The following is a 72089-nucleotide window of genomic DNA, read 5'->3' on the forward strand; positions in this document are numbered from 1 at the left end:
CTGGAGAGCAGGGAGCACATCTTAAGATGAAGTCAGGAGCCCGCCTGGAAAGCAGGGAATACTTTCAAGTTTAGAAGTCAGGATCCCGCTTGGAGAGCAGGGAGCATATCTTAAGATGAAGTTAGGAGCCCGCTTGGAAAGCAGGGAATACTTTCAAGCTTAGCAGTCAGGAGCCCGCCTGGAGAACAAGGGAGTACAATTCAAGTTTTGGTTCTCAAAATCTTTATTGATACTCAGTAATGTGATTCGTTTTACACTTACACATGGGCCCAGCCACCAACTGGGGCAGAAAAGTTTTCTTTGGTTTGTCTATGTTGAAGTGAGGAGCCCGCCTGGATAGCATGGGAATACATTCAAGTTCAGCAATCAGGAGCCCGCTTGGAGAGCACGGGAATGCATATCAAGTTCAGCAGTCAGGAACTCACCTGAAGAAGGGGAAAACATCTCATACTACAATTCAAGACGGCAACAAAGGAATTTCACTGAGAGAATAGAGGACGACAAGGCAATAAGAAACACAAAACCAAGTTTGAAGATATAGATAGGACTTTTGTAATCCGTAGATCGTAGTATAGCCTAGCTTCTTGTCTTATTTTGACATGGTGTCATAAGGGGGTTCAGTAAGCAGTAACAGCAGTAGCAGCAACAGTGGAATCACATCTCCATGGTAGTCCCAGCTACCAAATATTTCCGAACTACACTGACCTGATTCCTTTTTAGCCAAGGATATGTAGGCAACCTCGGAAGCAAGGTGCGTTCAAATCTTTCAAAAATGCTTCCCACGGAGTATTCAAACGGGCAAAAATTGCTCATATCCGCTCACTTTATCTTTGCATGAAAACTCTTCGTGTTTCCGGGCAAAGAGGGGCAGCTGTGAGCACGTGATTTTTGCCCTATATGAATTATTCCAACAAATTCAAAGCAAAATAATTTCTTTCAGTGTTTGCAATTTTGTTGGATTTTGTGGCATTTTCTGTTAATTATTTGTATTTGTCTATGCACGTTTATTTTATTTTATTCACGAAAATACAAAAATATCACGCTTTGCATTTAGGATTTGATTTTATATATTTTTTTTAGATTAGATTAATTGGTAAATTAGTTTGTTTTATAAAATATGAAAAGCACAAAAAATTAGTTTAATTTGCACTTTTAATTTTAGCTTTGATGTTGAGTAGCTTTCTTTTGTTAATATTATTTTTAATTAATTGTGTCAATTATCATTTTAGGTTTAATTAATTTTGTTTAGTTCTTGGAATTAATTCTGATTTTTAATTAAATTTCGAAAAAAAGAGAAAAGGAAAAGAAAGAAATGAAAGGAAATCCAAATCTGGGCTCAAACCAATTTAATTGTCCCCAGCCCAAACGAAAATTACCCAATACCCGACCCAAACCACCCTAACCCGGTCTGGTTTTCCCCCCAAACCAAACGACATCGTTTCATGGGCAACAAATCAGGACCGTCGAGGTTTCTTGATCGGACGGTCCTGAAGCCCGGGTCACTTAGTATTTAAATGTCCAAACCTGCCTCCCACCCCTCACTCATCTCCCTCACAACCCACCCCTGCAAACCCTAACGCCGCCGCCTCTAGACAACACTAAACGAGTTACTACGAAAAAACAAACTAGGCAAAATAAAAGGATAGAAGGGTTTGAATCACAAGACAATATCCAGATTACAATCCTGAAAATAACCTGGACAACAAAAATGCCAACAAAATAAACCACCAAGACTCCTCTCCAGCCAGCCAAGAGATGGAGCGTCTTTCCAATTACCAAGCACGATATCTTAGCCACTGGGTTCCACATCAACATTTCCAAAACCATTAACAACTTCAATATATTAACTTCAGTCAGCAAGTTCCCAAGAGGATTCGCATGCTCCCTGTCATTGTTATTGATCACAATTACCCCTTCTTGAATCATTCTTTCTACTTCCCTTTTCAAAGAACAACAATCTTCAATGCTATGCCCTTGGATATTAGAGTGGTACATGCATCGTATAGTAGGATCAAAGCCTTTTGCATATGGGTCTAGAGTATAGCCGAGGAGCGGCTCAATCAGGCCAGAATGCTTTAACTTTTCAAACAAGCTTGTGTAGGACTCCCCAATTGGCGTGAAACTATTTCTTTGTCTTTGTTCTCTTCCCTGCCCCTGTTTCTTAGGGTTGTTAGGTGCTCGAAAATGTTATGAAGGCAAAAATACATTATGCGGTGCTGGTGCTCGCCATAGGGAGCGCCCTGGTGGTTGGATAGATGACCGGACATTGTCGGAGGATAATACTGAGGTGGATTATGTGGAGCTCGGGGTTGGAGTTGAGGCTGGGTATATTGGTGAGGCGGGCCCTTTGGTCCATGTCGTGACTCTAAAACAACCATGGCAACATCATCGTGTTCCTTCTGACCCAACAAGCTTCCTATGTCATTTGGAATTGCTTGTGTTGTTGCTTTTAAAGCAGAATAGCTCATGATCTTGCTCGACTTCAACCCATTTTCTCCCATTTTTACCACATCATTAAAAGGCCTACCCACAGCCGTGATCAAATGCCCAAAGTAAGTTGGCTCTTGAGCTTGGAGAAAGTACTCGGCCATCTCTTTTTCTTCCATCGGGGAATTGATTATGGTAGCTTGCTCTCTCCATCCGAGCCCTTATTCCCGAAAGCTTTCATTAGGCTTCTTTTCCATATTGGTGAGGGACATGCGATCCGGGACAATTTCTATATTGTACTGAAAGTGCATGGCAAAGGCCTGAGCCATATGATCCCACGTGTACCACCTGCTAGCATCTTGGCGGGTATACCACTCCAGAGCTGCCCCACTCAGACTTTGACTGAAATATGCCATCAATAATTTATCTTTCCCACCGGCGCCTCTCATCTTACTACAGTAGCCTCTCAAATGGGCCACGAGATCTCCATGTCCGTCATATATATCAAACTATGGAATCTTAATCCCATCAGGCAGTTGGACGTCAGGAAACAAGCACAAGTCATTGTAAGCCACGCTCATCTGGCTCCCTATCCCTTGCATGTTTCTTAAAGACTACTCTAAGATTTTTACCTTCTTGGATATCTCATTTTGCTCCACTGTCTTAGCAGGCTTTTCAGTTTCACCGGGAGGCTCAAAATGAGGAATGTGAGGATATGGATCCGAGACTTTGAAAGTTGGTTCTGGAGCACAGTGTTGGGCATCGGGGACTTTCAACACAGTCTCGTTAGAGGATCGAGCAAAAATAGCTGGTAGAGGAGCTGCAAGAGCATGAGTGGCCAAAGGAGTAGGATATGAAGTGGTTTTGGGGGGTAGAGTGTGAAAAGGTCGTGGGGAGATATCAGCAGCAATGGGAATCTGGATTTGTGATAGTGGTGGGATAGTTGCAGGGTTTTCAGTGTAGTTAGTGGGGAATGAAGGTGGAGGATGCCCCCTGATCCAAGACTGGTACATTTCTGCCATATGTTGTTTCACCTTTTGGACCTCCTCTTTTAATTCAGACTCCGACTCCACAAACTCCCTTGACGGGTCAACAACTCTTGTGCCCAAGTTTTTGCTAGCCATGACTACCTTGCTCTTTGACCTTGTGTTGTATGGACGAGTTACCTTAAGAACCACAAACCAACCACCCTTCTTCTATAATGAGGAGAACAAAGAGGAACAAAATGAAGTCATCATGTTAGCGTTAGGGCATTTAACAGCTAAAAATATCACATTTTGTGCAATGCACCTAGCAACAATTAACGGTTCAAGAATGACTTCGAGGGTCATAAGGTCACTTGGCATCATCCCAATTTGTCCATTTGAATCTTCTCTTTTCTTTTCTTTGCTCGCACTTCTTAGCTCGCTCATTTTCCTTCCTTTTTTTTTCCTGATTATCGCTTTTTTCTTCCCTCTCATTTCTCACATCCCATGATTTCATCTCCTTTTTTTCTTTTAATAAATAAAAAATAATTCGATCGAACCCTATGTAGGTTGCCTACGTCTCATGACGCTGCATGAATCAGATCTTGCGTAGTTCGGGAAGATCGAGAATAAAGTAAATAAACTAACATTCTCATTTCTTTTCTTTTCTTTTTCTTTTTTTACCTTAATGACTACTCTGATGATAAAAGAGAAATAAAAGAAGCAAATCCTTTTTTTTTTGTTGAATTTTCTAGACTTAATGTTCTATATCCTATTCTAAACTCAATCTTATACGAGCAAGAAAGATTTCGAACCAAGAAATGAAAAAGATTAAAAAAAATGGTTTTTTGGATTACAATTTGATTACCTAAAGGAGAAACTCTGAAAATAAATCAAAGATAAAGTATGTTGTTTTCTTTTTCTTCTATGTACAATGTCCTAGAGTTTTAGTAAAAATAAAAGAGTTTTTTTTCCTATTCATTTTTCATTAATTTCGCAAAGAAGAACCTCAAAAGAAAATCTTTTTTGGATTTTTTGAATTAATATCTTAGAGAAAACCTTTAAAGAGGTACTAAAAAATAAAAATTCTCTTTTTTTGAATTTTTAGTCCTAATATACGAAAGAAAATATAAAAGCAATATTTATTTTGAGTTCTAGATATTAATTTCCTAAATGAAAAACCACAAAAGATTTTTGAACTTTTAGAGTTAGTATTCTAAAGAAAACATCTAACAGAAATATAAAAACGCAAAATCTCTTCTTTTTTTTTTTGGATTTTTGATTTATTACACCTTTTTTTTTCAAATACAAAATAGGAAATAACATAACAAAAGACTCGACATTACTGTACAAAACTAGAAGGTAAAAGATGATATAAAATAAAAACAACTCGACATTAAGCAACTCCTAGATGAGCGATCCTAACTGGATGGTCCCGGGGTGTCTGTCATGCTCAAACTCTGGTAAATAGACCTACACCTGTATGAGAAAACTTTAACCAACACTATGTGACATAATAACACTCTCTATTAGACACATGCAAGACATGATTGAGGTTATTTTTGCAAAATAACTTATTTGGCAAAAAGATGGCTAGAAGTGCAAAATTTGGCTAAGACCCCGCAAAGCCAAGAACCTAAGATTTACTAGGAAGACCGGACCCTATGTGGGTTTCCTAAGTATCACGGCCCGAAAGACGAGAATCAGGTATGCATAGTTCGGGCAGATTGGATATGGGCGAGAATAAAAAAAACTAATTTAGAGAAAAATATGTTTGTCTTTTTGAAAACTGATGAAACATGTAAACTCTTTTTGGATTTTCTTCATTTTCAATTTTTTGGTTTTTTCTTTTTGAAAAGGTGTGCAAGAAAATTATAACTGGGCCCCACTTGCTTCATTTTTATACTTCAACCTCTTTTCTTTCTCATTTTTTTTCTTTTTTCATTTGCCCTCAACTATCATTGATCCGCTAAATGACCCTTTTACCCTTGAAGAAATGCAACATGTAGCACATAGGATGCATCAAGATGGTCTGTTATTTTGGGTACACCTGTCCTAGACGGACCCAACCCCTGTGTTAAGTCCCCAAAGTCAAATGCACGTGATGCAAACAAGCGTTCCTACTAGGGCTCCGGCATGAGGCTGAGTTATTCTAAGTTTAAAACCATGGTGTATTGTTCTAGACCTGGCTTACCCGAGCGGACAACTCAAGCCGAGAGGGGGCAGCGTACCGGTAACCAAAAGATCATCCGGCTTTGCAACTTGTCCGAACCTCGTTCTAAATTGGGATATGACACTAACAGAAAGAAGTCACGCCAGCGTGCACTCCTCGAAATATAGAAGAGAGGGGTTTCGTAGCAATTTATATATACAGTTCAGATAATATCAAAATAGTAAAAAGCAATATTTAGTACATTAGGCCCAAACATGTAGATAAAATCAGACAATAAATAAAGCCAAATATAACAATTATTCTAAGCTCAAATTCTTGAACCCTGAACTAGAGATTCTGGGTTCTTGTCCCCAGTAGAGTCGCCAGAGCTGTCACACCTCCTTTTTCCTACACCCGTAAGGGGTATAAGGGAGTTTTTTCAATTTAAGTGACAATCGAAACGAGATTATTTATTTATGGTTCAGGGTCGCCACTTGGGAGAATTTATGGTGTCCCAAGTCACCGGTTTAAAATCCTGAATCGAGGAAGATTGACTCTATTTACAGTCCGCGAACACAGAAATCCGAGTAAGGAATTCTGTTAACCCGGGAGAAGTTGTTAGGCATTCCCGGGTTCCGTGGTTTTAGCACGGTCGCTCAACTGTTATTATTGGCCTATTTATTTGATTTTAAAACATCTTTGAAACCTATGTGCATTTTAACTTTAAAACCGCTTTTATTTATTTAGGGAATTATTCCAAGGTTATTTAAAACGTATCGCAAATCACGCTACATGAAATGCACCCGTGATTCACGACACATTCTATGTAACCTTGTTGGAAATTAAGATCGGGTCACACGAAATGCACCCCCGAATTTGGAAATTGTGTGTCACAACTACGTCACGGGAACCATACCCGTAGCTATGACACTTTATTTAATTAACGCGCCTAAAGGCTTTTCTATGAAGTTCATTTTTAATATCTAAGTCATAAGAAATTTATATGAGGGCCATGTATGATTAAATCGTGGATGGCACACCCTGGGCTATTAGTAGCCTATGAAAACCAATTTTATTATTAAGGAAGTTTATTTGAAGTTATGCGAACGTACACTCTGAATTGACACCGGAAAACCTTGAAGAATCTCAAAAAATTCGAAATGGAAGTTGTCCCTGATTGTCTAATTGTGCTTTCGAATCTTTACATCAGCAAGATTCCAAACGTCTCAAAAAGAAATACCTTTCACAAGTTTATATCCATGCCACCAAACTTTAATAACAACCATCACAGCTCAAAAGCAGTAAAACAACAACCAAAAAAAATATCCAACTTCAATCCAGAATCACAAGAATCCTCCTTAAGCCAACAATATATGGATCACAAACCAAATTCTAATCCAAACAATAGAGAACTATATACTTGATCAAAACATGAATATTATTCCAACTAGAACAACGAATTAAGCATTCAAACATTAACATAGAATCTGAACTATATTAATTTCAATGTCAACTCAATGTAGATTCGAAACCCAGTAGCTATTTCTTTTACGCAAACCTTCAGCTCAACAACAATTCTAAAAGAAAACTCCAATCCAGAAGTAGAGAAGTAGAATTTGTGTCAAACCCAACAAAATAGAAGGAAAATAATGGCAGCGCCTCAAAGGCATTTCAATATATCAAAGCAACCAAGCAGAGCATCGAATACCTCTTTCGAGCATAAATCAATACTAAAGGAAGAAACGATAAGGGAAAAGATGAACCTGAAATGTGCTTTCCTTTAAAGAGAGTTCCAATAGTTACACCAACAGAATAGAACCACGAATACAATCAGCCTCAAGACAACAATAACACTCAGTTGGAACCACAAAACCTCACTTCAATACCCTAATCATGAACTCAATCGGACTGAACAGCGGTCGAAACTCCGAACTCCACGGCCTCTCAATCAGTTTCCACAAACGAACGGTCAAAACAAGACTGAATCTCTTTTTTTATGATTTTTGAATTAAATCAAACTAAAAACAAACTGAAATCAAAGATGGAAAACCAAAATCAGAAGATTAATTAAGGTTTAATTAAGTGTGAAGAGGGTGAGGAATGACTGATTTTTTGGGGCTAAGCAGTGGTAATTTGCGGCGCTGGTTCAGGGAGGTTGAAGATGAAGGGGTGTTACCGGTTTCCAGCCACTCGCCGGTGAGGCAATAACGGAACAAAGGGGTGAGGCGTGGGGTCTTCTGGTTCGCCGGTTCTGCTGCTAATGGCGTCGCTGGTCCTTTGAAAAAGAAGAGAGAGACGATGAGGGTGGGGTGCTTTTGGTCGAAGATGGTTGATGATGAAGAATGAAGTCAAGGGGCGGAGGTTTGTGAAAAAGATGATTCGAGGGGGGGGGGAGGGGTCCTATATTTGTTGAAAAGCGGCTGATCTGTATATCCTAGGGTCTAGGTCTAATTTAGGTCCCTAGATGTATTTTTGTGTCCCTCCCCATTGATTTTAGGCGTTACCTATATTGTATAGGTCTAGGTTTTAGGTTATTTTTTGCTCTTAGGTCCTTAGGGTCTTTTTATTTATTTTTTGTTCCCAAGAAGAGTCTAGAAGGGTCCCTAGGGTTAGCTTGATGGGTATTGGGTATTGGGCTTAAGGAATGGGCTAGAAACTTGGGCCTTTATGACTAGCTATGCTTAAAATTAGCTTAATTAACTAAAAATCTATCCATATAGAAATATTATCAAAAATATTAATTAGCCTACTTAAGTAAAAATAATTATTAAAATAAAGACTGACCGTTAAAACAAAACTATTTTTTGGTATTTTTCAAGATTAAAAATGACTACCAAACATTAATAAAACTATGTTTTGTAATTTTTATTTTCTTGTAATAAAATAAAGTAAAAGAGTCAAAATTAATTAAAATAACGCTATTAGGCCTAAATTAAATATTTACATGCTAAAATATAAAAAATCTTGGGGACGGTCAAAAATCACATGTCTACACCCATAATTCCCCTCGTGTATTTCTCTCATTACATATTCCGTTTGAGAAGGCCCGAGGCATCTTGCTAAGGGACCACCGAACATTTTTCGATTAAGATTGCCTTGTTTTAAACAATATCGACCAGCCTTTTTTCGAAGCGCGTGAGCTTTTTCTTGTCTTCAGGGACTGTACCATACTGCAAAAAAGCAACAATCTCGTTCCTCCAATCCCAGGTTAAGTTATTAAAATTTACCTCATTTTTGTCTGGATCGAGTACTGAATGAAACAAATGAATTACGGAAGCATTTCCATTGCTTTCCACATCTGTCGCAGATGCGAGATTGGCTAGGGCATCTGCCTCGACATTTTCATCTCTTGGTATCTGCGTGACCTTCCAGGTTTGAAAATGCCTAATCAAATCCCGTACCTTCTCTAAATACTGTTGCATTCGTGCTTCCCTGTCTGTATAAGTCCCCAGCATTTGGTTAACTACAAGCTGCGAATCGGTTTTGATTATAATCTGATTAATGCCGAGTTCTAGTGCCAGTTCTAAACCTGCAATCACAGCTTCATACTCTATGTCATTGTTAGTTATAGAATGACATTTAATGGCTTGTCGAATGGTTTCACCCGTAGGTGGTACCAAAACAATTCCTAAGCCTGCCCCCTTTACATTAGATGAGCCATCAGTAAATAAGGTCCAAATTCCTGGATTAGATCCGTTGAACACCTGTCATTCTTTTTCAGCTTCTAATTGCATTCCTTGGCTAAAATCAACAACAAAATCTGCTAACACTTGGGATTTTATCGCGGTTCTAGGCTGGTATGTGATGGTCATATTTGCTTAATTCTATAGCCCATTTGGCTAACCTACTTGACAACTCATGCTTGTGTAATATATTGCGTAATGGATAAGCAGTTACTACGGCAATAGGGTGACATTGAAAATAAGGCCTTAGTTTTCTAGATGCCATGATTAGTGCAAGTGCAAGCTTTTTTAATTGAGGATACCGTGTCTCCGCATCTAATAATGATTTGCTGACATAATAAATTAGAGATTGTTTACCTCGGTCTTCACAAACTAAAATAGCACTTACTGCTACTTTAGAAACAACAAGATAAACGAGCAATTTTTCACCAACCTTTGGTTTTGCGAGCAACAGCGGATTTGACAGGTATGTCTTCAAGTTTTTGAGTGCTTGTTGACACTCCTCAGTCCATTCGAACTGATCTTGCTTTTTAAGAGCTGAAAAGAATTTAAAACACTTTTCTGATGATTTGGAAATAAATCTCCCTAAGACTGCAATTCTTCCCGTCAACCTTTGCACTTCTTTTTTACTCGTAAGCATGTCAGGAATTTCTTCAATGGCCTTAATCTGCAAGGGATTTACTTCAGTACCACGGTTAGAAACAAGAAAACCCAAAAACTTACCTGATGAAACGCCGAATGCACATTTCTCAGGATTTAGTTTCATATTGAATTTTTGCAAGATCTGAAACGTGTCAGACAAGTGCGATATATGGTCCCCTAAATGTTGAGTTTTGAAGAGCATATCATCTATGCATACCTCCATAGATTTTTCTAAATGTTCTTGGAACATTTTGGTTACCAATCTTTGATACGTTGCACTAGCATTTTGAGACCAAAAGGCATTACTTTATAACAGTAAGTCCCCATGTCTATTATAAATGAAGTTTTTTCTTCATCTAGGGGATCCATTTTGATCTGGTTGTACCCTGAATACGCATCTAAAAAGCTTATCAACTCATGTCATGCAGTAGCATCAATTAGTTGATTTATATGTGGTAATGGAAAAGAATCTTTAGGACAAGCTTTATTAAGGTCTGTGTAATATACACAAACTCGTCATTTACCATTCTTTTTCGATACTACAACAGTATTAGTTAACCAATTAGGATACTTTACCTCACGGATAGACCCAATTTTTAGTAATTTTTGGACCTCATCTTGAATCACCTGATTTTAAAAGTCCCTTGCTTTCTCTTCTTTTGTTTGACAGGTGGATATGATGGGTCTTCATTTAACTTGTGAGTCATTACTTCCGGTGGTATTCCTGTCATTTCAGAATGGGACCAAGCAAAAAAATCCACGTTAGTTTTCAAAAACTTAATCAACTTACCTTTCATATCGTGGCTTAGGTTAGCCCCAACGTAGACTTTTGTTGGCCCAAGAACAGGTGAAGTTTTGAAGAATGACAAATCAACTCAGTCATGGACCAAGTCCATCTTATGAAGCACTGTCATGATCAACTTACACATGTGAGATGCACGTGAAGGAGATAAGTCCTACTGATCAAGCAACAATATCTCCTGATCGGATCGAAAAGGTTGCATATTGGATAAGGGGAGAAAGTCTCCTTATATGAAGAGAACATAATCCGGATAAAGAGACTGTTAAAGTTTGATATCTTCAAGGGCTCAATTACGATAGAAGATTAGAAATTGAGTCCCAATCAAACTCTGATTTCTAACCTATTAAATGACAGTGATTGTTCTCTTTTACAGGTATTGCACGAACGCAGAAGTTAAACTAAATTCAAAGCAAAAGAGCAAGGCAATTTTGCAAGCAATTTATGTGAGATTTGAGTGTGCACTCCTGAAGCTACTTGAACGAGATAGAAGAACTAGTTCCATTGTGTTTTTTCTTATTCTAGTTCAATTGTAGTAGGTGGTTTGAAGTTGTACCTTTCAGCTTTCATAGAAGCAATTGTATTAGGTACTTTAAGTGTTCAAGTTATAAGCTAACTTGAAGTTGTCGCAACAGTTAAGGCTGTGTGCTACAAGGGATTAGAGTTAATCCTTAGGTTTACAAAGAGTTTTTGTAAATGCTGTTTTGGCTCAGTGATTTTAGTGGAAGTTTGGGAAAATCCTACTAAGTAGTAGGTCGTGGTTTTTTCACCTTTTGAGCCAGGTGTTTTTCACGTAAAAATATCTGTGTTCTTTATTTTATGTACTTTTTATTCCACAAATAGTAGTAGTTAGAACACTTAAAAGAACCAGGTTCTTCTGAGCGAAAATTGGGTACCACACAAATCACGCCCCCTTCTTGTGGGGTATTGATGTTTAGAACATCAATTGGTATTAGAGAGGGTTATCCTTGAAGAGGCTAACACCTTAGGAAAAGATTAACATGAGTGCACCACTTAGGAATTGGGAAGGGCAATCCACTGCTATGCCTCCACTTTTCAATGGTCAGTACTATTCTTGGTGGAAGAACAAGATGAGAGATCACATCATAGGAGAAGACTATGAACTCTGGGACATAGTCATTGATGGTCCTCTAGCAACTACTAAGAAGAATGCTGAAGGAGTGGATGTGCCAAAGACAAGAGCTGACTGCACTGCTAAAGACCTAAAGAAGTGGGAGAAGAATGACAAGGCCAAGAAATGGCTTGTGTGTGGACTAAGTCCAGATGAGTACAGTAGAATTCAAAGTTGTACCACTGCTAAGGAAATCTAGGACACTTTGCAAGTGGCTCATGAAGGAACACCTCAAGTGAAGAGGTCAAGAGGAACACTATTGTATTCTCAGTATGAGAATTTCACCATGAAGGAAGGAGAAACCATCCAAGAGATGTATACAAGGTTCACCATACTGACAAATGAACTTATGTCTCTTGGAAGGATTATTCTTGAAGAAGACAAAGTTGAGAAGATTTTGACAAGGGTTCTGCTAGTCTCTTGGGAAAGAAAAATCATTGCTATTCAGGAATCAAAGAACATTTCTACCCTCAAGCTGGATGAACTAATTAGAAACCTTACTGCCTATGAACTAAGAAGGCAAACCATGAAAATGGATGCACCAAAGAAGGAAAGAAGTCTGGCTCTCAGAATTGCTGAAGGTTCAGATCTGGAGGATGATGAAATGGCTATGATCGCAAGAGATTTCAAAAAGTACTTGATGAGAGGAAAGGGTTCTTCAAGAGGTACAACCTTCAACAAACCAAGGGCTCATGAGAAACAGACTAATAAGGGTTGCTACAAGTGTGGTAAGACTAATCACATGATCAAGAATTGCCCTCAATGGGAAATTGAGTGGAAGAAGGAAAGGGCTGAACGAAGGAACAGGAAGAAAGAACAGGTTCAACCAAAAAGGAACAAAGGATCAACAAAGGCTATAGTTGCTGCCTGGGGAGAAACATCAGATGAGGACTCAGAAGATGAAGCTGGAGATGAACAAGCACTTATGGACATCGGAGAATCAGATGATGAACAAGAGGTAAGTATTTTTTATCTCAAAGACAAGATTAAATTCCTGTCTAAGGAAAGGTTGTCTGAGCTACTGCTAAACTTCATTGATGAGTTTGAGATAATTAACAATGAGAAGGAAGAGCTGTCTAGGGAATGTATGATCCTAAAAGCCAAGTGCAAAAATCTAGAGTCTAGGGCTAATGAGAGTGAAAGTGAAAATACTGAGTTGAAGAACCAGGTTCTTGAACTTGACACTAGTGTCCTAGAACTTAGGTCTGAGAACTTAAAACTGAAACTAGGAATAGGAAAGAAGAAAGCTGATCACACACATCTCACCATAGAAGAAAACTTAGGAAAAATGAAGGATAAGCTGTACAGGAAAGATGAGTAGATAAGAGTATTAAAAGAAGATCTAGGGAAGGTAAAACATGAACTAGACAGAACTTGCAAATGGAACAAGGCTTCTGATGCACTCTGTTGGCTACAAGAACATCACAGTAGCAACAATAGAGGACTTGGCTATGGGACTCTATCACCTAAGTGGGATCCTAAAAGCAAGTACCTCACTCTTCCTGAGAACAAAATTTGCACACACTGTGGCAAGACTGGCCATTACAAAAATGAATGTAATGCAAAAGAAAAGGCCAGTCAAAAGAACAAAACTTTTGTTCAAGAAAAAAATAGGATGCATGGGTGGGCTAGAAGAAATCTGATTTATCTCTTTGCCCATAGAAAAGGACCCAAACTAGTTTGGGTTCCTAAGACTAACCTTTGATTTCTTTTTACGGGTCCAAGTGAAGGGAAGCAGCCAAATATGGTACGTGGATAGTGGCTGCTCAAAACATATGACTGGAAACAAGAACCAGTTCCTTTCACTTGAGGACTTAAGGGGAGGCAATGTCTTCTTTGGAAATGGGAAGAAAGGTGAGATCATTGGGGTTGGAAAAGTAGGTAAGATATACTCTCACTCCATTGAGAATGTCTACTTGATAGATGGCTTGAAATACAGCTTGATCAGTGTGTCACAACTATGTGACAGAAGTAACCTTGTAGCATTCACCTCTACTAAATGCTTTGTGATTAACCTTACCACTGACAAGATTGTTTTTCAGGGAAAAAGAGTTAACAATATTTACATTGTAGATTTGTCTACTCTCTCAAAAAATGAACTAACCTGCCTAAGTGTGTTGGATAATGATCCCCTCCTATGGCACAAAAGACTTGGTCATGTTAGTCTGAATCAGCTAAACAAATTGGTTTCTAAGGACTTGGTGATAGGGTTACCAACATCAAGTTCAAATAAGACAAAGTTTGTGAGGCCTGTGCAAGGGGGAAGCAGGTAAGATCATCTTTCAAAAGCAAGAAAATGGTAAGCACAACCAAGTCGTTGGAACTGGTCCATATGGATCTCTGTGGTCCAATGAGAACCATGCGCAGAGGAGGAAAGAAATATATAATGGTACTTGTTAATGATTATTCTAGATTTACCGGGGTACTATTTCTAACATCTAAAGATGAAGCATTTGACATGTTCACTGCCTTTGTTAGAAAAACTCAGAAACAATTAGGAAATCAACTTGCATCAATCAGGTCTGATCATGGAACTAAATTTGAAAATGCTAAGTTTGCTGAATTTTGTGATGAAAATGGTATAGTTCATAACTTCTCTGCCCCTAGGACCCCTCAACAAAATGGAGTAGTTGAAAGAAAGAACAGGACTCTTGAAGACATGGCTAGGACTATGTTTCTTTCTGGTAAACTGCCCCATATCTTCTAGGCAGATGCTGTAAACACTGCATGTAATATTATCAATAGATGCATGACTAGACCTCTTGTAGAGAAGACTCCCTATGAGTTACTTAAAGGGAGAAAATCAAATATATCCCATCTTAGAGCATTTGGATGCAAGTGCTTTATGCACAATAATGGAAAAGACTCCCTAGTTAAGTTTGATCCCATAAGTGATGAGGGAGTATTCTTGGGATATTCTTCACATAGCAAAGCATATAAAGTGTTCAATAAAAGAACTTTGTGTGTAAAAGAAAGTGTACATGTAGTATTTGATGAAATTAACATTATTTCTGAGAGACAGGAACATGAAGATAAAGCCATTAGATTGGTAAAGGATTTGACTGAAGCCTCAGCACAAGTCAAAGTGGCACCAAAAGAAGGAACATGTGATGGAACAGGTTCTTCCATCTAGAGCAACCTGACAGGGGGAACTGACCAAAGAGGAATTGAAATAAATCCCCTAAAAGAACCTGTTCATGACCCTGTTCCTCAGCAACCGAACATGGGAGAAATATCTAGCAGAAACCAGTTGGTTGTGAAACCTCACAAGTATCAAAGTTCTCATCCTATTGAGAACATTATCACTGATCCAACATCTGGAGTCAAAACTAGTTCACAATTAAAGAATCTGTGTGCTTTTGATGCCTTTTTATCTCTTATTGAACCTAAAATGTTGTTGAGGCTTTGCAAAATACAGATTGGGTGAATGCAATGCAAGATGAACTCAATCAGTTTGAGAGAAGTCAAGTTTGACATCTAGTTCCAAGACCCAAGGACAGATCAGTTATTGGTACAAAATGGGTCTTCAGAAACAAACTTGATGAAGATGGAACAGTTACCAGAAACAAGGCAAGACTGGTGGTCCAAGGTTACAGCCAACATGAGGGCATAGATTATGATGAGACTTTTGCTCCAGTTACAAGACTAGAGGCAATCAGACTTCTCATAGCCTTTGCAGCACACATGGAATTCACTCTTCATTAGATGGATGTCAAAAGTGCCTTCCTGAATGGCTACCTGAAAGAAGAAGTGTTTATAAAACAACCTCCAAGGTTTGAGAGCAAAGAATATTCTGAGCATGTGTACAAGTTAGAAAAGGCTCTCTATGGACTCAAGCAGGCCCCAAGAGCATGGTATGAATGACTATCCAAATTCCTACTGGAGCATGGTTACAAAAGAGGTAAAATTGACAGTACCTTATTCTTAAGGGAAAAAGATAAGGATCTCCTTGTGGTACAAATATATGTTGATGACATAATCTTTGGGGCCACCACTAATAAGCTAAGTAAGGACTTTGCAAAATTAATGGGGAGTAAATTTGAAATGAGTATGATGGGTGGGCTTAACTTCTTCTTAGGCTTGTAGATCAAACAAAGTCCTAATGGAACCATGATCCATCAACAGAAGTATGCAAAAGAGCTTATCAAAAAGTTTAAAATGGAAGAATCAAAAGAAATAAACACACCCATTGCAACTGCCACTAAATTAGACATTGATGAACCTGGTTCATCAGTTGATCAAAAATTATATAGGGGTATGATTGGTTCACTCTTGTATCTTACTGCTAGCAGACCTGACATTGTTTTCAGTGTAGGGCTTTGTGCTCGTTTTCAAGCAAATCCAAAAGAGTCTCACTTGACTACTGTTAAGAGGATACTAAGATATTTGAAAGGCACCACTGATTTGTGTCTTTGGTATCCCAAAGGTAGTAACTTCAATCTAGTAGGATATGTTGATGTTGATTATGCAGGTTTCCTAGTGGATAGGAAGAGCACCTCAGGTATGGCTCACTTTCTTGGTTCATGTCTTGTATCTGGGCCACTAAAAAGCAAAATTCAGTGGTCTTATCCACTACTGAGGCTGAATATGTTGTTGTTGCATCTTGTTGTGCTCAATTGTGATGGATCAAACAACAGCTAGTAGATTTTGGCATTGACGTTGGTTGCATTCCTATATTCTATGATAACACTAGTGTTATAAGTATGGCAAAGAACACTGTTCATCATAAGAGGACTAAGTACATAGATGTTAGACACCACTTCGTAAGAGATAACTATGAGAAATGATTGATCTCCACAGAATTCTGTGCTACTGATAAGCAAATTGCTGATATCTTCACTAAAGCACTGAGTAGAGAAAACTTTAAAAGGAACAGGTTGGAATTAGGGATGATTAAGATCACCTAATAGGTCCAGCTCAGAATGCACAATGAAAAAAAATGAAAAAAAAATTTGGCTAGGAATTCTGAACCTTTGTAAATATCTAGATTAATTCTTACTCAGCTTCATACTTTAATTAGTATACTCCTGTTACATGTGTATATATGACTCACTGATCTCTTACAACATTTTCTCTATTATGGCATTTGAAGCATGTTCAAGAGAGTTCTATATAAAGAACCTAGTTCATCAGTATGAGTTCATATGAAAGCTCAGATATGTTTTCTATACTCTGCACAATTAGAAAGATTAATAATTCAATCATGAGAAGAAGTCATATATTTGTCAAATTCCTAGAAAATTCTATCCGTTGAGCATTGAACCAGTTCCGTCCATCTAGAACTATAAACCGTGATTTTTGCCTAATATCTAGGGAAGCCAAATCTATCATTAAAATTCTGGAATTTCAGTTTGATTAGACTTCTATTTGACCCCTGAAAAAGTTGTCGTTAGTTACTTAATGTCTAATTCGGTTTAAATACACAACACATCTCCAGTCTTCTTCATAATTCTAAAACTGTCAAAAATTCATCTTCAATTCTAATTGCCCTCTTCTCCAAAATTCCCAAATTCTCTCAAGAAATGAAGAATCATGTCTAACCCACAAGATCATCCTGGCACTCCTCCACCACCATCTCCCTCAAATTCATCCTCATCTACTCCACCCAGTGCATCTCCAAAACCTAGGTTTCGAAGGAAGAAAATGCTTGCTCGAAAAACTGTAGCATCTGGGGCTCTGAGAAAGGTTTTAAGTGAAAGGTTGAAAGCTAGCCAAGTGAAAGAAAGCCCAGCTCCAAAGTCTGATTCTAGCTCTGAGTCTGAATCCTTTCAATCCGCGAATGAGGGAGATGGACATGGGTCTTCTGGATCTGAAAAGACTCAAGAATCTCCTTCTGATGTAAGTTCTTCTGTGGTTGAAAACTTAGAAACTAGGTTTGTTCTGGTTGGACCCATTAGGGATGTTGAGTTGCCTGAGATGAGTAGGAGTGGAGGTAAAAATAAGTCTGAAAAAGAAAAAGAGAGAGAGGGTGCATGTGGTGAAGAGAGGGGAAAAGGGAAGGGAGAAGTTCTTGCTATATGTGGGGTTGCACAAGATAGGTTAGAGGAGAGTGGCATGAAGTCAGGGTAAAGTGGTTCTGGGGAAGCAGTTGAGGGGTTGGTTCATCTAAGCAAACAAAGAGATGAACCTGTTTCATCTACTGAAGAAACCTTGGCTGACCTACTGAAAAGGGTAGGGGCAAGTTATGACCCAAAGAAACGCAAAGCTACTACACCAAAAACCCCAAATGTTCCCAAGCCATCCAAGAAAAGAAAAACCTCATCCCCAACACCTACTACCTCTTTAGTGACTAGGGGTAGAGCTACAAGAAGCAGGGTAAAACAGAGTGAAGCTGATCTCCAAAAGGCTTTAGAAGAAAGCAAGAAAAAGAAAAAAGGATAAGGGAAAGGGAAAGGTTGCAGAATCCTCAGAGGTTGTTGAGGAAGAAGAGATGGAACTGGTTCATCAAGAGAGGGGTACAATAATGGAGGTTCCTACACCCAAGACTAGGAAACCCAAGACTTCCTCCAAGAAGTCCTCCTCTATGCATGTAGCTGCTGAACCCACACTAGCCAAGAGGACAAGATCTGCAGTGAAAGCTAAATAAACCAAAGTTTCTGATGATGATGATTGGAGTGGAGAAGAAGAAGAAGATGAATCTGAGAAGGAACATGATAAGCTTGCCATTTTTGGTAGAAGAAAAATCTTAAAAAGGTAGATTGTTCAAGGACCTGGTGGAACCAGGGATGATGAGATTGGTAGACTCTTTGGCTGCTTAGGGATGGAAGGGCATAGTCCTTCAGATGGAAGGTAGGCTAGCTAGGAATGAGTTGATTAAATTTATGGCAAATGCTGCTGTTAAGGATGGAGTTGTCAGTAGCTAGGTGAAGGGAGTTCAAGTGTAGTTTGTTGTTGTGAAACTGGGAGAGATTCTGGACATACCCTCTGAAGGGTTTGATGACTATACTAGAAAAAGGTAGCCATGCCTGGCACTGCCCTTGAAATCACCAAAAGGTTCTGTGATTTAGAGAATGTGAATGAAGCCAGAGCTGTGCAGAAAAGTGAGATGAGGCCTCAGCACAAGGTGGTGTTTGAGTTTGTCAACAAGTGCTTATTGCCAAGATAGGAGAGAAGGCACACTGCCAACTACATGGATCTGGTTCTTATGGAATACCTGGAGAAAGGAAAGCAAATCAACTGGCATGCCGTCATAGTCAAACTGCTAGACAAGGTCATAAATAGTTCCAAGGCTCATACTACCCCATATGGCTTCATACTAACCACAGTTCTGGACAGGCTCAATGTGCCTCTGAAGAAATGGGAAATGACCTCGAGCAAAGAACACTTTGGCATCAAAACTCTTCTTGCTTGTGACTATCCAGTCAATGCCATCCCAGTTGAACCTAGTTCATCCTTGAGGACACCCATCAATAACAAGGTTAGGACTTTGGTTCAGGAATGTGCAGCTAAGGATGCTGAAATTGCTAGGCTCAAGGCTCGTGTGGTTGAAGTGGAAGCGGAGATGGATGGTCTTAGAATTAAGCTTGCAAAAGAAAAGGAAAAGAATGATGGAATTCTTCAGAACATGCTGAATCTTCTCCAAACTCAACCCTTCAGTTCCTCCAAGCCTTAGGACTCCTAGTTTCTGTCTCCTGAACTAGTTCTAGTACCTCTCAGTGACCCAGATTAGGGATTTTTCTATTTTTTGCTCATGGTTTGGATGTTTTTCTTTCTTTTTGTGGATTGTTAGTGACAACATATCTCTCTCAATGACAACTGTTATTTTCTCTTGTTCAATGACTATTCTGACCTTGATAGTTTAAATATGTTTGTTTGATTACTGCAGATTGCACTTGCAGTTGCCCTAGTGGCCATGAGTACTTATTAAAATCTGAAATTCACACTGTGTATGCAACTTTTAGATGTTTCCAAAAGGGGGAAGAGATATTGTGCTTTACACATTATTCTGAAATAAGTGATATTTATAACCTAATTAACCTGGTCCTTGATGAAAAGAAAATTTTCTAAGTTTAGTGTTGATGGTTAAACTGAGTTCTTACAGGTTTTTTGATTAGTAAAAAGCACAGAGTTTGTCATCATCAAAAAGGGGGAATTTGTTGGCCCAAGAACAGGTGAAGTTTTGAAGAATGACAAATGAACTCAGTTATGGACCAGGTCCATCTTGTGAAGCACTGTCATGATCAACCTACACATGTGAGATGCACGTGAAGGAGATAAGTTCTACTGATCAAGCAGCAATATCTCCTGATCTGATCAAAAAGGTTGCATATTAGATAATGGGAGAAAGTCTCCTTATATGAAGAGAACACAATCCGGATAAAGAGACTGTTAGAGTTTGATATCTTCAAAGACTCAACTACGATAGAAGATCAAAAATTGAGTCCCAATCAAACTCTGATTTCTAACCTATTAAATGACATTGGTTGTTCTCTTTTACAAGTATTGCACGAACGCAGAAGTTAAACTAAATTGAAAGCAAAAGAGCAAGGCGATTTTGCAAGCAATTTATGTGAGATTTGAGTGTGCACTCCTGAAGCTAGTTGAACGAGATAGAAGAACCAGTTCCATTGTGTTTTTTCTTATTCTAGTTCAATTGTAGTAGGTGCTTTAAAGTTTTACCTTTTAGCTTTCATAGAAGCAATTGTATTAGGTACTTTGAGTGTTCAAGTTATAAGCTAACTTGAAGTTATCGCAACAGTTGAGGCTGTGTGCTACAAGGGATTAGAGTTAATCCTTAGGTTTACAAAGAGTTTTTGTAAATGCTGTTTTGGCTCAGTGATTTTAGTGGAAGTTTGGGAAAATCCTACTGAGTAGTAGGTTGTGGTTTTTTCACCTTTTGAGCCAGGTGTTTTACACGTAAAAATCTCTGTGTTCTTTATTTTATGTACTTTTTATTCCGCAAACAGTAGTAGTTAGAACACCTAGAAGAACCAGGTTCTTCTAGAGCAAAAATTGGGTACCACACAAATCACCCCCCCCCCTTTCTTGTGTGGTATTGACATTTAGAACATCAACTTTCCTTTCAGGCCATTGTGTAAATAACTCTACAGCCTCCAATTCTTCAATTGTTTTTTTGATATTTTCATTTTCCTCTGGTTCTTGAATGGAATCGGGCCTTGAGTCCACATCTATTCGCTCTTGTTCAGTTTAGGCTTGTGTTGTTGTATCCTCAACTGGATTCTGTAACTACTATTTTTTTTCGTTTCTCGTATTTGAATCTGCTACAGAGTTGATGCTCCTGGATATCTGTTGATCCCCATGGATTTGACGTATCCCCCATGGTGATGGAAATTTAATAACTTGATGTAAGGTAGACGGAACGACATTCTTCTCGTGTATCCATGGTCTCCCGATAATCATATTGTAAGTCATCTCCATCTCTACCACCTGAAACTTTGTATTTTTGACAACCCCTTCTGTGAATGTAGTAAGTGTTATCTCCCTTTCGTCACAACGCTGGAATTGTCGAATCCAGACAAAGTATGCGCCTTTGGTACTAGTTTATCTTCAGCTTGCATCTCATGTAGTACTCTCAGTAGAATAATGTTCACGGAACTACCTAGATCAATCAAAACTCGTTTCACATTAATATCATGTACAGGTAGAGATATTACGAGTGCATCGTTATGTGAAGTTAACACGCTATCCGCATCTGCATCATCAAATGTAATGCTTTCTTCCTCTAAGACATGTTGCACCCGCTTCTCGTGGGTAATTGTGACTTTGGAAACTTTATTGGCTGCTGTGTATGTTACACCATTGATTTCTTCGCCCCCGCTTATAACATTAACGGTCCTTTTGGGAGAAGGAGGTTTAGGGGGCTCCTGCCTGTTCTTCATGTATGCTTGCTTACCTTTCTCACTGAATAATTCAGTGAGATACCCTTTCTTTAATAGATGATCAACTTCGCCTTGTAGCAATGTGCAATCTGCCATTTTATGACCATGATCGTTGCGAAATTCGCACCAGTGATCAGGATTGCACCTGTTTGGATTTGATCTCATTTCTTTTGGCCAATGCACCTTATCGCCCACGCCTCTTAACACCGCTACCAATTCTGAAGTGCTGACATTGAAATTGTAACCGCCAAAACTTGCCTTCAAGTTCCTATCATCATCTCAAATTTCCTGTGAGTTTCGATCGCTCCCAAATCTCGATGACGAACCCGACTCTATATTTCTCGATCTACGATCGTACCTTGAATTATCCTGTTTTGATCGTGAGTCTTTTCCTGCTGGGCCCATATATGGTTCGTACCTATTTTTACCGGACCTTTTTTCGTTTTCTGAACATCTCGAACTCACCTTCTCATCTTTCTGAGATCGGGAGATAGTGTCTTCTTCTATCCTCAGCTTCGTGTTGTATCTATTGTAAACATCATTCCAGGTTGTTGCTGGAAATTCACGCAGACTTTCCTTGAGTCGTCTCGTGGCTTCTGAACTTTTCTCATTCAAGTTACTGGCAAAAGCCATAGCTGCCCAATTATCTGGTATGCGTGGTAACATCATTCTTTCACGCTGGAACCTATCCACAAACTCCCTAAGCAACTCTGGATCTCCTTGCTTGATTTTGAAAATATCCTCCATTCTCTTTTCAACTTTTTGATCTCCCGAATGTGCTTTGATAAAAGAATCTGTAAGCTCAGCAAAAGAATTTATAGAATTTTTGGGTAAAAGGAAATACCATGTTAATGCACCCTTGGTGAGTGTTTCACCAAATTTTTTGACCAACACTGATTCGATTTCTTGTTTGGTTAAATCGTTGCCCTTCACACCAGTTGTGAATGCAATCACGTGGTCTCGTGGATTAGTTGTGTCATCATACTTTGGAATATCAGGCATTTTGAACTTCTTCAGGATTGGCACCGGAGCTGCACTAGGATTCCATGGTTGTTGTGAGTACTTATCCATATGGCTGCTTATCGGGCGGATTGGGCGGTTATTTACTCTTAACGGTTTGGCTTATCGGTTATCGATTTTTAAATGTATTAATCCGTTAGCCACGCGATAAGGTATCGGGCGGATTGGTATCGGTTTAGCTCTTATCGAGCGGTTTATCGGCCTAGCAATTCATATATATATATATACACACACACATTCACGAGCCTCAGACATTGGCATGCTAGTGATTATTTTTGTTAACTAGAAACTTGATTTAAAAGGATATTGCTAACCGGCAAGAATTTCCGACATGGCAAATACTTGTTCATCTCCATAATTTTTGTATCACTATATGTTGGCTTCTGCAAATAAGGTTCAGATGATAGCATGGATGGTTTGATCTACGGTGAAGATGGGGTTTCCTTTAGTTAACTTTTTCGCTCAAAGATCAAGAATTATGCAAGTTATACGGGACATCACTGACCATCTTGGGAATCAAACTCTGTAGCTTTCTATTCGTAATATCAGGGATAGTAGAGAAGTGCAGGAAGAGAGTTCAACCTCACACCCACCCCCTTTCGAAAACCCAAAATGGTTGCAATATCAATGTTTTCTATTGTTAACCATAAGACCACTTCACCATTCTCAGAAAAACCATAAGAAATACTTTAACTGGCCATTAGATTTTCTTCTGTTGAATTTCACTTTCTTTCAAAAGAGTTGCTATTTGAAAAATAAAGCGTTGACTAATAACATGATTGCTTCAAATATGAGAATGCACAGTTGATATCAATTTGACGGTATTATGATTTGTGATTACATCATGTTGTTAGTTGCCCGTTTAAACTCCTTGGCTTACATATATATATATATATATATATTCTTAACGGGTTAACGGATTAGATGTTAAGAAAATTGAATAATCCGCCCCCAAACTGATAAGCCGTTAATAAAAAAAATTTAATCCGTTCCACGTCTGTTAAGCCGTTACCAGTAAGACATTAAGCTTCGGTTCGGTTCGGTTTTGAACACCCCTACTTATCCATGTCTATTCCTTTGATTACAGGCGGTACCCCAGGTATTTGCTCTATACGGTCCCTTTGCTCCTTGAGCTGCTTCTGCAAAGTTAGAACTAAATTTTGTAAATCAGAATTAACTATGTTACCTGGCTCTCCATCGCGAGACTCGCTTGGAGTTCCACCAGTTCCTGAGTTAACGAGCCCAGAACGTGGGGTTTCCAAAGTATTCTAATTCGGAGTTGGTATTGGTGGTGCAATTGGCAATTGGCTGGTAAAAGCTCGGAGGGCATTGCTGACTTGTTGAGCAATGAGATTTTTTAAAGCATCATCAAGTGCTTGTTCGTTTGCAACCCAATTATTTGTTTTAGAGCCATCTGGAATTCCTTCTCGTAACTGACGTTGTGAATCACGCGGTGAGGGAAGTGGTGTCCTATCACCCGCATCATTCTACTGATGTTGAGTATCTTGGTTGTTGTCGTTGTTATTTGACATGGTAAGTTTTGATGAAAGAATTGATTAAGAAAGTAAACGATTATCATATTCCCGGTAACGGAACCAATTTGTTTAACCAAAAATAGTAATTTCGGTCAAAGCTTTATTTTAAAAGAACTCGGGTTACTGATAATCAATATATAAAATGAATAAAAGAAATTGGCTTTGATAATAATCAGATGAACAGAAGAAAACAAGGTAAATCAGTATATTTCGGTGTTATTTCGTGTCCTTACAAATGGTCAATCTTCTCCTTTTATAGTTATTTCCAAGTGGTACGTTTCTTTTCTTCCATAATTAAGCCATTATTGTCAATTAATGGTATTTAATGACATTTTATGTAACGTTACAATAAGCAATCATATTTGATTCAATACAGATTCCTTAACGTTTCTGTATTTAATGCCCAATAGTTCGTATCTATTCCTTATTTTCTATCAGATTCATTCTCTTCCGTCATAAAGAAGTTCGAGCACCGGCCTTCCTTGCCTTTTATCTAAATGACTGCCCGTGCATGTTGAAGCTCGTGCCTCTTTGATTATTCTTCATCACTTGTTCTTCTTTTAACTGGTCCACGTGTCATGACGTGTCATCTTATAATGAATTCCATATATAAACTTAATTTTTCCCAATACAATCTTGTCTTCACAGTTTGGGAAAGCTCCATAATCTCTATGAATTCAGCAAATCTATCAACTTCCTGATCATTTAAGTATCTTCGAAAACTGATATTAGCCTGGCTGTCCCCAGACCCCTTTAACTTAGCTTCAGGCATGATCACAATGTTGATCATTCTTCGTTTTATTTCTGAAAACTTTATGCAATTATCTCCATCAAATTGAACAAGTTTACTATTACGACAATGTCTTGTAACAGTTTCTGCTTCTATCTGTGCAAGAAGGGAAACAAAACAGCGCATGTCTGATCACAACAATAAAGTGAAGTTTCAAGTAGAAGAAGAAAATAGCATCAGAATACCAAAGAAAAAGGGCCTTCTAACATTCGCACAAATCCAGAAACAAAATTTTATGTATCTGAAAGATAAAACTTTCAGGAGTCATTTCGAAGTCCATTTTCTAGTGCTCACTTCACAGGTGGAAACTCCAAAACGTCCGACTGGAGAGTAGAGGGCACTTAAAAGGAGTGCATTTGATCCATTCCAGACAGTATCGCTTCTAATCCAGAAAGAGCAGTTATTAATTAGCATCAATAAACAAACATCAAGAACACATTATATACCTTGTATGAGTAATTGGTTGCATGCCATGCACGTCTATTAACAACTTGAGTAATTTCTATTCACAAAAAATGGACGCACCAAGCACTTGTCCAGGTGAAATACGCAATAATATCCTTTCAAAGGCTGGAACCAGTTCTCTTAACAGGATAACACCGAATAATGCAATCCTCCTAATATGGTCCATAAGAAGTGCAAAGCAAACGGTCTTGTTTCTTACCCTTATGCTCTTTCTACTGCTGCTCTTTTTAGCAACTGAGAGATAAATGCATGCAAATCCGAGTAGAAGTTATGGACATGTTAACTTGAAATGAAGTCATAATAATCAGCCTAGCTCAAATTTTAATTTCCCACATCAGAGAAGATCGAATTTAACATCATTATTCGCTACTAACATGCATTGATCTATTCAAGTAGCCGCATGTATTTGGATTTTTTTTAACTGGGCTACAAATAGTTCCATGGTGCCACATTGACATGATTGAAAACCACAGAAGTCTTCAGACATCTTTTGGACACCAATCTGCTGGTCATCGAACAAAAAATGAAAGTGAAGCAAAATGAACGAATATTTCCTGCAAACTGTTAAATACTATCTACTTGTTCTCTACTTTTAGACTCTCACACCCCTGCTTTAAATATTTTCCTTCAAGCACTGGTGCATGAATTACACGCCTTCAAATTCAAGGTCGGACTGTATTCTTTTGGCTGTCTTGAGTGATAAGACTTTTACTTTGCTCTGTTTGGCAAAAAGTATCATCACTAAAACAGGCAGCAGAGAAGTATTCAGCGATGGGAAGAACCAGCTCCAGAGGATCAATGACCTTTTTTCTCTATATTTTACATGTGCTACAACTATAATTCAATACTTCTCATTCAGATAGTTCATACTAAAAACTCTATTGTTCCAAAGAGAGTGAAAATCATATGAAACAAATCATACTTGACAGCTCAGATACCAAATGAAATTCTTATGTACCGGTTTGACCCTCTGTTGCATCTCAAGGTACTTTTCCTCAGAGAAAAGGAGTATACTCATTGAACTTGGAATGTCCTTTTCCTATGATGGAAAACCTCAAAAAATAGAGGGATAATTGTCAGGTATAATAACGGGAGCACATCCTAGAAGATAAAAATAAATAGGACCACTTGCTTTGCACATCTTATAGACTTACTGTATGTCTGAAGTCTTGGAAATTTCTTCACGCAGGGCTCATTCGGTTTTATGTATTAGATAGAATAATCATGATATAAAATTTAGTATTTGCTTTAATCCATGTATTCTTATTCCATGTTATTAGCTATAAAATAAAACACCAATCAGTGTTACCTCAACTTGAATATTCAAAGGAGCACTTCACCTGCTCTTTCCATCTCATGCTGGATAAGACTATCGGCCGACAATACACAAATCAGAGTGCAAAATCAATAAATGAGATGTAAGTTGAAATCTGGAAAGAGTTATCAATCCAACCTGACTAGAAGCCCAACTATTTTTTTATTGCACAAAACTGGAGAAGAATTCAATTAGGTGGAATATGGAATACAATCGAGGGTCAATCTCCACGGTGAGGTGACTATTTGTTGACAATGCTGAGGCACAAGTAGGATCACGATATTAAAGCAATCTTGGTCATTCATCAGCACTTAATACTACCAATGCTTGAAGCTAAATCTTCTTTGCCACAACGTCTAAGATATTCAATTACATTCTTAGTACAAGGACCTTTAAGCTGAATTCCTTTCCCTACCATTAGACTAGCAAGCTTTGCAGCTTCAACAAGATGATTTTCCTCACATAGTCCAGCCATAAGTATAGAATAAATATCAGAATCCATAGAAGATACGCCTGCAGACTGCTCAATCGCGTCAATCAAGTGATATCCATCAAGTATCCTTCTCTGCTGACAAAGCCATCTCATTATTGTGCTTGAGGTCAAACCATCAGGCTTTAGGCCACCAGCCAACATTCTCCTAAAACACATTTCTGCCTCCTTGAGTTTTCCAATCCGAAACAGTGATAAAACTAGAAAACTGTAACAAGAATCATATGGAAGACCACTTTCAGCTACTCTGATAATGACTTTACGAGCTTCCTCCACATGCCCATCTTTGCATAGACCCTGAATCAAAGTACAGATAAGTACCCTATTTGGTTTACAACCAAAATCCCTCATTTGGTCCAAAATACTTAATGCCTCTATCGACTGATCTTTCTCAACAAAATTTTGAACCACAGTAGTATAAGTAACGACGTTGGGCTTACACTGCCCACCATCTTTTTCCATTTCTCTCAATAACTCAAGTGCCCTCTCCAAACTCCCGAACCTACAAATCCCATCAAGAAGAGCTGAATAGGTCACCGTATTTGGCACGCATCCATTCCCCGTCATAGCTTTGGTTAATCCACAAGCTTCTTCCAACCTACCCAACTCAGACAACCCCTTAATCATCACAACATAAGTGATCATATCAGGATGAAGATCAATCAAGTCCATCTCTCTCATCAAACCCATTGCCTCGTCCATATCACCTTTCTCACATAACAATCTAATAACTACGTTATACACCGTTGTATCCGGCCTACAATTGGACTCTTTCATTTTTCTCAACACCCACAAGCCCAAGTTAGCATCTTTTCCCTCTCTACACAAATTCAAAATAACCTTGAACATCTTAGCACTTGGAACATAATTATTCTGCAACCTATAAGCCTCAATGACATCTTGAATAATTCGTGGTTCACGCTCAAATCCGAGCAGTTTATACGCTCTACTAAACATGTAACTGCTGTGTCTATAGCTGGGATGAAGTCCAGCCCAAATGAAGAATCTGAGACCCGTTTGAGGATCATCAACGGCACATTTCTCTAATACTTCATTAACACATTTAGCATCTAGTTTAGCCTTAACTGTGTTCAGAGTCTTCTCCAGACCAGACCCATTTTTATTTTTCAACAAATGACTCAAGAATTCTCCAGCTGATGATGAACAAGTGGTGAATAAAAGAACCTTATGGAGTAAGAAAATTGGCGTGTTGGCTGAATTAGTTTTCAAGAAATGGCGAGAGATTGATGGAGGAAGCATAATTTTTTCATAAGAAATAGAAATCAGCTGCTTGCATAATTTGAAATATCTGGTCAATTCGGAGACTGTGATATCAATGAGCTGAAAATTCGCAGAGCAAAATGAAATAACAAAAATCTCATCTTTGAGCGTTTTATATTTTTACTCATACTCAAGAGTCAAGAAGCAGACTAGAACACCATTTCAAAATTTGGAGCTATAACAGGAAGCAAATATGAATGCAAAAATTCACAACTTGAAAAAAAATCAAATCTTCCTGATTGCTCAAAGAATATAAAGCATTTAAAAGTCAAAAATATAAAAATTACTTAACAAAAAAGAAGAAGAGAAATTAGGGTTTTCGAAAAGCAGCAGGAGAAACAAAGAGGGGAACCTATAACTTAAATTTTCACAGGAGAAAGAGGCAGTGATGACTCGCCGGAGAAGTTCGCCGGAGCAGCAGGCCGCACTGGGGAAGAGAGGGGGAGACGTAGTCAGATTAATGGACTTGGCCGAAGAAGATAAATCTGGGCCTGGGGAAGGGGCCCAAGTAAATCAGAATTCAATTGATGTCCTATTAGGGATTTTGCGGCCGTACCCAATATTTGTGCCACCTTTTAATCTGTACCCTATTTTTAAAAATTATTGATTTGATAGCCAACTGACCAAAAATTCATAATAATATGAAAATTACACCTATAACAAAAGATATAAATCTTGCATCACACATTAATCGCGTGATCTGCAACATCATTCGTGAAAAAAGATCTCATCCTCTCCTCTCACCAGCTTTCAAAAAATTAGAAACTTATCCAGATTCATCTTCAGAATCACACTTGCATGAAGTTGTTTCACGTTGAAGCTAAAACTTCATATTAATGTAGCATGAAGTTGTTTCATATTGAAGCTAAAACTTCATGCTAATGCATGTTGAAGTTATATATCATGCCGTCTACAGTTTTGTCATGAATTTTATCCGAAACTTCAGTCTAAACATGCTGAAGTTATTTAGTTCATTTTCTAAAACTTCAGACTATACAGGCTTAAGTTTTTTTAGTTCATTTGCTAAAACTTCAGTCTAAACATGCTGAAGTTATTTAGTTCATTTGCTAAAACTTCACACTAAACATGCATAAGTTTTTAAGTTCATTTGCTAAAACTTCAGACTAAACATGATTAAGTTTTTTAGTTCATTTGCTAAAACTTCATACTAAACATGCTTAAGTTTTTGTCTTGCCGTATGTAATTTTCTAATGAGTTTTTACTAATGCATGCTGAAGTTATTTAGTTCATTTGCTAAAACTTTATACCAAACACATGCTGAAGTTATTTAGTTCATTTGTTAAAACTTCAAACAAAACATTTTAAGTTTTAGTTCATTTGCTAAAACTTAAGACTAAAAATGCTTAAGTTTTTGTCTTGCAGTATGTAATTTTCTAAAGAGTTTTTGCTGATGTATGCTGAAGTTATTTAGTTTATTTGCTAAAACTTCATACCAAAACATGCTGAAGGTTTGTAACGTAGTTTACAGTTTTGTCCTGAGTTTTATCCGAAGCTTCAATCTAAACAAGCTGAAGTTTTTTAGTTCATTTGCTAAAACTTCAGCCTAAACATGCTTAAATTTTTGTCCTGCAGTACTTTGTCAATAGTCTTTTATTAAAGAAGGGCAAAATCGTCTTTTTAATATTCTATGCAATTTTTACTATCCGATTCCTTTCTTTGGTTACGAGCTAGAGGGAATTTGGACTTGTGACCAGAACGTAGCCTAATCCATCTTTATAATATATATTTTATAATATTTTGTAATGAAATGCCAAATGTGTAGCCTGCCCTAATTCTTTTAACGTATTTTAAGTCTCTTTGGTTTATAATTCTTTTGATAAATATTAATGTTACCACCAGATAAGAGTTATCTAATCAAAAATTTAACTTTTGAATTAAAATAACTGAATGTTGATTAATGTTACTAACTGCGTTGATCATCTATATGATTATAATATATTGAGAAAAATACATGATAGGAGTAATAACTTTATGCTAGATGACTACAAGCATTGGGAACCTTGAAAATAGATATTATACGAATACATCAAACTTCGAAAATGTAAGTGGATGAAACCTGTAGCTTATGAAGGTTTTAAAAAAAAAAAATACTACCTTCCTTTCTAGCCATAATTCTCTTATATATTTTACAAATTGATTTCGTATCTAGACAGGGGAAGTCGTTACAGCATGAACAGCGTTAGATTCAGAATTTTTAAGTCGTGAGTACTCTACGGTGATAGGAAAATGAAAAGAACTAGATTTTGTGAGTTTGTGTTCTTTGGTGGAAGGGAGCTAAGTAGGTTTAGACAGTTGTTATAGCAGTAGATAGGTCATGGGTTGTAATTGTAAGAAGACTGATGCAATTGTTTTTATTTGTTTAGTTGTTTATCGTCTACACTCTACAGTCGTGCCTTTTCTATCAAGCCCGAAATAATAACAATTTCCAATATATATATATATTTATCCTAAGGTCTTCAGCTTAGGGTTGGAGTTAGAGATAACGGTATGGGTTCGGCCAATTCAGTAATTTAATTTAAATTTTATATTTATTTTAAGAAATTTATTTAATATGTCTCATCCTTAATTTAGAACTCATTAACTTGCAAGTGAGAATTCTCAACTAATAAGATTTAAATTTTGACTCCGCCTGTGCAGTGACGGATTCAGGATTTTAAGTTTATGGGTTAGTACAAAAATCTCAAGTTAATATACAATAATAACTGGATTAACGGACTGGGTTCCAAGCTAAATACTATTATACATTTAATGAAATTTTCAATATAAATAAAGAATCTAGACCAAAGTTACTGGGTTCACAGGAACCAGTAACTAATGCATTGGATCCGCCCTTGCCTGTGCTTCAGTTACACACAATGAAGATGAAACTGGCTGCGGTAGTTGGTATTGCAACTTTCCTAGTAGTTGAAAATAAGCTAGCGTTTGACCATAGATTCCCAAATTTGTTTTGAAAATTTTGATTTGGGTGAAGTTTGGTTTGAAGATGAAAATATGTTTGGACATAATATAATTCCCAAGTTTTGGGATTTTGGCCCAAAATCACATTTGGGGTGATTTTGGATTTGAGGTTTGGGATTTTGTGGGCAAATTTTATGGCCAAACATGAATTTGCCAAATAAATTCCAAATTTATTTTGGCAAAACCCATGGCAAACCGGTCCTAAGTTTTTATTCCGAGAATCCGATCCATTACATGTTGTCAATGACATATTTTGAATTTTTAACTTTCGGCCACAGCCTTTGATCAGAGAAAGATTCTCCGTCTTAGCTTTTTACTACCTTTTGATTTCTCCCTTACCCTATGAAGAATCACCAAAGCCTTAAAAAAAGGAAGATTGTTTTCTCATTACAAAAAATTGACAGCTTGAAGTAAGGCATAGTTTTAGTTTTATTTTTTAAAAAAAAAAACTTATACTTACTATTTTGTATTGCTATTACACCACTATATGATAGCTAAAGCAAGAACAATATATTCGTATATGAGGTGGTTGGCTCCAATCTAAAAACTAATTGGTTCTCATGGTTGAAACGTATTGTCACAGTAACTCAATTTGTCCGATAAACTATTCGTAGCTTCGCATGATTTAGTGAAAAGAGGTTATTTTTCACCTCAACTAATCGCCTTGAGTCTAAAACTCCTAAGTCCAACAATGGGAAGTTATATCAACTATTATTGTCAATTGGATACTAACGTACAACACTATATTAATTTATCAATTTAAAAAGTTATCCAAAGAATTTTTCATAGACAAAGGTCATAAACAATTTTCTGGTAAAGTCATAAACAATTTCCTTTCCCCTCTTTTTTCTCAGAATTAATACTATAAATGCTATCATAGTACGATCAGCTTGTGCGGAAAGTGCGTTCTCTGAAATCAGACGCAAAATAGGCACACATCAAAAGTGATAGCACCAAATCTTAGCTTCCATTGTGGATAAGTTCAACATTTTGCACCCAAAAAAAAAAATTGCATCATCAACACTTTTTAATCTGTTCTAGGAAGTTAGTTGTCATTCGCTCTAAATCACAATCAATACATATTAAATAAATATATTTTCACTTACAATAGTAAATTATAGTCCATCAAACTGTATAGAGAACTAGATCCCACAAAACACATATACACAACGGTAAGTAAATGACACATCAGAATTTTACATGGAAAACTCTCAGCTCGCGGGACTAAAAAGCTCGACCTACACTCATAGGATTTCAACTTCACTAACTGAGCAAACTTTAGATTACAACTTATTGTAATCTAGGAATTAACCTCTTAATTCATCACCTACTTATAATAAATCTATTGCAAAGCCTATTTGTAATGACTCTATTACAAAGCTCACACTTTGACTAACTCTGGCCAAAACACAAACATAAGATTTATGAGTTTACAAACGATCTCCTATAGAATGCTTCTAAGTAAGCTGAGTAGGAATTACAAATAAATAACATTAACAAGATACAACAACACTAAAGGCATATGATAAACTCAGTGATGTGATTTGGTCCTTCGTTATGTTGTTGCTTTGCTCTTCAAGCCTTGGAGTCACTTGAAAGTCGGCAGCACACTTGAGAAAGAGAATTGATGATTTAGGGTTATGCAAGTGTGTGTGTTCCCTTGCATCAAGTTGATAATATATAAATGAGGTCATTTGGATGATGTAAGCAATTATCTGGTACAAGACAAGTTTTATAAAGTGACTGTTGCATTGTTACGTGTGCGGAGAAACAGTGCAGCGACTTTACAGAGAGTTGATTTGTACTGTTACCGGAGAAACTAATAGTCATCTATTCCCTTTGCACTTCTTTGGCTGAACATGTTGGAATTTGTGTCAGACAATGTAACTTGTTGTTCTTGAACACTTTTGAGGATGTGTAAACAAGTTCCTTTTCTGATTCTCATATAAAGTTTATTAGATCATCAAAATACAAAAAGACATACTCCCTTCGTTTCAATTTATGTGAACCTATTTGACTGGACACGGAGTTTAAGAAAAGAGAGAAGACTTTTGAATTTGTGGTGTAAAATAAGGCACATATATTTTGTGTGGCTATAAATCATTGCATAAAGGTAAATTGTTTCCAAATAAAGAAAGGGGTCATTCTTTTTGGCACTGATCAAAACGGAAATAGGTTCACATAAATTGAAACGGACGATGTATAACTTATCAACTTACCATAAAGTGATTTGATCATTATACCAAAGTACATAAAACTTAAAACTCATTAATTTATATACTGAAACTCTAGAAACTCATACTACCTGTTCTTGAAAGCACGTACAATACAAGCCAAATGCTCATACTGACCAAAGGGAATCTTGGAACTCAAATCCTTTTTTTGTTTTTGTTTTGGGGATTATATTCCTTCTTCCATTATATATCTAGAATTATCCAGCTGCGATGACCTGGCAGCATTGCATCAAAACTTTTTACGAAAAAAACTTAGCTAAGATAGTAGGTAATAGTGTGATCCAGAAGACAGAAATACCTTGCATACACATTAAGAAAGGGCCAGCATGCATCAAACTTAGAATATTGCACAAGCTCATGATGCTATAATCAAGCAACTAATATTAAAATCCTAGAAGGAACATTAAGTCCAAAACTCATAATACTATAATTTAAAAAAAAAGGCAGCCAGATGCACAAAACATTCCATATTTATGCAAAATTCGAGGAAAAATCGTACTCAAAGGAATATGACGTAGGCAACCTGCCCTAATACGATCATTAATGGCCGCTTCAAAAGATACTAGTGATGTTTGACCAACAGGCAACGTCAACTAGCACCTTCCAACAGCACAAGTACATAACAAATCGACCCTACTAAAGTTTAAACAGATGAAAAGAATTAATACTATGACCAAGGGCTTAAGACATATTTTCTTGGTGGGGCAACATATCTCTTCTCTTTTTGTTTTCAAATATTTTTTTTAATGATAATCACACACTTTAAAGAATAAATTAATTACAAGTTTGTCACTAGGTGGTCCTAAAGAGCATCTAGCATCAACTCAAAACAAAGTATATTGGATGAAGGTGGGGAAGGGTAGACAAGAGAAAGAAAAGCATAGCCTTCAAAATTAAAGTTGCAAAAATAAAGCAAAGATGTTTGAACTGATCATCCCACACACAAAGCTAGCGTACGCACTCCAAAAGAAAGAATCCTAACCATTCCCCACGCAACCTCTTTGCTCCCCTCATTCTCCTCTATCCTAAAATGCCCTTCTCCAACCAAAAAAAAGGGCTCTAAACCTTATTCTTAGGATTTAACTTATAAAGTGATACCTAATTATAACAGTATCCCTAAATAACAACACTTTATTATAAAAATCAAATTTTTTCGGAATTAATTTTCATGTTATGTTATAATATATGTTTTCTATAACAACACTTCGCTATAACGTCCAAAAATATTTGGAACAAACGAGCCTGTTATAGAAAAGTTTGATTGTATACACAAAAATGTTTATATTATTAATGTATTTTAATCTGTTATAGTAGATAATATACTTATTTTCATGTCACTAATTTCATAAGACTATTACTTATATTATAAGTTGGTGTTTATATTTTAGATGAAAAATCATTAATCTTTCCGGTTCGGTTTCTCAAAGCATCCTAATTCACAAAGGGTCCCATGAAGGGCAGCATGTGTTATTGACAACCTACCCTAATGTAAATATTAGTGGCTGCTTCCACGGTTCGAATCGTGACCTACAGGCTACAACGAGAAAACTTTAGTATTGTTCCAAGGCCCTCTTTCATTAAAAAAAAAAATCCTTAATACAATATTATGTAGAAGTTAAGCTCTATTTCTTTATCCTTTATTAGAAGGGCATAACATATTGACACAAAATATGCTACACTACATTTCTTAATGGAATTATGAGAAACTTCAAGATTTACCCTACAGGGCTCTCTTATACTTCCTCAAAAACCTCTCCCACGTATCAAGAACAACGAGTATTCAAACATAGATTGAGGATTTGAATTTTATGGGTTAAATTCTTAATATTTTTAATATTAAACCCATTAATTATATTTTTAAATTTATGTGTTCTTATTTATTATTTTTGTAATTTTAATAAATTTTTACACATATATTTTTACTCTGCATCAAAAGTTACGAGTTCAATTAAATCCGTCACTAGCATACTACATTCGCCCGAGTATTCTATGAAAAGATTATTCCAGAAGAGTATTTCCTATCATACAAGGATAAGATTGTCAAAAGAATGAAATAGTTAAAGAAAAAAGAAATAAAGCATAGCTTGAAATCAGGTCACTCCTTCCAAAAACTTTCTTCATCACTCTCTCCTTTTCTATACTTTTCCTTAGCACTAAGATTTCTGTCATCCATCTATCTTCTTTTCACATTCTGCAACATAAAACAAGATCCAAAAAAAACACCAATCTTCCTCTCTATTCTTCAATGGGAGATAATACAGCTCCTCAAACTTCAAAAAAACAAAAGAAACTAGACTCTGAAGTTCATGCAAACCATGCAAAACCTAGTAAGTTTTATAATCATTTTCTTTTCAAATCTTCCCTTCTTGTGTTTTTTCTAGTTGTACTTCCACTTTTCACTTCAGAAGCTCCTGAATTCATTAACCAAACTCTGCAAACAAGAAGTTGGGAAGTTCTTCAGCTTATATTTGTTGGTATAGCTGTTTCATATGGCTTATTTAGCAAAAAAAGTAATGAAAGAGAGAAGGAAAATAGCTCTAAATTTGATAATGCTCAATCATATGTATCTGGATTACTTCAGGTTTCATCTGTTTTTGATGATGAAACCGAAAGTCATGACGAAAACAAGGTTCAAACTTGGAATAATCAGTATCATAGAGGTAATAATCCAGTAGTAGTAATTGCTAAAGAAAGTCATGGTCTTAATGAACATAGAGCTGTTAGTTCAAGAATTGGTGAAAAGCCTTTGCTTTTACCAATTCGAAGCTTAAAATCTCGTGTTCTTGATTCTGATATGGTGGAAGAAACTAATGAAAAGGTTAATATTGGTTTAAAGGGCTTCTCTAGCAATGTAAGCAAACCAAGAAATGGGGATTTTGTCGTGTCAAGTCCTAAGAAAATGGTGGAGAATAAAGAGGAAAATGTTGTCCGTCCATCGCCAATTCCTTGGAGATCAAGATCAGCAAGAAATATGGAGATGAAACAAGATGAAAATAATAATAATAATCCCCTTAAATCTCTATCTCCTTCAAAAGAGGATCCTGGATTTAACAAGATTGAACCATTTTCTTTAAGGTCTCAATCTTTTAGATTACCTAGGCCTAATAACTCAAATTCCTCTTCACCAAAAAATCTTTCTCCTTCACAATCCTTTTCATCGTCAAGAAAATTGTCCCCTACACTTTCCTTTTCATCAGAATCACAAACCAAGATTGTTGAAGAAGTAGTGAGAAAGAAAAGCTTTCGCAAATCGTCTCCTCCTCCCCCTCCACCACCTCCACCACCACACTTCTTCTATAAGAATTCTCCTCTGATGAAATCAAGCTCTAGTGCTAGAGATGAAAGTGTTTCTACTGAGAAGGAACTGAGGAGAAGCATTAGGAGTGTGCCAATGGAATCGAGTAGCAATGAAAAATTCCAACCACCAAAGAAAGCATATTCAGGGAAAGAATTGAGGCCATTCATTGGTAGTGCAAGAGCAAAAGAATATGGTGAAGAATTCATAACACAAGAAGTTGAAGAAACTTCTGGTGTCAAGAGAGGATCATCAACTGATAGATTAATGCACGAAAGTTACAACTTTGGATCGAAACCAGGATTTATGGAGTTTCCACATGAAGAGAAGAAAGAATACGTCGAAAAGTTTCTTGTTGAAACTGATCAAGAAGATTCAGAGACTGAAAGTGAAGAAGATTACTTTGAAGAAAATCCAGAGAAAACAGAAGTTATAACTCAGAGTACATTTAGTGATGAGGGACCAGATGTTGACAAGAAAGCTGATGAATTTATAGCCAAATTTAGAGAGCAGATTAGGCTTCAGAGAATTGAATCAATCAGAAGATCAGCAGGACAACCTGCTAGAAACCTTGTAAGATAACCTTGTTCTATTTAAGGTGATCAAATTCACCTTATTTAGTTTTATGGTTCACAGTTTCATAAGAGAAGTTTTCTTTTCAGTTTCACTATTTATACATCCTGAGTTTTCTGGTATACAGAGATTTTAGCATTGTAATTATAATGTAATTACCTCTGCTTCCTGTAACTGATTTGTTACCATGAAGCTTCTTCTTATTATTATTGGCAGGGCCGGATTTATGGGGCGGAAGGGGGTTCGGTGTGAACCCTCTCGCCGGAATTACACTATAAGGCAAAATCCGTTTATGTTATATTTTGAATTCCTTTGACACAGCCCAAAAACATATTTTAGTGGTCAAAGCGTTCAAAATCTTTATGAGTTTGTTGGTTTAATTCCCACTAGCCACGGTCTCTTTTAGCTATTTTACTTTTTCTTTTTTGAGTCCCCCTAGTGAAAATTCTTATTCAATCCTAACTCAAACAGACATAAAAATGAAGTTGCAAACCATACACAAAATATTATTTTAAAACATGAAATGCAAATAAATAAACACACGGACTCGCATGAAATAAGATAAAAAGAACAGAGGAAAGAATAAATCTTTTCAATTAAACAAGTCTCCAAGAACAGGTAGAATAACTCGGACGAATGCCGAACAAGTATAAGCGAAGAAGAATAGCAAAGCAGCTAGTGAACAGAGCTCCAACGGAGTTCTCGACCTCAGACTATTGATCCACTGATCCACTGTTTGGTGTGTAAAAAGGGTTGTTTTGAAGTATTTTTGCTGGGTTTTGACTGATGAATTACTGGATTTTTCGAAAGAAAGAGAAAGAGAACAAATGGCATGAGTAGAAATTACCTTAGCACAGAAGAAGATCTTTTTTTTTCTCAATTCCCTCCTCTCTTTCCTCTCCTCTTCTTCTCTCCTTTTACTCAGCATTTTTCTATAGACAAATTTTCGAAACTGATTATTGGTATTGCATCACAATAGCTGGAGGGAAGATCGTCTTATTATCCCCTGTTATATTCTGATTTTCCAAAATGTGATGTTGGCTTTCAGTTTCTTGCATGTTTTTAATTTACGCCGCATTCTAGCATAGGCGAGCAGCTTCGATGATACTACTTTTCACTCGAACAATATATATGCATGTTATAAAGAAAAAACCATATACTATTATAATTCACATATATTCTAGATCAATGTACTTTAAATTCTGAATTGCTTATACTCTTAAGCCGTCTTGCATGCGTTCCAATAGTTTAATAAATGGGTTCAATATTAAACATGTACCAAGACCATCCAACTCAGGACATTTGAAGTGCATTTCTTTTAATGATTCAGTGTCTTTTAGTTGCTTTGATGAAATTATCCCTAATCAGCGAGCAACTGATATTAAAGAGTTTATAAGTAGTAAACTAGTAATCTGATATCAAGAAATGGATGGGTAAGCTTTGTGCTAATCAACTAATTTACTAGTAGGGGTGGTAATTTGAGCCCAAACCCATCTAATCCGTCCAACTCGCCCAGAGATTAATGGGTTGTGTTACATAATTTTAACTCATGAGTCAATTTAGGCTGAACTCAAGTTAATCCATTATATTTTATAACACATTCTGACTCATTAAGCAGCACAAAGACAACCCATGAAACTCATCCAAAACAAAAGGTATCTCAACTTAACATATATAGAAATTTATTTAGTTGTCCCAATTTTACTTTTTTTTTTTTTGTATTTTTAATTTTATGTTGTTTTGTTTTTCTGCACCATACATCCCCCAAAACCCCCCTCCCCTAAAAAAAATTTTTACTTTTTTTTGTATTTTTAATTTTCTGTTCCCCCCCCCCCCCCCCGACAAAAGGAATCCATTTAAAAAAAAATATTTTACTATTTTTTGTATTTTTAATTTTCTATTTTTTCTGCACCACCCTCCCCTCTCCACCTCCCCCAGCGCCCCCTCCCCCCAAAAAAAAGTTTTCCTTTTTTTATATTTTCAATTTTTTGTTTTTTTTCTGTTACTTTTTTTTAAAATTTTTAATTTTCTATTTTCTGTTTTTTTTTCGTTTTCCTGCGTCACCCGCTCCCCCCACCCCTATCCCCAGCCCCCAAAAAATTTTCAACTTACACATTTTAAGGTAAAAGGCTTTTTTATGCAAGATGAGCATGGTTCTAAAACATGGGTCAAGTTGGGCGGGTTGGATTATGACTCATTGTTTAGCCTATCTTGACCCAACCCATCTTAATCCAAGTACATTTTGGGCTGGGTTGGGCAATGACTCATTTATTAACCTAATCCATCTTAACCCGCCCAAATTCAGCCCGACCCGTCCATTTGCCACCCCTGGCTATTACTACTTCGTTTCATTCGTTTTAGGGTAAACATTGTTATCAACCACAAAGACTATATTAGTACTAGTACAAATTACCTACCTTAATACCCAATCAAAAAGCACTAAAAATCATCAAAATTCTTTTCTAAGACAAAAAAAAAATCGAGGAAATATACTCACTGGAGATCACATCATATCAACAGAATTAGCGAAATGCAAGAAGAATTAACCCTAATAGCAGCTTACCGAACCACTTAAATTAAAAATAGCCGGTGAATATTTAATATATGTAAAAACTAATGTATAATATATGTATAATCGTATATAATCAATATATAATTTATGTATATCAGCTAGAAAAAAGAAAACAATAAATCCTACTAGCCACCGTGAAAAAATTGCTTGTAAGTGTCTTCAGATTGATGGGTCGTTGGGCCCGTTGGAACACACTATCTTGATCCATGATGTTTCTATCCATAAACTAATTACATTTTCTACCCATAGTAGTTTTTGTGGGGAATTTTTTCTTTATTCACCAATTCTTTTTAATTTCTATGCTTCTTTTCTTTTTCTTTTTTTCTTTTTTTTCTTTTCCCCTTTCCTTTTTTCTTGTTTTCTTCTTAATTTTTTCTTTTTCCGTTTTAAATTTTATTTAATTTATTTTTTTATATTCTTTTTCTCTTCATAATCTAATTTCATTTACCGTTTTAACTATTTTTTATTATTCTTTTTTATACTATTACTAAAGAAAAATTAAATTGTGTGCCAATTAAATGTAGCTAATACAAACCAAAATATATTAACTAACATATGATACCAGTATAATATATAGATATACCAACAGGGTATACAATTATATGCAAAGAGTTAAAAAAAATTTAATTCAATTATTAAACTGAAATAATATCACTTGTCAATAAAAATTTCAAAAAATTCTAAAAGGATCTAATTGTAAGAGTATACCGTTACATTATATAGCATACTATAATATATTTTTTTGCATTTTTTATTTTTCCCTCACGCAGGGTAAAAGCTTAAAGCAAATTAAAAGGGAAAAGGCAAGTGAATTTACGGGTAATAAGTATACTATTACAGCATATTGTTACAGTATATTGCATATTATTATAGTATACTATAACAATATATTGTATACTATAATAGTATACTGTTGCAGTATAACTATATACTCCTATACTATATTGTATACTGTAGCAGTATACTGTTAGGTAACTATGTTCTTCTTCGATTATTAGAATATGCCGTTATAGTATATTATATATTATAACAGTATACTATTGTAGTATATCTATATACTTCTACAACATATTGTATACCATAGTAGTATACTGCTGGGTAATTGTGTTCTTTTTCGATTTTCAGCTGAAAATTTCGATCTCGATCACTTCAAATCAGCTCCAACTACGATCAAATTTCAGTATGAATTTCTAAAAGGTACTATACGCAATATTTAATAGCAACAAAATCATAATTAAATTTTTCGGGAAATGACTCGAACTAGAATAATTAGCGACGAGAAAATATAAAATTTATAGGGAGGGAAAGAGCATTTTGTGGCGATGAAAGGTATTCAATAAGCGATGATTTCATTCAGCAAGAGAAAATTAAACTACATGCGTGTAGTGAGTTAATTGAATCATAATTTATAGATATTGAGCAAATCTATTTTTTTGTAGACACAAAATCAGTCACAGAACTAAACAAAAAATGTTACTCCTTGCTCACATTGATTATCAATATTTTACTTTGTGAATGTTGGAGTTACCTGATGATTGGACTGGGCGACTGGGCTAGCTGGAACGATTGGGCCTAGCCCGTATTTATTTTGTAACAGTTTTCATTTTTCCTTTTCTTACATTGTACATGCCCACAATATAAATAGGGGTTAATTAACGTTCTAGAGTCTTCCTTCAGATTTTTATTTTTGTAAAGACAACAAGAATATTTCTTCTCTGCAGAAAGAAACCATTTTTCCCCTATCTCTTTCTCATGAACCCTAATTGAAAATCTGTACTCTCATGATGATTTCTGATTCTAACATGGTATCAGAGCGGGTAATCTGGTAGTCCTCGGTGTTCTGTATCGACCGATGCTACCCTCGTCAAAGTTCATCGGATATATCCTCATCGCTTCGATTTTTGCTGAGATTCAAAATGTGACATTTTTCGTCGATTTTTTGTTCAATTTACGAGTTAAGGAACTCCTACTCGACTGTGTCATTCTATTTTGGTCAGAATTTGCTGCTGATTATCGGAGTTTTATGCTCTTCGTCAAAGCTAGGTTTTTGGTGATTAACGGAGTTTTGTTGGTCTTTGCTAAGACTGAAATTCTCTTTTCAAGCTGAAGTTTCTCAAGGCCTTTCTTCTTCAGGTTGCGAAGAATTGTGGTACAATCATTTCTATTTGTTCTCTTGCATGAATTCATTGTTGTGAAATTTTGTTGTTGTATTCTGTTACATGGTTAATTCCACTCTAGACTCAAGTTTTTCCTCCTCTTCTTATACTCTTGAACCTTCAAGTCCGTTATTTCTCCTTCCTTCTGATGTACCGGGGGTGTCTTTAGTTGCTGTGCCTTTTTTCTGGGACTAGTTTTGGGGGTTGGAGGAGGAGTATGATTGTGTCTTTGTCCGCTAGAAACAAAATATGTTTTATTGATGGGTCTTGCACCAAGCCTGCTGTGGATTCTCCCCAGTACAAGCAGTGGGATAGGTGCAATAATATGGTCATATCTTTGTTAATAAATTCTCTTTCTCCAGATATAGCTAAAAGTGTACAATATTCTAAAATTGCTGAAAGCATATGGAATCAATTGAATAATAGATATGGGACTATTAATGGAACTAAGGTGTTTGAAATAAAGAGAGAACTTGCATCTACTTATCAAGGGACTCTCGACATAGTTTCCTATTTCAACAAACTTAAAAAACTCTGGGATAAATTGGGGGTTATGTGTACCAGCCATGCAAATTCTTGTGTTTGTGCGGCTAAGGAGGGACTCCAGATGGAGAAAGAAGAGGACAGGGTTCACCAGTTCCTCATGGGTCTTAATGAGGTTTATGTGGGGATAATAAGCAACATATTAATGATGCAACCATTGCCATCCCTTGATACAGTCTACAACATTTTATTGCAAGATGAAAAACAGAGACAGATTGTCCCCAATGCTCAAATTAATCCAGAATCAGCCACTTTTAATGCAAATTCCAACATTAATAGATTCCATTCTCAACTCTCATCTACAAAACAATATACACAAAGGTGAACTTTGATTCAAGCAACCAAAAATCTAATGCTACTTTGTCTTGCAAGTATTGCAAGAAACCTGGTCATACAATTGAGAAATGCTACAAATTACATGGCTTTCCACCAAATTTCAAATTCACAAAGGGTAAGAAGTTTGGTACTGCTGCAAGTGGTGGGGGGCAGACTTCTGAACCTTTTGCAATGTATTCTCCTACTGATCAAAGCTCTTTGATCCCTGGTCTCACCAAAGAGTAGTACTCCCAGTTGATGCAATTGCTCAGTCAATCTACATTGGGTGACTCAGGGTCCCAACCTATTTTAATGGGATCTGCCAATTTTGCTGGTAGTACTTCTTCTCTTCCTGTGTGTTTAAATGGTAGTTCTACTGTGAGTATATTGACTAGTGTAGCTGGAAGGGTTTGGATAGTGGATTCAGGGGCAACTGACCACATGACTTCAAATAAGGACCTCCTTTTTAATATTACACCTATTCATGTTCCTTACTTAGTTTCTTTACCTAATGTTTATAAAGTTAAGGTAACCTGTACAGGTTCCCTTACTTTGTTATCATCTTTCACTCTACATAATGTTTTGTACATTCCATCTTTCATTACAATCTCATTTATGTGAGCAAGGTAATAGCACAATTCAATTGTTATGTGCTATTCACTTCTATTTCTTGCATAATTCTACAGGCCCATTCTATGAAGAAGCTTCTGGGGCTTGGTAGAATGGATCAAGGATTATACAAATTTCACCTCAACCATTCTGCTTCTCCAACAATCTTATCTCTTAATAACTCTATTTCTTCTTTTACTAATGAAGTACAGAATGCTGAATTTTCTTTACATGGTACTGTTCAAAATGTGCAAACTAAGAATTCATGTCATGTTTCTACTTTACCTTCTTGTACTGTTCCAAATAATGTGAATAAAAATGATGTTCTTTAGCATCATAGATTGGGGCATGTTCCATTTGTTCAAATGAAGCATATACCTTATATCTCTAATGATTTGTCTGCTAAACAGTCCTTTATTTGTCTTGTTTGTCCTTTAGCTAGACAACCTAGGTTATCATTCCCAGATAGTTCTTTCCGTTACACCTCATTATTCCAACTTATTCATGTTGATACTTGGGGACCATACCACACCCAAACTTACTCTGGATGCAAAATATTTTTTGACAATAGTTGATGACTATAGCAGAGCTACATGGACACATCTTTTGCACTCCAAGAGCTATGCCTTTACTTTACTTAAAGCGTTTGTAGCCATGGTCAAGACACAGTTTCACCTTTTTGTCCAAAAGGTTAGGAGTGATAATGCCTTAGAGCTTGGCTCCTCCAATACAACCATTCAATTTTTTCTGATAATGGTATCATACATCAAACAACTTGCCCACACACACCACAACAGAATGGTGTGGTAGAAAGGAAACATATACACCTACTAGAAACTTCAAGAGCTTTGTTGTTTCAATCCAATCTTCCTACCAGGTTGTGGGGAGATTGTGTTTTAACAGCAACCTATCTTATTAATAGATTTTCTTCTAAAGTTTTGTATAATAATACTCCATTTGAATTACTTTATGGGGCTGCTCCCTCCTATTCTCATTTAAAACCTTTTGGGTGCCTCTACTATGCTAGTGTTCCCAAGTGTCATAGAGATAAGTTTCAATCTAAAGCATCTCTTTGTGTGTTCATTGGCTATCCCTTTGCTAAAAAGGGGTACAAACTTTACAATCTCACAACTAAGTATGTTCTCTACTCTAGGTATGTCATCTTTCATGAATGTGTTTTTCCTTATACTTTGCCATCTTCTACTCTTTCTCATCTTCCTCCTTTAATGCCTATTTTTATGATTCTAATGCTGATGTTGTTACCGCTTCTTCTATCCCTCCAGATCTCCCTCTCCCCCTTTCTCCAATACCCAACACTCCTGATGTTCCTAACTCTGTCCACAATCGTGATGTTCCTACTCCCATTAATTCTACTGTTCCTATTGAATTAGTAGTTCTTCATGGTCCTGCAATCAGAAAAAGTTCCAGAACCCATCAGCTCTCTTCTCACTTGAAGAATTATGTGGTCTGGCTCCCTTCTGCTTCCTGGTCTTCCTCTTCACCCATGTCTACTATTGTAGAACCCCATTCTTACACTCAGGTTGCTGCTATTCCTGCTTGGCAAGAGGCCATGAGGAAAGAATTTGAGGCCCTAGATGCAAACCAAACTTGGAAAATTGTTGAATTACCTGCTGAAAAAAAGCCTATAGGATGCAAGTGGGTGTATAAAATTAAATACAAAGCTGATGGTAGTGTGGAGAGATACAAGACTAGATTGGTGGTTAGAGGTGATACCCAGGTGGAAGGCATTGATTTTAATGAAACTTTCTCTCCCGTTGTTAAAATGTGTACTATTAGATGTGTGATTGTTGTAGCTGTCGAAAAACAGTGGCCCTTGTTTCAGTTGGATGTTAATAATGCATTTTTGCATGGGGATCTAGATGAAGAGGTTTACATGAAACTTCCTCAAGGTCTTTCTGTTACTTCTACATCTTCTGCTTCTTCTGTTTCTTCTAAGTCTCCTACTTTGGTTTGCAAATTGCAAAAGTCTCTTTATGGTTTGAGACAGGCTTCTAGACAATGGTACGCGAAGCTATCTCATGCACTCTACTCTAGGGGGTATGTAGATGACATCATTGTCACCAAGGATGACTTGAAAGAAATTTCTGCTCTTACAGCTTTTTTGGATGCTCAGTTAAAAATTAAGGACTTGGGGTTGCTTAACTATTTCTTGGCTATTGAGGTTTGTTATCTTCAATCAGGTATTCTTTTGTTTCAAAAGATATTTATCTCTGATTTGCTATCAGAATACAAGTGTGCTGACATTTTTCCTATTGTTAGTCCTTTGGACATGAGCCAAAAGTTACACTCTGATGTTGGGGACCTACTGCCTCATCTTGAAATTTATAGGAGCCTAGTTGGTAAACTAAATTTTTTGACTCACACAAGACCAGATTTATGTTTTGTTGTCCAACATTTGAGTCAATTTTTACAGAGACCTAGAATTCCACATATGACTGCAGCTTTACATGTCTTGAGAACTTATAGGGGACTTCTGATTTTGGGGTCTTGTTGAATAATTCTGCTGATTTATCTTTGATGGCAGTTGTGACAGTGATTGGGCAGCTTGCCCCGAGTCTAGGCACTCAGTTTCTGGTTTTTGCATTCAATTGGGTGGTAGCCTCATCAGTTGGAAGTCTAAAAACAGCACATTATTTCCTTGTCATCAGCTGAGGTTGAATATAGAGCCATGAGTAGAGTGGTAAATGAGTTAGCCTGGTTAGTTCACCTGTTATCTGATTTGGGTCTCTCTGTTGTTCTCCCAATTCATATCTTGTGCGACAACCAAGCTGCTATTCATATCGCCAAGAACCTGGTGTTCCATGAACGTACCAAGCACATCGAAGTCGACTGCCATTTCATTCGAACAAAGTTGGCAGGTGGTCTTATCTCATTGTCTCATGTTTCTACTAGCTCTCAACTAGTTGACATCTTTACTAAACCTATGACAGGTCTACACCATGGCGCATTGATTGGCAAGTTGGGCGTGTTTCCACCCTCCAACTTGAGGGGGGATGTTGGAGTTACCTGATGATTGGACTGGGTGACTGGGCTAGCTGGAACGATTGGGCCTAGCCCGTATTTATTTTGTAATAGCTTTTTTTTTCTTACACTGTACAGGCCCACAATATAAATAGGGGATAATTAACATTCTAGAGCCTTCCTTCATATTTTCATTTTTGTAAAGACAACTAGAACACATCTTCTCTGCAGAAACAATTTTTCCCCTTTCTCTTTCGCATGAACCCTGATTAAAAATATGTACTCTCATGATTATTTCTGATTCTAACAGTGAATATTATAAAAATATAGCCTATCAGATAAACAATTTTACTTACGAAGATAGAAGCAAGAACAAAGAGAGAAAATCGATGAAGCGAGAAATAAAATGTTTCTTACCTTGGATTGAAGGAAGAAAGGTCCCGTATAGGTTAGGTATAGATTCGTCGTCCCTGAAGTCTTTAAAGACTTTCTTAATGGATGGATGGGTAATAATTTTATATGAAAGAGGTATGCATAGTAATTATTATTCAAGTGGGTATAATCGGGTAATTAGTTTTAGTTTAATAGGTAGACTCCATAAATTCCTCCAAGTAATGTGGTGTATTATTACTTTTAGCCCCCACCAGAAACTATTTAGTAGAAATAATGTGGGATAGTCACTTTTTAGCATGACATTTAATTTTATCCAGTATTTTTAATGTTGAGAAAAAATAGTCAATACTCTATTAAAATTAATATGAAAAGACATTTTTACTCTTTCTTAATGAATGCTGGGTAAATATTAAGGACATGGTGTCCTTAGCATTTACACTGCACCCATGAAGTTAAGGACGCCTTGTCCTTAATATTTACACTGCACATATGAAGTTAATGACTTGACAGGACACTTTGTCCTTAATATTTACACATCATTCATGAAGTAAAGGACACAATGTCCTTAATATTTACACAACACTCGTAAAGTTAAGGACACTATGTCCTTAACATTTACACTGCATATATGAATTTAAGGACATGAGGTCCTAAAGTTTAACAACAAATGCTGCAAATACAAGTTAAGGACATTATGTCCTTCATATTTACACGTCATTCATGAAGTTAAGGACGCCATGTCCTTTATATTTACACAACACCCATGTCTAGCACAAGGTATTTTCGTCCGGGCGAATAAAAATTTATTAAGCATGTTTACCGTGAAAATGGTAACAACAATTAAATTTATAAATGGAATTCTAAAAATATGTAATCTATTCCCGAGCTAGTTGTTAAAGCAATTAATGCTAAGAACGTGAAGTGAAATGATAAAATGCGAGCTAAAACAAGGCAGTAATCAAACCAAAGGGGCCTGTTACCCAAATGTAGAGATGGTCGATGGGACCTCGGGGTCGGCGTTAGTATCGATCTTGAACTATCGGGGATAGCCGGGGATGGGATAACAGTTAAAGGTATAACAAGATAGGGCTCTTTCGGCCAATATTAAGCTATAGAATGAAGAATAAGTTAAGAGGCAATGAATACGGGGGTGGCCTCTGGCCAATACCAAGTGATAAGAAGAATGACCGAAGATAAATGACTTTGAACCAAGGGGAATAAGAAATTTAGAGGAGAGAGAGAGAGAGAGAGAGAGAAGATATTATTGCACTTGAGTAGGATAATTGGAGCTCTCAGTCCCTTACAAGGTGGGGCAAGTCCCCTTTATATATGAGGGGAGACTCGGCAACAAGTATGTGGGGATTGATTACAAAGCACGGTGATGGGATGGCTTGATATGATGCTTCATCATAAGATCTGTATAGGCCGGGCCTGCCAGACGTAGCCATGTGCCTAGAGGGCTTCCCCCTCTATCCTGGCTTCGTTCTTCGTTTTCTCTGAGTCGGGCTTCGACGAGTCCCGAGGTAGGGAATTCGGTCACGACCTCCTACCTTCGGGGGCCCGGGGCATGCTTCTGAAATGTCTCGACAGCGAGAAATCAAGTTTTCTGATTTTGCTACGTACAGATAGTCTCCGCGATTCCCATATCGAAGTGATGGGAAATGATTCTAACACTTGACTCCTCGAGCTTCTTTCGGCGACGCCATATCGATGATGTGACCCCTGGCTCGTGCTTTTCGACCTCATTCATTGCACTCCCTGATTTTTTCTTGAAGTATCGGGTTACCCTGGCACAGATTCATCCGTCGTTTTGGCGAACGACACTGATGATGAGATTCTTTGCGGAGAAGGTCGGGCTTGAATTCACGCTTGACCACCTTGTCAGGATGTATTGGCCCTTTCATCATCGAGGCCTGCTAACTCTGAGGTGTCGTTCGTCCATGCCCTTCATTGTTGACAACGAGGATGGAGGGGATCGAGAGTGGCCCGGTTGGTTTATCCGGGTCCGGACGACCGATATTATCCATGTGGAGTTTTTGCCATTTCCCGAAGGGTGGAATTATTCATGTGAGTGAGGCGTTTGGTGCTTTTTCAGATTCCGCATATAGAGAAAATCAGCTAAGTAATAATGTTGTTTCCCTTGTTGCAGCAACTTCGTGGATGTCGGGTGAGGTCCATGACCTGCCCGGCTTAGGGGTGTGCATTCAAATCGGTTAATCGATAAATCGAATCGATTATTTGTTATCGGTTTATCGATATCGTTTTATCGATTTATCGATTTCGATTTCAAATTTTCCTTATCGAGTTATCGATTTCGATTTCGATTTTGCCCTCTTCAGTTATCGGTTTATCGATAAACCAATAAGATATACAATTTTTTTTTACCCTTATTCTATAATACAATTTCCTTTACCCTAAGTCCCTAACCCTATTATTTCATCTACCACATTTAAGGAATGATCATATTTAAAGCCCAAGGGAATGAAGTTCAAATTAATGGAAAATAGAATTAGCCATGATGATGTATTTGTATTTTTTTATACCGTTGGAGTGTTGGTGGCATACATTCGATCCTTTACTTTAGTTTCGTTGCATGTGCTTATTGACACAATTTTTATATTATAAACGGTGTTCGTCTTATTTTAGCTTCTTTTTGTCCATATTAGTTAGGCGTGTCTATAGCAATATAACTTCCGTGGAATCCCGCAAATTTTCTTATTAGTGTAATCGATAACCGAATCGATAAGCCCCAAAAATCGATAAATCGAAATCGAAAAAATCGAAACCTTATTGAAACGATAACGATAAGCATATGTATAAATCGATAATCAATAAGTAGTTATCGATAAGGGTCAAATCGAATCGATAAATCAAATGCACACCCCTAGCCCGGTTGGGTCCGAACGCTGGTGACCCATTCATCCTACGACTAGCACAGATGGTGAGTTGTACTTCGTACTGGATGGGGAGCGCAATACCAAGGTATGCGCGTTTGTTGCCTTTGCCTTGCCTTTGTATACCTGAGGTAACCCTTTCCCCTTCCATTTATGCCGTTTACAGATATCGGGTGATTCCTTAGGATGGGGAAATGTTCCTCCGAAAAGGGGAAGGAGTCGTTGGCTTTCGGGTCGAGGGGCGATGGCGACAAGAGAGATCAGCAACTGCGGTGTGACAGAGCCTTAAATGGCGCTGGTCGGGCTCACATTTCTGAGGAAAGGGCGTCGCCCGAGTTTGCTGCTCCCAAAGTGCCTGATTCCCGGTCGGCGGTTCCTTTGAGCGAATATGCTTTGCCCGGGGTCAGTTATTCTGGGGTCTCAGGGGCAAGATCAACAGGAGTGTGTTCCGACTTTGAGGAAGTCCGTCGGCTTCACTTTGTGGTGAGTTTTATGTACAGTTTCCCTGTATCCCGTGTCCTTCTCCCTCTATTGAATCTTCCTCATGCAGGCCTGTGATGGGCTTAGGTCTGAGCTGTTCCGTCAAGGGCCAAGCTTCAGAAAATTCTGGGTGAGGGCGAATCTCTTAGGCTCCTTAGCGAGGAGAAAGAAGCTGAGCTGCAACATTGGCGATATGAGGCGTACCGGAGCTCAAACTATGAGAGTTATTTTATGGAGCAGGTAACTTCCTGTAGTGTGTGCTTCGCTCCTTTCTAACCTTAAGGCTAATTCCTTTTTGTCGTATCAGTTGCAGAAAAAGTTGGAGGCCTTACAGTACCTCAAGGGCGATGTCAATCGCATCAGAGTTGCTTGCGAGGAGTTAAGGGCTCAGGTGCAGGCTCTCGCTTTAGAGGAGATGAGCATCTCGGCTAAAGTCTCTGCCTTCGAGGCCCAACTCAGCTTGACTCATGACAATGACAAAGTTCAAGCGGATATGATTGGGAAATTTGAATATGATATCTCGAAGGTCAGAGCCGAAATAATTGATGCCCGGGCAGAAGCGACATTAAGCCGAACTAAGGCTGATCGTGAGATGGCGATTCGTATGAAAGATGTTGTTGATGCCCAAGCTGAACTGAAGCAAGCCCTCGACCGGGAAAAGAGGATCGAGGAATATGTTCGTTGTAGATCCCGGATAAAGGTACTCGAGGAGGTCAGTGCAAGGGGCTTCATTCTCTCTGAGGAATTGGCTCGAGCAAGGGCGGACGAGCATGACACTCGGTTACTTCTTGTTGATATTGCGGAGGGCGAATTTGACGAGCTGTAGCCCTTTAGCGCAGAGTGTAGATTTTGTTGTTTTGTCGCTTTGTCTCTAATATATGTAGGACATGCCTATAGATGGAGAATGCACCCTTTTCGCGCGTGTAATATATAAGAAAGAATTTGAAGCTTTATTTCTTATGTACCACTTTTTTCTCTTCTTTTTTTTTGTTGTTGCTTTCGACCGGTCAGGCCGATTTTGGTGTTTGGCGAGGTCCTCATAGGTCTGGGATGGATCGGACAGACCCAGGGGCTCTCAAGTGCGATCCTTGACGCGAGCAGGTGCTAGGGCCTCTGTGCCTGGCCTGGCCGTTTAGCCTTAGTCTTTGAGTCGCATTGTGACTCGTGCTTCAATTGGCCCTCAGGCTCTTTTCTGCCTGCGTGGGCGGATGATGATAGCTTTTGTGCTTTGGGTCAAAGTGACCTTATGGGTGCTTGGTCCGGAGGTTTACTCGGCTGGCGACAGTGACATCCATGACGCGCCCTTGGGCATATGGTAGCTTTAAGGTCCAGTCTCCGAATCGCATCGTGATTCGAGCTGTAATCGACCCATAAATTTTCATGATTTTCCGGCCGACGATAGTGGCATTTATGTTGTGCCCTTAGGAATATTGCAGCTTTTGGGGCTAGTCTCCGAATCGCATTGTGATTCGAGCTGTAATCGACCCATAAATTTCCATGATTCTCTGGTCGGCGATATTGGCATTTATGTCGTGCCCTTAGGCATATTGCAGCTTTTGGGGCGAATCTCCGAGTCGCGTTGCGACTCGAGATGTAATCGACCCATAAATTTCCATGATTCTCTGGCCGGCGATAGTGGCATTTATGCCGCTTGGACGTTGAGACCTTATGTGGCTCGGAGGCTTTGCATAATTAACTATTTTGGATCCGATCTCCGAATCGGGTTATAATTCAAGCTCATTTCAATCCTCAAGTGGTCAAGATTTTTTAGCTGGCGACAATGGCTCTTACCCTATTTGGTCATAGAGACCTTTCAATATGAGGCCCGTAGTCTTGCTTAGTTGGCGATAATGGCTCTTATGTTGTTTTTGCCCGTGGGCTTTTTATAGGCTTTTTTTATGCTCGTTAAGGTTTTTTTATAGTATTTTTGCCTGACCCGTCGTTGGTTCCAGAGGAACCTCGATTTCAAGTCATTGTCGGTGATGTTTCGATCACCTCGTAAGGTTCACAGCTCGTAGGTCGAGTAGATCGATGCTCTTGCGTTTTTGGAACCGACATTGTCGGAGCTCATTTTTGCCTATTGAGGGAAGCCTGTTTTAACCGGTTCTTTTCGAAGTATATTCGGAGTACTGGCCTGCAATTTTTTAGCGACAGTCGAGCGTCCCCAAGTTGCGTTATTTTGGCTGTATCAACCATTTTGACCGTAGTCATATGCGTTTGGCCGTAGCCATTTTTGATCCCTAGTAATAGTTTAGGCGTCTACATCGAGGTTATGCCCTTTAGGGATTCTTAGAAATGCGACGTATAGCCTAAACTTTGGGATTTTCATGCCTGTTGAGGTCTCACAGTATGTCAGGCCTATTGAGGTCTTACAGTTTGTCATGCCTATTGAGGTCTTACAGTTTTCCATGACTATTGAGGTCTTACAGTTTGTAGAATAGATTCGGTTATGCCGAGGCTTCCCGCTAGGGGTCTTACAGTTTCGGAGTTTCCAGTTGTATGGCGATTAACAGCAGTCTCCGAGTCATCGAGTTTGTTTAAGCTTGAAGAAAGCTTCTCGTGAGCTCGGAGTTTCCTTCCAGGGCTTGATGAGCCCGGAGTTCTGACCCTGGGGTCATGCAAGTTGTCGAATCGTTAATGCTAAGTCTCCGAGTATATCGGGACTCATTTGATGGACAAGCATTTGCCGCGAGTATGTCGAAATCTCCTTTCCCGAAATACGAAATGTCGAAAAGGTATTCTTTATTGCTGGGCGTAAATATATGTTGTAAATACATATTGTCCCGATGCTGTGAGCTTGGCCCGCACGGGTGCGGCTCCTCTGATTATCTGATCTGTTTATATGTTTCCGTTTTGGAACTTAGCCTGCCATTTATTGGCCCTTCCGAGGGGATGGTGCCCTTAAGAAGAGGTCATCACACGTCGTCCGACTCTAGAAGAAAGGACTGTGATCTTGTCAGATATCTTTCTTGGGGGTACGTTGCTCTGCTAATAATCTTGCTGGCAGGACCTTTAGATTGGAAACCCGGTAGAGGAAAGAGAGCTTGGCGGGTTCCGCAGAGGCCTCGGATCTCCGAGTGGAGTTTAGAATTTCTAAATGTCTTGGTTGATTGCCTGCATGTAGGTTAGTAAAATGAAAGAAACAACAAAGGAGCGGAGTAACCCTTCCCTGCTGCGGGGCGTGTAGGTGACATTTTCGAGGTCTGGTATGTTCCTGCCATTTCGAGGCGCGAGCCCTTATGCAGCCTTCCGCCGCATTCAACCAGGTTTGGCCGAAGATGCAGTTCTGCTTACCCTTTGATCCCTTCTAGGGCGGAGGCGTTGATGCCGACGACGGATCATATGGTGAGGGATTCCCTCTCGACGCGTGTAGCTTTTCGTTGAATGCGTTAGTCCCACCTTTGTCCGAGTCGGGCTTCGACGAGTCCCGAGGTAGGGAATTCGGTTGCGACCTCCTACCCTCGGGGCCCCAGGGCATGCTTCCGAAATGTCTCGACAGCGAGAAATCAAATCTTCTGATTTCGCCGAGTACAAAGCACTAGCTAAAGAGTAAATACATTTTAAACAATGGCTAAAGAGTATAGACATCTCTAATTAGTGGCTAACTGTGCACTTCCTCCAACTATTTATATTCGATAGTCGAAAAAGTGTATAAAATTTGTATAACTTTTTAGGTATAACACAAAAAATGTATAGATATACAAAAATTATATATTTTTTCGACTATTATTTTGGATGCAGCTATACAGTATCATTTTTTCATGTAATTTTTGGGCCATTTAACGCAACAACCAGGACATCTCCCTATTGCATACACTTCCTTTACTCATGTATACTTTGATTACTATGTAAACATTATAATATTCTTTATTTTTATTCTTTTGGAACAAGAATGAAGCATGGACATGGGAATGATATAAGGAAATTAAAAAAACTAGTAATATCCTTAAAGCCTGTTTAGCCAAGTTTCTAGGACGCAAATTTTTTTTCTTTTTTTGGTCAAAAAAGTATTTTTTGGAAAATTTGAGAGTTTGGTTAAAATGAAAAAGTGCTTTTGAGTAGCAGCAGGAACAATTTTTCTGCTTTTGTCGAGAATTCACAAATTTTAATTTCTTCCAAGAAGTTGAAGCAGAAAACTAATTTGTTCAAGACAAAAATATCCTTACATTAAATTTATATTTTGCAAGCTATTCCTCATTTATTTTATATTTCTATTTTTTCTATTTTTACCACATATTTCATCTCTTTTTTATTCTATTTCTCTTTGGAATAGTCTTTCTACTATAAAGAGATTTCTTTTATATAGTGATTTATAAGGAAAATTTTTAACTTATATTGAGTGACGTATATTTATATATTTGAATCAACATATAAACAATAAATAATACTAGATCCCCCAAAATTATCTCTTTAAAATAACTATATTTTATATTGATTAAAATCTTTAAATTATATTTTTATTATAATAAATATTTAATGACGTTTACTCATAAATCAAACCTTACTTAATTCTTTCAACTTAAAGCTTCCGAAACGAGAATTTTCTTTCCAAATCAACTCTCAACTTTTCAAAATTCAACTCCGACCACGCGTACAAGTCATAATACTTGAAGTGAAGCTGTTCATGGCCTCAAACAGCCGAACGACATGCTAGAGCTCAAAACGACCGGTCAAGTCGTTACATTCTCTACCACTTAAACATACATTCGTACTCGAACGTGCTAAGAACTGCACTAGAGTTGTCCGAAATCACTGTTAAACACCTCGTGCACCTATCCGTGCTAGCACAATTCAGTTGAGCACATTAGCTCGAGCAAATCTGAAGATATTCTCCTTTATTCAAACAAATAAGCTTAGAACCCAGTTCCAACACCCGAAATTCTCTGCCAGGCCTGCTTCCAACCTACGGATACCGTATCAATTACTACACGATGTACCAGAACATGACTGCATGTCTTTGCTAAATTCTCACTATGCACCACATCATTCACGAACCATAATAACATTCTCTTATCATAATTACCGACTTTTTCTGAATCTGATGCTCACAATGAACCTTATGACATATACAAATCTTGTCCCAACTTTTACAATACCGTCACGGCGGAAGAGACGTACAGAAGTTCATAACCAACTACGAGTCAACAAATCATTGAGGTTATACTCCTGACAAGAATCATTACCCCATTCTGAACCAATAATGGTATTTGCCCTTTAATATACTTCTTATAATTATATTGCACTGATCCTAGGTCCAATAACCTTGTCTCACCCAGTACGAGCTGCTCCGGCAACAAGCCACCCCAGACATGACCAAAAATCTCATATGATGCCACAATGTGCCGATAGGCCACAAACTTGAACGTGATATATAAGGAAATCGAACTCTGGAAGGGACTACTCAACTCACACACTAATTAGACAACTGAAAAAGGTGTTATAAACCTTCCTCAGAAAAAAAGAAAAAGAAAAAGGGAAACAAACACACAAAATAGAATATAGGGGACTGTACCAACATCATTCTGTTGCGGCGTACAACCCGATCCAAACAACATACCCATGGCGGCGTGCCTCCCGATCCACACATAAAATTCACATAAGGATATACACACCGAGCTAAATTGCTGATTACTACAAAATACCGAATATCGATCACAAGCACGCTAAATACATAATACCATCCCTGGGGAGACGTATAGTGCCATAAGCTACAAAACTCAAGCACAACTGAGGTGCGATATATGACCTGAAGCTCAAAAGTCATCCTGCTAATATAATACAATCGCTACGCGGAACCTCAACACATAATAAAATTATCAAGCTGTTTCACAACTCACACGACACAATATAGTATTACCTGAAATAGCTGACGTTGAAACAACATCCAACGTTCGAATACTCCTCCATAAAGAGTGTTATGCTGAAACGAACGCATTCGACATGATATAAATCCCATATTCATATTTAATTCCACCCACAGACCTCAAGCCAATTCTGATCACCCGCACTAGGATAATAACCTTCATGGGTCCATAATAACATCCTTTTTCTCATAATACAAAAGAACAACCATCATAACCGGAGAAAACCTTCATAGACCACAATCCAATAACAAAGTTCCCTTCAGGCATAAATTCTCAAATTAGAGATATTACCACAAACTTCATACTTGGTTTAGATTTCCAATAAATCAAGTGACCACATGTCACACTCATACAATCTCCCCGTGAGACACATTCCCACGACGTTCCACACCAGATAACACATCTATACCACTGGCTGCACTAACGCTGTAGAGCAAATCAAGAATCCATAACCAGGACGCAAAGCCTCGTTCACAAAATACCGATCTCAGGTGACGCTGAAGACAATCCGAGCTCGTGACATCTTTGCCAACACCGAACCGCAACCTTAGTTCCTCACTTTCAATTTCTCATACCGCTCGCTGCAGCTAACATGCCATTATGCGACCGCATAAGAATTTCATCATAACTCTTGAACCACTAATAGGGTAAACACTTCATCATATAAAAACTTTTTACTTATCTCATTCTGAGAGAACCATAGCAATACACGAGTGAATTTTCATAACCGTAAAACATTCAAATCCTTAAGTAGTGGTCTAAACTACCATAACCTTCCTGGATCCGCCTACACATAATAGGCTATAATACTTGAATACTCCCAAATAATTCAATTACGGCAGCCGTCAAGCCTCGCACGTACCGTCACAAATCATATGCATAACTCAATCACACTGAAGGAACTGATCACTGCCACCAACATGCCAATTCAACTATGGCTAACCAATCTAACTTCTTCCAGTTTATCCTTGATTGACTTAGAAATAATAATAACTCCATTCAAAACAAAACGCACTCAGTCCGCACTCATCCCGAGTGGCCTTGTATCACGAGACCATGTTGTCTCAATTCCCATGAACCATCTCATACCTTCCTTGTGCGCCTATTAGAATACTCAACTGATACACTCGTTTCGATAATCCCTCTACGAATCCGAGTTGATTTCTCTCATTCACCCAAATGCTACATTGCAAGACGAAAATATCTTAGAACAAAAGCTCGGTTCTTAACCACGCCGCGGGCTTTTGCATTTTAACCTTTGAATTTGCTAGGACCATTGTTGAGAGTCACCCACTCTGGCTTGGTCCCGAATATAATAAACTCTAAGGCTCCATTGGCATATGAACACCCATGTCCATGGTGCACTCGATTGAATCACTTCCTTGTAACCCCCATCCGTACGAAACACAAATCCTGAGTCTTCCCAAAGATCGAACAAGAATCGATAAGGCCATTTACGACACACGTCTCTCAAATCATTTGCTCAAATTGACACTTATATTCTTTTCCCTTAGCTGAAAATATCTTGCCAATATGCTGATAACCCGAACCTCTCAAGTAGATACCCATGCAACCTAATCGTAGGCGGTGGGATTCTCCCACTTAGCTTGGACCCACCTATTACATGACTTTGGAATCACCAAGATTCTATATCTCTTATTGACATAACCTTGCGCAATCAAATCGCCAATTCCTCGAAATCCTTCCGAATCTCTAGCAACATTCACATATTTGACTTCTTACGGGATAGTCAGTAAAATCCTTCGCAGAAGCTTCGCCAACCACGCGACCGCTGACCTGCTCACTGGAGATAACCCACTTGTGGAATTACACGCCGACATCTTCCAACGTCACTGCACGGAGTACAATCACTACGATATCAATAACCCATCCTGAGCTCGTGCTCATTTACTAGCTGCACAAGTTCGTTCATTCTCATGGACATCAACTAAATACACGACAACATCTCCAAATTCAAAGTTCTGTTGCATCCTTCCTTATATCAAGCAACTCTTTTCTGTTGCATCCAATCTCCCGCCGTATAATGGCCAATATTTCAAATTAAGCCCGTGGACCCAATTATCGTCCACAAAAGTTTCCAAATCACTCTAAACGTTTCCTCAAGGTGTGTAGTTATTCTGCCACTGAACCCATATGCTACTCTGCCACTCTCCCAATTTGGGAAAACTCACTTCTTTAAGAAACTACTCGACTTCTGCTTCTTACACCCTGTAGACATGTGATTTTTGACCCTCCCCAAGATCTTTTATATATTAGCGTAAAATATTTAATTTAGGCATAATATAGATATTTTAAGTAATTTTGACTCTTTTACTTTATTTTAGTACAAGAAAACAAAAATTACAACAAAAAAAAAAATATAATAATATAATAATAAGTTCATTAATATTGGTAGTCCTTTTTAATCCAAAAGAAAAATATAAAAATAGTATCGTGTTTTTATTTTTAATATAATGTTTGAAAATACAAAAAATAGATTTGTTTTAATGATTAGTTTTGTTTTAATAAATCATTTTAATAGTAGGACTAATTAATAAATGGGCGCGTATTTTTAATCTCATTCGCGACAAAAGAATAGAGCTTGGGCTCGAGCAACCCATCGTTAGGCCTAATTTTGGACCTAGCCCACAATTGTCAAGCCCATAATTCCTAGGCCCATACCCCTTAACCTAAAACCCTACAACCTAGACTCTACACTATAAAAAAGAAAAAAAAGAATAAGAAAAGACGGAGAGGAGCTGGGGGAAAAGGCAGAAGCTGCACATGAAGAAGCTTTGCTTCTTCGTTAAAGAAGCTAGAAGGCAGCAAAGCTGCGGATAAAAGAAGCAAAGTCCTCCAGACGACCCCTAGCACAAAAACGACCCCCCCCATTAATCATCTTCTCCAGACGAGCCCTAGCAGTCGACGAGCAGTAGCTGCTGCCTCGTCCTCCACTGAACACCCAAAGTCCAAACGTCGCTGCCTTCGTCTTCAACCCATCGTCCAGCTTCACGTCGCCCAACCTCCATTAAACCAACCGGAAAAATCAGACACCATCACAATAGCCCCTTCAAACACCATCCATCATCATCCCTTCACTCTTCTTCAAAGGTCACTATGAACGCACCATAACTTCAATAGCAGATCAGCCATGAGAACAGTTATCGGGCAAGGCAGACGTTCGCTCGAGGTTTGCGGTCAAGGTTCCGACCCATGCATCGTGAATTTTGAAACAGTTAGTGTTATCTATTTAGAGGTCCATTTCCCTTTCTCTTGAGCTTTAGATCTTTATTTTATATCTGGTTTGCACTAGATCATGACTGCGTTTGAATTAAATGTGAGTTTTGATTACTATATGTGTGGTATATTGATTTGTCCTTGTTTAAAAGCACTGCATCGTTAGATTTTCAGAAAGACCACGAAACGTTTCTCCCAGTTTGTTTACTTTTTTTGTTTCATAAGCTTCGTCTTAGTTGGAAGCTCAGTTAGTTTGAAAATTAGAAACTGAGAATTTATGTATTACTACTCGCTTTACAAATTGTTTTGGATTAAAAACATTGAGACTGTTGAATTGGGTAATCGCTGTGTGATTGATGAAATGGCGGAAAGGGCAGATGAATATGTGTGTTCGGTTGAAATGGGTGACGGAACTATTAAGGGGAGGAGGAAGAAGTTGGAAAGTAGCAAAGTTGCGCAACCCAAACGACCTTACCTCTAAAGGACAACCCCACCCGGATCATCTTCTTCGCACCCTACCACCCCCCTGATCGTCGCCTTCCCCGACTCACCACTGTGGTGCTCTTCTTCTTCTTCTTCATGTAACAGCCAGTGTTCAGCAGCGTTGTAGCAGTGCTAAACAAAACCCTACCCCCTTCGTTCATCATTTGCTTGAAGCAGCCATCCATGGCTTGTTGTCGAACGAAATAACAGACCCTCTTCCCCACGAGTTTATCTTCTCCATTGGAGCTAAAAGCTTGGAGGAAAAGCAGAAGCTGCGCATGAAGAAGCTTGGCTTCTTCGTTAGAGAAGCTGGAAAGCAGCAAAGCTGCGTAGCTTTTCTTCGGAGACCCCCCCAACCTTGGCTTCTTCTTCCTCGCGACATCTTTCCGAAAAGCTTCAACGTTCTTTCCGAAGCGTCTTCCATGGCTGCTTGACCCAAATAAAGTTAGCTTCTCTCACGCAAATCATCATAGCCGGCATTCACAAGTTCCCCACTCGAGCTGTTGCTTCGCTGGAATTGATAACCGGCGAGTAACAACACCACTAGCAGCAGCGAATCTGTAGAACAATGTCGTCATTTGTGTTTATACGTAAAAATAATTCGACATCCGTCTGGGTCTGACCTGCGACCTCCATTAACGCCAATGAAGTGACGTTTTGTTCCTCATCGTTGAAATCACAATAACTGTTTCTGTTCTTTTGTCGTTTGGCACCTGTCATACCTCCTTTTTCCGGCACCGCGAGGGGCGCAGAGGGAGTTTTTCCAATTAAAGGACAATCGAAACGGGATTTGTTTATTTATTTCAGAGTCGCCACTTGGGAGATTTAGGGTATCCCAAGTCACTATTTTAATCCCGAATCGAGGAAAAGAATGACTCTGTATTACTGTCCGCGAACCAGAAATCCGGATAAGGAATTCTGTTAACCCAGGAGAAGGTGTTAGGCATTCCCGAGTTCCGTGGTTCTAGCACGGTCGCTCAACTATTATATTCGGCTTGATTATCTGATATAATACATATTATAGACTTATGTGCAAATTTTATCCTTTAGCCGCTTTTATTATTTTTATTTATTGTTATTATTTTACAGAGAATTGCAACATTGTGAAAACGTATTTCAAACCACGTCACAATCAATTCACCCGTAGTTATTGGCACATTTCAACTCTGTTGAGATTTGGATTTGGGTCACATAAATGTGCACCCGAGTTTTAAGAAAATTGAATTATTAAAAGGCGCGCCTAAAGCGACTAGCGTATCATTTACTTTGGGTAGGGCCGTGAAATTTTGCTAAACGGTTCATCCCGAAGTCTAAGCAATTTTAAAGCAAATATTTACTGAGGGCCCCGCAATTTTGTATTTTTATCCGGCGAGGCGCATCTCGGACCACGTCACAATCAATGTACCCATGATTAGAGACACATTTCGACTCCGTTGAGATTTGGATTTGGGTCACATAAATGTGCACCCGAGTTTAAGAATGTAATTTAATTAAATCGCGTCTAAAGAGTCTAACGCATTATTATCTTTGGGGAAGGTAGTGAAATTCACTAAACAGTCCATCCCAAATTCTAAGTATTTATTATGACCAATTATTGAGGGCCCCGCAATTTGCATTTTTATTTGGCGAGGCTCGTCTCATTATTTTTTTAAAAAAGGATAATCTTAGAACGACTACATTTTTTTATTTTTCTTTTTTCTCTAAAATAAATGAAGAAAAGATCCTACTTTATTTACATACTTCGAGTTATTATAGTTAAGTTTCGAAAGTGAGTCGTTTAAAGAGTTTACATGGGCAGCGCATAGAATATTCCACATACAGACAGTAAAAGAAAGAAAAGACTACATTAAACTACAACTTCAAATCTTTCACATTTTTGCATTCATGCTTCGAGTGGCTTACAAGATGAGCCAGTGTATCAGTTTGTGTACCTGGTATTTGGAAAGCAAGGAAAGAAGATGAAGATCAGTAGAAGCAGCAGTAGTGTAAATACACAGCAACAACAGCAACCCCAGCAGCAATTCGACCCAGGTTCAAGGCCTAGAAAACTTTGAAGAAAACCGAACAACTTAATAGAACAAAATCAAAAGTATGTAAACAAACTAAACAACAACAACCCACGCGTGTATTAAACCCGAAACTTCTCACTTTGTTTTTGTTCTCTTTTTAAACTCTACCACACTCTCTTCGGATTTTCAGAATGTATTCCTCTCTCCCAAAATTCTCCCAAAAACCCTCTTTCTAAAAATTCTCCTCCTAAAATCTCTTAAAATTCCTCCCAAAATCTCTCCCAAAATTCCCCTCCTTCTAAAAATTCTTCTCTTTCTAAAATTCTTCTCCCAAAAATCTCCCTCTAAAAATTCTCCTCCTAAAATCTCTTAAAATTCCTCCCAAAATCTCTCCCCAAGATTCTCCTACTTCTAAAAATTCTTCTCCCCAAAAATCCTCCTCTAAAAATCCTCCTCCTAAAATCTCTTAAAATTCCTCCCAAAATCTCTCCCAAAAATTCTCCTACTTCTAAAAATTCTTCTCTTTCTTAAATTCTTCTCCCAAAAATCTCCCCCTAATTCAATCCCCTCATCCCCCTTATATACAAAGCAAGACCCCCTTTTACCTCTTTCCCCTTTAACTTTTATTATTACCCACACTTTTACTTTAGTAAAAGTAGTCAACGTGGGGCCCCCGTGTTCCCTCTTTTTGAAAAGTAGTCAAAGTGGGCCCCCATGTTCCTTCTTTTTGAAAAGTAGTCAAAGTGGGCCCCCTTGTTCCCTCTTTTTGAAAAGAAGACATCATTATCCACCTTTTCCTTTTTTCTTTTATCATTACGTCTTGTCCCCCACCATAATTAAATAATCTGCAATTGGTTAATTCCCGTATTACCCCTAAAACTACTGTTACTGCCCTGATTCAAAATCTGTTATAACTTCAAAAATCTGTCCAAATAACAATTATCGCACATTTAAATAGCAATTAACTATAAAAATCACACAATTTAGACGTTAAAATGCTAAAAATGCAACGTACATTCTTTTTATGATTTTGTAAAACAAACTTAAATAAATACTAAATGCAAATGCGACATATTTTTGTAATTTATTATTAATTTAACCAATAAACATGCACGGACAAATACAAATAATTATTCAAAAATATCACAAAATATCACAAAATTGCACACCAAAGAAAAATCATTTTTTTTTTAATTTTGGGAGTAATTCTCATATAGGGCAAAAATCACGCGCTTACAGTTGCCCCTCTTTGTCCGAAGACACGAAGGGTTTTCGTGCAAAGATAAAGCGAGCGATTTTTGCCCATCCGAGTACTCCGTATGAAACATTTTTTTTTTGAAAAAGATTTGACCGAACCTTTGCTTCAGAGGTTTCCTACATATCCTAGGCTAAACAGGAATCAGGTCAATGTAGTTCGGGAAGTTTTGGTAGCTGGGACTACCGTGGGACTGCAATGTTACTGTTGTTGCATACTATTACCACTGCTTACCGATCTCCTTGTTACACCATGCTTAAAAGAAAACAAGAAGCTAGGCTAGACTGCAATTGGTTCTTGTTGCCTTGCTTTTTTGTCTGCTCGCATTTCTTACGGTGCTTTTCTTCCGATGTTTTTCTACCTTTTGACACATGCACTTGAGTTTGTGCTGGGACCTCTTGTTTCAACCTTCTGCTTCCTGATGCTGGGGATTTTTATTGTTTCCTGCTAGGGATTCCTGTTGTAACCCTCTATTTTATTGTCCTATGACTTGATCTTGAAATGTATGCCTCTGTTGTATGGGCGGGCTCCCAACTTTAATACTTGAAAATTAATGCTGAATGTATTCCTCTGTTATATGGGCGGGCTCCCAACTTCAACACTTGAAATGAAAAGACTGAAATGTATGCCTCTGTTCTATGGGCGGGCTCCCAACTTCAACACTTGAAATGAAAAGACTGAAATGTATGCCTCTGTTCTATGGGCGGGCTCCCAACTTCAACACTTGAAATGAAAAGACTGAAATGTATGCCTCTGTTCTCCAGGCGGACTCTTGATTGCTAACTTTGAAATGGAATGTCTCTATTCTCCAGGCGGACTCCTGACTTTTAAAATTTAAACTGTATGTCTCTGTTCTTCAGGCGGACTCCTGACATCAAACTTGAAAAGTATGTCTCTATTCTCCAGGAGGACTCCTGATTGCTAAATTTAAAATTGAATGTCTCTATTTTCCAGGCGGACTCCTGACTTTTGAAATTTAAACTGTATGTCTCCGTTCTTCAGGCGGACTCCTGACATCAACCTTGAAAATTATGTCTCTGTTCTCCAGGTGGACTCCTGATTTCAACAACAACTTAAGGGGAAATGCCTCTCCTATGGGTAAAAACAAACTTAGGAGGAAATGCCTCTCCTATGGGTAAAAACAAACTTAGAAGGAAATGCATCTCCTATGGGTAAAACTAAACTTAGGAGGAAATGTGTCTCCTATGGGTAAAAGTAAACTTAGGAGGAAATGCATCTCTTATAGGTGAAACTAAACTTAGGAGGAAATGCCTCTCCTATGGGTAAAAACTAAACTTAGGAGGAAATGCCTCTCCTATGGGTGGAACTAAACTTAGGAGGAAATGTCTCTCCTATGGGTGAAACTAAACTTAGGAGGAAATGCCTCTCCTATGGGTAAAAACAAACTTAGGAGGAAATGCATCTCCTATGGGTGAAAACAAACTTAGGAGTAAATGCCTCTCATATTGGTTCAACAACAACTTAGGAGGAAATGCCTCTCCTATGGGTAAAAACAAACTTAGGAGGAAATGCATCTCATATGGGTGAAACTTAACTTAGGAGGAAATGCCTCTCCTATGGGTAAAAAAACAAACTTAGGAGGAAATGCCTATCCTATGGGTAAAACTAAACTTAGGAGGAAATGCCTCTCCTATGGGTGAAACTAAAACAAACTTAGGAGGAAATGCCTCTCCTATGGGTGAAAACAAACTTAGGAGGAAATGCATCTCCTATGGGTGAAACTAAAACAAACTTAGGAGGAAATGCCTCTCCTACGGGTGAAAACAAACTTAGGAGGAAATGCATCTCCTATGGGTGAAACTAAAACAAACTTAGGAGGAAATGCCTCTCCTATGGGTGAAACAACAACTTAGGAGGAAATGTCTCTCCTATGAGTAAAAACGAACTTAGAAGGAAATACATCTCCTATGGGTGAAACTAAACTTAGGAGGAAATGCCTCTCATATTGGTTCAACAACAACTTAGGAGGAAATGCCTCTCCTATGGGTAAAAACAAACTTAGGAGGAAATGCATCTCCTATGGGTAAAAACAAACTTAGGAGGAAATGCATCTCCTATGGGTAAAAACAAACTTAGGAGGAAATGCATCTCCTACGAGTGAGACTTTAAGCTTAAGAAGTGTGTCTCCTATGCGTGAACCATTTCCTTCTTCCTGAATTATTTACTTACCTGTGTTGTCTTCCCTCGAAATTGCTGGGGATTATTTTGCTGGGGATGAATTTTCCTTTTCTTTCTTACCCACTCTTGGTTGTCCGATCCTCTTGAAACTTGGTCGAAACTCTGTCGAGGATGCTTCTATATCTCAATGATCCGCTGGGGATAACACTGCGAACTGCTGAGTAACCCTGCTGGGGATAACACTGCTGAGGATAACTCTGATGAATAAATATGTTATCTTACTCCTTCCAAAATTACTTCATTTTAAGTAGGATGTTTCATTCCTCTGCAAACTACTTCCCTTTTTTTCTTTCTTTTTTTTTTTCTTTTTTTGCATAGCTTCTTCCTTCGAAGACTACCTCCCTTGAGACTCGTTTTGCCTTTCCCCGAAAGGAAACGCTGAGGATACCGATTTTTACCAAACTTGTGTCGGACTCCTCGAAACTGCTGGGGATAACCCTGTTGGGGAATTATTTACTTACCTGTTGGGGGATAGAATGTTATCAGCTGGGGATAACGCTGTCGAGGATAACACTGTTGGGGGATTCTGATTCCTTCAGAACTAGTGCTTCACTCTTTGGAAGGCTGTTGGGAATGATGTTGGCCTCTTGCTTTTTCTGAGCTCAAGTTTCATCCCTTTGTTCTGTCCGCTAGAGAACAACTTCCTCCATTGAAACTTGTTATGCTGGGGGTAAAACTGGTTCAAAGACCACTTCCCTTGAGACTGGTGTTATCTTTATTCTTCCCCAAATGGGTACCTGACTTCTAGAAAATTTTCTAAATGAAATGAAAATTTTCTGCCCCAGTTTGATAATCTCCCTTGTGGCATGCATTTCCGTCATCAATGCCATTTCCTTTACCTGTTTCAAATCAAACAAAATTTGTTAGTTTAAAACATGGTGGTTGGTTGTGATACTCCTACTGGGATGGCTTTTCCCTTTCTCCTTTCTTGCTCTGCGTTCCAAAACTTGTTGGGGATGATATTATTTGTTGGGGATAATCCCTTTCTGCTGGAGATATCCCTCTTCTCTCGTGGCATGGCTCGGAAACTTGCATTTTCCCGACCTTTTAGTCTCGCATGAATTTCCCAAATCATGCTCATTGCTCTCCTTGTTCGTCCACGGGCCTTGGCCTTGAGGTTTAATAACCTTTTATTTTGGCAAGGATATCCCTCTTGACACTCGTTGATCCTTTTGTCAATCTCCTTTTGCTGGAGATATCTTTCTTGACACTGGCCTCGCGCTTGTTCCTTGCTGACTATACCACTTGGATGTATTAGTCAGATCTCATCTTGTATAATTGGAAAGCTGATGGCAAATTTTGAAGTCATTTCTCACTTGTTCTGACCAAACAGACTCTACTGAGGAATTTTTCTAAGAAAGGAGAAAGATAAATAAAAGGGAAACCGAATAAAAGACAAAGGAAAAAGACGACTCTTTAACAAAAGAAACTATAAATAAAAGTCTATCAAACGCAGATACCGACTCTAATGGTCATGACATGCACATGTGGCCTATCCTCCGCTGTTAATCATCTTTCAAGACCTTCAATTGGAAATTCCCCATCTGATTCTCAATCTTATTCGACTTGTAGTGCCCGAAGGGTTTTCACTATCAAGCCTCTCTCATTTTGGTTTTTCTCTCAGCTTTCATCGCCTTACGGTGTCCGTAAAGATTTTCACCGATAAGACTCTCTCATTTGTGTCACTTTCCAGCTGGGGAGTTGGAGTGTTGCCGGTATGACTCTTTCTGCTAGGGAATAGAGTCCTTTCTGCTGTGGCACAAAATGTTATGTTCACAGGTAAGACTCTCATTTGTCTGACTTGGCATCTTTTGAAAACTAATCAGAAGGTCTTTCTTTGGACCGTAATGTAGGTTTTGGATAGGCTAGAAAGAAAGGGGTATTAAAGGCTCAAAAACCAAATAAATTTGGGGTTTAAAATTACAACCTTCGGAACCAATTTGCTTACAACAAACGCGACCCTTGCCCCAGTTTCTTGCTTGGAGATATTTTAATTGATTTTTTTTCATTTTTCAAAACTATGACCGAGCCGTGAAGCGCCTACGTATCCTCTTTGAGGAATCAGGTCAAACGTAGTTCCCAATTCCTCTGTTTTCTTCTGACTTTCTTTTGTTTTTTGTTATCATTTTTCTCTTGTTTTTTTTGTTGATTTTTTTTCTTCCTCTTTTTTTCTTCGTTGCTACTGATTCCGAACGAGGGGTAAGAAAGATAATAAATAAGGCTCAAAAGGGGTTACGAAGGATAAAGTGTTTAGGTAGCAGAATAAAATGTCTTCGTCATTCCAGTCTTCAAAACATGCCGAGTGCAAACAACACAATTGAACATAGATTTATGGTCTCTTCCGATGGTGCTGGACTTGACAATTATATTCAACATTTGCTTTTCATTTGTCATTTCTAAAGCACCGTTGGGCGACACTCTCACTCTTATTATTATGAACGACCCTCATGCCAATTTGGCGAATCTTGCATTTAACAGTTTTCTTTATGTTTTACTTGCCCCAGTTCCACATGACTCGGGCTTCAAATAATCTCAAACCATTCTTATTTCCTTTGAATGCTTTGATCACCTTCCCACGGTTTTATGATTAACTTTTAAGATTAGGCCCAAACTGTGTGCGCATGTCATGTCACGAGAATCGGCGCTGAACAAAAATGATAAAAGGACTAAACAAAAAGATGAACGGAAACAATAAAAGACCGACTTTTGTATTAGACTACCGGCGAAATGGTTTGAATAATAAAACAAACAAAACAACCAGAATAAAATCCTAACACAACCTCGACAAAACTTAACAAATTGATATGACAAACTGGAAAGATAAGAAGGTTTGACACAAGACCATATCTGAATTACAACCCTAATAATCCGAACACCAGAAATGACAACAAAATAAGCCACCACAAGCTTCTCTCTTGTTGACCAAGGAAGAGAGCGTCCTCCCACTTTATCAAAATTGGCATCTTTAGCCACTGAGCTTTGCATCAGTATTGTCCAGACCATTTCCAACTTCGATATCATCATCCTTCGTCAACAATTCCCCAATAGGATTCAAGTGCTTCTGTCATCAGGCCTGATCCCCGCAAAGTGTGCTTCTGGGTCTTGTATTTCCGGCTTACCACAAACCAACCACCTAACTTTCTTTGTGATTCAAAACAAAACAGGTTAGAATGGACTCAGTCGGTCCTCATTATTAACAACATCTTTTCCCTTTTTTCTTTTTCTTTTTTAATTTTTTCTTCTTTTTTCGATTTTTTAGTTTTTTTTTTAATTTTATTTTCATTTTTTTTCATTCTTTGATTTTTTTTTGATTTTTTGTTGTGGTCGAATCTTATGGAGATTGTCTACGTATCATGACCCCGTATGAATTAGACCTTGCGTAGTTAGGACCAATAAAAGATAAACAATAATAAACATTTTTTCAATTTTCATATTAAAACAAACTGGGTTTCAAAGGTTTGAAGATGACCTACAAACTCGAAAATCAAACAACCCACATATTCTAATCAAAAGATTTACAAACTCCAAAACAAATGGCCAGCTTCCTTTCTCCGTTTGACAAATGCAACCAAACGGTTATTTTTGCAAATGTGGCCCCTTCCAAATTTCACATGAATTTTGAGGTCGGGGAGGATTATTTTATGACACTTTACAAACTCGTCCGTTCTTTTACGAAAATAGCCTTTCGACAACTGAAAGATACTCTTAAGGCTATTTCGTCAAGAACGGTTTAAGACGCGGCCGAAGCTGGCTCGGCTTATTTTTGATTAAAAATCCAAATGGTATTCACCTGACCGCTGACTCTTTGTTTTTTTTCAAATTACAATAAAAACCTGGTGTTGCAAACATGGCCCTTCAGTGCCTCAGGGACGAAGATTTTTAAGGCTGTGTGGGTCAATTGGACCAAATCTAAAACAATGACCCAAAAGGTGGTTGTTTATGCAAAGTCAGTCTTCCGGCGTCCCTTTCGGGAACATTCGGCTATGTCTTGATAAAACAGCGTCACCCGACTTCTTTATGACTCTTTTTATCATTTTTCAAATTAGAAAACTCAATATTGCAAACACGGCCTTTCAACGTCTCGGGGATGAAGATTTTTAAGGCTGTGTGGGTCAACTGGACCAAATCTTAAACATGACCCAAAGGTGGATGTTTATGCAAAGTCAGCCTTCCGGCGTCCCTTTCGGTAACATTCGGCTATGTCTTGATAAAACAGCGTCACCCGACTTCTTTATGACAAAATTAAAATTTGACATATTTTTTGGCTATTTTTAGCAAAAGGGAGGCTGGACACCGCACGACTTATTTATGACAAAATTAAAATTTTGACACGTTTTTTATTTATTTATTGGTTTTTGGCTATTTTAGCAAAAAAAAAGGGGTTGGACCCGATGAGGGTTGCCTACGTATCTCACATCCGGTGAGAATCAAACTCGCGTAGTTCGGGCAAGTAAACTAACTGATTTTGAAAACAAACATATTTTCCCTTTTTTTTTTTTGAAAACAAAGCAAAACTAAAATAAAGGACTTTTTCCTACACACTTCCTGCTTTTTTTTTTGGGTAAACAAAAAATTTTAAAAGTAAAATATATTTCGGCAGATTTCCAACAATACTTGGACACTGGGTTTTTCTAAAATAATCAATTAACTCCCTAACTGTTATTTCTCTCTTTTTCTTTTTTTTTTTTCAATTTTCCAACGTTCCCGGGATTCAAAAACCGGTCAACATGCGGGTTCAGAATAAATGCACAGCACAAATAGGATGCAGCAGGATGGTTTTTTCATTTCAGGTTGCTAGTCCTAGACGGACCCAACCCCTGTGTTGAGTCCCCTAAGTCAAATGCAACATGATGCAAATAATCGTTCCTACTAGGGATCCGTCATGAAGTCATGTTATTCTATGTTCAAAACCTGAGTCGGTGTTCTAGACTGTGTACCCGAGCGGACAACTCAAGTCGAGGAGGGGGCAACTTACCGGGAACCAAAAGGCCATCCGGCTTCGTAACTTATCCGAGCCTCTTTTTTATTTCAGGGTATGACACTAACAGAATAAGGAGTCTCAACCAGTAAGCATATCCCCGGAGGTGAAGAGAGAAGGGTTCGGCATAGTTTATATATGCAGTCAAATAATATCAAAGCGGTAAAAGCAGCATCTAGCACATTAGGCTCAAACATGTAAAAATTAGATAAAGCCAAATATAACAATTTATCTAAGCTCGAATTTCTAACCCTGAACCAGTGGTTCTGGGTTTTTATTCCCCATCAGAGTCGCCAGAGCTGTCATACCTCCTTTTTCCGGCACCGCGAGGGGCGCAGAGGGAGTTTTTCCAATTAAAGGACAATCGAAACGGGATTTGTTTATTTATTTCAGAATCGCCACTTGGGAGATTTAGGGTGTCCCAAGTCACCATTTTAATCCCGAATCGAGGAAAAGAATGACTCTGTATTACAGTCCGCGAACCAGAAATCCGGATAAGGAATTTTGTTAACCCGGGAGAAGGTGTTAGGCATTCCCGAGTTTCGTGGTTCTAGCACGGTCGCTCAACTGTTATATTCGGCTTGATTATCTGATATAATACATATTATAGACTTATGTGCAAATTTTATCCTTTAGCCGCTTTTATTATTTTTATTTATTGTTATTATTTTACAGAGAATTGCAACATTGTGAAAACGTATTTCAAACCACGTCACAATCAATGCACCAGTAGTTATTGGCACATTTCAACTCTGTTGAGATTTGGATTTGGGTCACATAAATGTGCACCCGAGTTTTAAGAAAATTGAATTATTAAAAGGCGTGCCTAAAGCGACTAGCGTATCATTTACTTTGGGTAGGGCCGTAAAATTTTGCTAAACGGTTCATCCCGAAGTCTATTTAAAGCAAATATTTACCGAGGGCCCCGCAATTTTGTATTTTTATTCGACGAGGCGCATCTCGGACCACGTCACAATCAATGTACCCATGATTAGAGACACATTTCGACTCCGTTGAGATTTGGATTTGGGTCACATAAATGTGCACCCGAGTTTAAGAATGTAATTTAATTAAATCGCGTCTAAAGAGTCTAACGCATTATTATCTTTGGGGAAGGTAGTGAAATTCACTAAACAGTCCATCCCAAATTCTAAGTATTTATTATGACCAATTATTGAGGGCCCCGCAATTTGCATTTTTATTTGGCGAGGCTCGTCTCATTATTTTTTAAAAAAGGATAATCTTAGAACGACTACATTTTTTTATTTTTCTTTTTTCTCTAAAATAAATGAAGAAAAGATCCTACTTTATTTACATACTTCGAGTTATTATAGTTAAGTTTCGAAAGTGAGTCGTTTAAAGAGTTTACATGGGCAACACATAGAATATTCCACATACAGACAGTAAAAGAAAGAAAAGACTACATTAAACTACAACTTCAAATCTTTCACATTTTTGCATTCATGCTTCGAGTGGCTTACAAGATGAACCAGTGTATCAGTTT

At 38.0% G+C, this 72089-nt stretch overlaps 5 protein-coding genes across 6 annotated transcripts; 3 read left to right on the forward strand and 2 right to left on the reverse strand.

Annotated features, from left to right (window-relative positions):
* The first annotated feature begins 17332 nt into the window (after positions 1–17332).
* On the forward strand, positions 17333–18181 carry LOC138876246 (protein gar2-like). Its single transcript, XM_070155152.1, has 2 exons — positions 17333–17865; positions 17971–18181. Exons 1-2 carry the CDS (start codon positions 17333–17335, stop codon positions 18179–18181), a joined length of 744 nt encoding a protein of 247 aa, XP_070011253.1.
* Positions 18182–21234: 3053 nt separating this feature from the next.
* On the reverse strand, positions 21235–22386 carry LOC138876247 (uncharacterized). Its single transcript, XM_070155153.1, has 2 exons — positions 22105–22386; positions 21235–21897 (listed from the first exon to the last, which is right to left on the reverse strand). Exons 1-2 carry the CDS (start codon positions 22384–22386, stop codon positions 21235–21237), a joined length of 945 nt encoding a protein of 314 aa, XP_070011254.1.
* A 3397-nt stretch (positions 22387–25783) lies between these two features.
* On the reverse strand, positions 25784–29008 carry LOC104244940 (pentatricopeptide repeat-containing protein At5g47360-like). 2 transcript variants are annotated; one of them, XM_009800464.2, is made up of 2 exons: positions 26903–29008; positions 25784–26818 (listed from the first exon to the last, which is right to left on the reverse strand). In XM_009800464.2, the coding sequence occupies exon 1, from the start codon at positions 28512–28514 to the stop codon at positions 27069–27071; it is 1446 nt and encodes a 481-aa protein (XP_009798766.1). In that variant the 5' UTR covers positions 28515–29008; the 3' UTR covers positions 25784–26818; positions 26903–27068. The 2 variants fall into 2 exon arrangements, with proteins under 2 accessions (XP_009798766.1, XP_070011602.1); XM_070155501.1 differs by having other exon boundaries at positions 25784–26488; positions 26759–29008.
* A 6985-nt stretch (positions 29009–35993) lies between these two features.
* LOC104244941 (uncharacterized) lies at positions 35994–37625 on the forward strand. Its single transcript, XM_009800465.2, has one exon. It carries the CDS (start codon positions 35994–35996, stop codon positions 37623–37625), a length of 1632 nt encoding a protein of 543 aa, XP_009798767.1.
* Positions 37626–42561: 4936 nt separating this feature from the next.
* LOC138876248 (uncharacterized) lies at positions 42562–43448 on the forward strand. The gene is made up of 2 exons (XM_070155154.1): positions 42562–43104; positions 43167–43448. The coding sequence occupies exons 1-2, from the start codon at positions 42562–42564 to the stop codon at positions 43446–43448; spliced, it is 825 nt and encodes a 274-aa protein (XP_070011255.1).
* Positions 43449–72089: the final 28641 nt, after the last annotated feature.

Source organism: Nicotiana sylvestris, chromosome 8, assembly GCF_000393655.2.
Source record: "Nicotiana sylvestris chromosome 8, ASM39365v2, whole genome shotgun sequence".
Taxonomy (NCBI): domain Eukaryota; kingdom Viridiplantae; phylum Streptophyta; class Magnoliopsida; order Solanales; family Solanaceae; genus Nicotiana; species Nicotiana sylvestris.

Coding starts and splice junctions, on each gene's coding strand:
- LOC138876246 (XM_070155152.1), top strand. CDS start 17,333: ATGTCTAACCCACAAGATCATCCTGGCACTCCTCCACCACCATCTCCC. Junction 17,866..17,970: donor GAGAGTGGCATGAAGTCAGG/GTAAAGTGGTTC, acceptor CCTACTGAAAAG/GGTAGGGGCAAGTTATGACC.
- LOC138876247 (XM_070155153.1), bottom strand. CDS start 22,386: ATGGAGGATATTTTCAAAATCAAGCAAGGAGATCCAGAGTTGCTTAGG. Junction 21,898..22,104: donor GATCTCAGAAAGATGAGAAG/GTGAGTTCGAGA, acceptor AGGAACTTGAAG/GCAAGTTTTGGCGGTTACAA.
- LOC104244940 (XM_009800464.2), bottom strand. CDS start 28,514: ATGCTTCCTCCATCAATCTCTCGCCATTTCTTGAAAACTAATTCAGCC.
- LOC104244941 (XM_009800465.2), top strand. CDS start 35,994: ATGGGAGATAATACAGCTCCTCAAACTTCAAAAAAACAAAAGAAACTA.
- LOC138876248 (XM_070155154.1), top strand. CDS start 42,562: ATGATTGTGTCTTTGTCCGCTAGAAACAAAATATGTTTTATTGATGGG. Junction 43,105..43,166: donor ATGAAAAACAGAGACAGATT/GTCCCCAATGCT, acceptor CAACATTAATAG/ATTCCATTCTCAACTCTCAT.